General features: G+C 40.7%; 4 protein-coding genes across 5 annotated transcripts; 1 reads left to right on the top strand and 3 right to left on the bottom strand.

The window, feature by feature from the left end:
• Positions 1-19,632: 19,632 nt before the first annotated feature.
• On the bottom strand, positions 19,633-21,939 carry LOC118236637 (mid1-interacting protein 1-like). The gene is made up of 2 exons (XM_035435161.1): positions 21,777-21,939; positions 19,633-20,991 (listed from the first exon to the last, which is right to left on the bottom strand). The coding sequence occupies exon 2, from the start codon at positions 20,904-20,906 to the stop codon at positions 20,409-20,411; it is 498 nt and encodes a 165-aa protein (XP_035291052.1). The 5' UTR covers positions 20,907-20,991; positions 21,777-21,939; the 3' UTR covers positions 19,633-20,408.
• A 1,919-nt stretch (positions 21,940-23,858) lies between these two features.
• On the bottom strand, positions 23,859-32,255 carry LOC118236636 (tetraspanin-7-like). The gene is made up of 8 exons (XM_035435160.1): positions 32,057-32,255; positions 29,665-29,853; positions 29,333-29,407; positions 29,116-29,211; positions 28,490-28,645; positions 25,991-26,074; positions 25,628-25,712; positions 23,859-24,635 (listed from the first exon to the last, which is right to left on the bottom strand). Exons 1-7 carry the CDS (start codon positions 32,141-32,143, stop codon positions 25,644-25,646), a joined length of 756 nt encoding a protein of 251 aa, XP_035291051.1. The 5' UTR covers positions 32,144-32,255; the 3' UTR covers positions 23,859-24,635; positions 25,628-25,643.
• Positions 32,256-33,845: 1,590 nt separating this feature from the next.
• On the top strand, positions 33,846-45,578 carry LOC118236633 (sushi repeat-containing protein SRPX2-like). The gene is made up of 11 exons (XM_035435157.1): positions 33,846-33,948; positions 34,312-34,400; positions 39,908-39,985; positions 40,347-40,538; positions 41,064-41,240; positions 41,508-41,634; positions 41,735-41,856; positions 42,152-42,331; positions 43,527-43,660; positions 43,736-43,857; positions 44,364-45,578. The coding sequence occupies exons 2-11, from the start codon at positions 34,334-34,336 to the stop codon at positions 44,542-44,544; spliced, it is 1,380 nt and encodes a 459-aa protein (XP_035291048.1). The 5' UTR covers positions 33,846-33,948; positions 34,312-34,333; the 3' UTR covers positions 44,545-45,578.
• A 24-nt stretch (positions 45,579-45,602) lies between these two features.
• Positions 45,603-54,789, bottom strand: LOC118236632 (synaptotagmin-like protein 4). Of its 2 annotated transcripts, XM_035435155.1 has the most exons (18): positions 54,404-54,789; positions 53,269-53,362; positions 52,169-52,387; positions 51,845-52,054; positions 51,551-51,660; positions 51,283-51,388; positions 51,057-51,155; positions 50,870-50,984; positions 50,670-50,769; positions 50,456-50,562; positions 49,156-49,215; positions 48,827-49,005; positions 48,271-48,373; positions 47,855-48,016; positions 47,638-47,743; positions 47,434-47,551; positions 46,721-46,929; positions 45,603-46,383 (listed from the first exon to the last, which is right to left on the bottom strand). In XM_035435155.1, exons 3-18 carry the CDS (start codon positions 52,285-52,287, stop codon positions 46,268-46,270), a joined length of 2,019 nt encoding a protein of 672 aa, XP_035291046.1. In that variant the 5' UTR covers positions 52,288-52,387; positions 53,269-53,362; positions 54,404-54,789; the 3' UTR covers positions 45,603-46,267. The 2 variants fall into 2 exon arrangements, with proteins under 2 accessions (XP_035291046.1, XP_035291045.1); XM_035435154.1 differs by lacking the exon at positions 53,269-53,362.
• Between the last annotated feature and the right edge of the window lie 6,548 nt (positions 54,790-61,337).

The following is a 61,337-nucleotide window of genomic DNA, read 5'->3' as shown; positions in this document are numbered from 1 at the left end:
GAGAGGATATATGAAAATCAATAAATACAAAAGTAACCATATATAGTCATTGTTGGTAACCCGTTGTATATAAGTGGAATAAACCCCTCCGGGCTGTCCCGGTTTATTAGAAAATAATGTAGGCCTACTTCGGTGGTAGTATGGGGTTACAGAAGAAATCATATGACAGATGGACCGACGACAACGTCAGTGGGCTAATTTGCCTAATCTTCGCGGTACTTTAGACCCCGGTGGAAACGCAGACAACCATTGGCTGAAGGAACCTTTTAGTTCCTGGTAAAGTCGTTCCTGGGACTGAAAGTTCCGGGTAATTTTGGTGGAAACGCGGCTTTAGCTTCAGTGTCTTTCACTTAAGCCGCGTTTCCACCGCAGGAACTATACCCCGGAACTAGGAACCTTTTGAGGAACTCAGTGCGTTTCCACCGCAGGAACTAGGGTCTAAATTTAGTTCTGGGGGCTTTGTTTTACCCCCCAAAACGTTCCTGCTCGGGGGGTAGTACTTTCCGAAAGTACAGGAACCTTTTGGGTGGAGCTTGCAGCGCTGAACATTTCTGATTGGTCGAGTACTCGTAGCATTTGTGTTGTATTTATTTTCCGCCATTACCCGCTATGTTTGAAAATATGCAGCGGCAAACCAATTTATTTTCATAATAACTTCAAATCAAACTTGTATGTTATGCGGCGCAGTAGCCTACTTTGGTTATAGCCTGGCAACGTCTTGGAATTATAACGTGTGCTCTTCTGTTCTTTTATTGCTTTAGTATTCGTTTTATAAAATGCTAAGCATTCGTGCTGGGACAGCATATTACGTAGGCTACCAAAACATTCAAACGGATTAATTCGATAAATTATTTTCTTCCGGATTTTCTTTGTTAGCCCGTTGTAATTGACTCAAAACGTTTGATACAGTTATGTGAGGTATGCGGTAGTTCTGCATAATTAACATTGGTGATACAGTACAAGCAAAACTGGAAATCACCTTCCGCACTTTTTATCCGGGTAAAATAACAGGTTAATTCTAGTAATTCTTCCCTTTAGCTTTTCAGACTGCCGTAATTTTACTCAATTTTACTGCCATTTTTCAATTCCACGAAAAGACCAGGAAGACTATGGGACTCATTTATGGTGCATGGTTCGCATCTGGAGGCACACTTCGCTGCTCGGCTAGCAGTAACTTCGAAGGGAAAAGCAAACGGTGGCTGTACCACTACTAATTTACATTTTCACGCAAGTCCGAGTTTCTTCTATTCTTGTCATTTGCGATTAGCCTATATGGAATTGACGACGAGAAAGTAATAAAACAGCAAATTGTTTACAACGTGTGCATGTTTTCTGCTGTTAATGAATGTGTTTGAGAGGATATATGAAAATCAATAAATACAAAAGTAACCATATATAGTCATTGTTGGTAACCCGTTGTATATAAGTGGAATAAACCCCTCCGGGCTGTCCCGGTTATTAGAAAATAATGTAGGCTACTTCGGTGGTAGTATGGGGTTACAGAAGAAATCATATGACAGATGGACCGACGACAACGCCAGTGGGCTAATTTGCCTAATCTTCGCGGTACTTTAGACCCCGGTGGAAACGCAGACAACCATTGGCTGAAGGAACCTTTTAGTTCCTGGTAAAGTAGTTCCTGGGACTGAAAGTTCCGGGTAATTTTGGTGGAAACGCGGCTTTATGTGTATTTTGTTTTATTTTATGAAGGACTGGAGTGGCATTCTAGAATGTAGAGAGATCATTATTTTATCTAGAAATATTTAAAATGTTGGACTATTTTGTTTAAAAAGTAGCCTATTTCTAATAGTGCACTTTATTTCTAAATAGTATATCATATGGCAACAACAGTTTGGACTTAATCTCACCTATAAGTGGCACAACTAAAAGTGTGCACAAACCCTTGCCCCTAATCATCACAACAAGACACAAAAACCTGCCCCTAATTATAACTGGCATCCCATAATTTCATAGATGTTTGAAATGATCTTTCTTTTTATCAAAACAGGTTCTTACCCTGGCATGATTAGTATAAAAGAGAGACAGGCAAATTAGGCTGCAAATCATTTGATATTCATTTACCCATGATTCAAAGATGGGAACTCTTTAATACAGGCCAAATATTTACTTGGAAAATGGCCAATATGGATGCAAAAGAGAAAGAATGACGGATTATGAGCAGACAACTATATTGCTTGAATTTTTACATTGATATTGGATTACGACTGGGGAACGGTGCTTTACAAAATCGCAGCAGGGACAAGGGCCGTTTTGCTGTCTCGGGACAGGGGGGCAATGCACGTGCCAGTGGGATACAGATTATATCACAGGTGTACCAGTGGTAGACTATATTTTTGATACACGTTCACTTAAACTATTTGAGTTTTGGAAACTCGATAATTCTGAGAGGACGCAAACGTAGCACAATCTACGAATGAACCGGGATTGTGTAGATAATTGAGTCAGGGTAAATCATGGAAACAAAAACCTGCAAAAGCACTGGCCCTTCGAAAAGGAATTTTCCACCACTGCCCAACATCCTGATCCGCGGTGCACTCAATGCGCTGGCCTAAGAAACTACCTTGATAGCGTGTAATACCGATGTCGTGCACTGGAGGTCAGTTTTACCATTGGGAAAACACAACTGTATCGCTTAGTTTATGCCGTTAGTTTCTAAATTGAAAATTATTTTTATCTGATATGAGGATTCCATCGTTTGATCCTCATATAGGCTACTTTTTGCAACAAAATTGGAATTGGATCCACTTTGCCTGAAATTATTGCCCTATGGTTATCTTATGGTCTTGTATAGTCTGGCAGTTATATTTAGGCTATTTTCTGCATAAAATGATTGAATTATTTTATATTTGGATTTTTAAAAGCAATAGCCTATATAAATACATGGATTTTCCGGGCAATGATAATTATAACGGTGATATCTTTTACTGAATATAAGGGGGAGTGTTTCCACAGAAACACAGTGAGTCAATAACATCAATATGTGCTATTGCCAAATTCACTAAAAAAATAAGCCCCGTGATTGGTGCAAGACATAAATCAAAGTGGCCCTCATTGGGTTCCAGTGAAGTCCACGTGGGCGGGCAGCTCATGAATGTCGTACCGTGTATGCCCGACTCTTGTAGCTCCGAAGGGTTACTGCAGTTCACCGGAGCCTGCTGAGTCTCGTAGAGACGGTGCTTCACAGCAGTGGGTGTACTGAGCTTTTCCAGATTTACGGATCTATGAATACCTGGTCCGAGCCTGGCTTTACTTCAGGAGTGCTGCTTAGTCATCACAGCCAGTGCTGTTGTATTAAAGGTAAATTGACAAATACTCAAACCAAATCATTTTAAATTATCCTGTGTCAACTATTTGTTACACGGTACTGAATACAACGCACCTGAAACTATGTAAACGCACCATAAGCACTAAATCATTGCAGCAAAATGTTTATATGTTGTGGTTAGTATTGTCACACTGACACCATTTTTGTCATTTCGGCTACTCTACAAAAAACGCACCGTCGTAACGGGGGAGGGGGATGGGTATTCTTAGATGCACACATCATTGGAAGGCTAAATCTTAATAGCTTTGATGTGTTGCCTGACTGTAACATTTTTTTCCGAGATTATCGCAACTACAGTTTCAATATGATGTTAATAGTCCTCGTCTTGTACACCTAAATGTCCTTGTAAGGACAATGCTTCAACAAAGAATACGTTTTCCATTGCATTTGCGGCTATGCCTGTTCGCTGACATCACTCCCGGCCGGATTCAGGTTTCAGAACAGCCCTAGCACCAAGCCCCCAGCGTTCTACCGTCCTCATTGGCTCTTAGCTGCAAGGCAGTCAATTTTGATTGGATTAAAACGAGGGCAGGGCGCATCCATGCTGTCTGACTGAAGTGGAATAAAGCGAAAGGGCCAACAGACAAACCTGGCAGGCGTCAAAATGCCAACAGACTGATTTATCTGTGGAATTGCACTTTCAGCCATAAACAATGTCTGTGCAAGATTGGAGATGGTTCAATACCCTGGCTCCCAGTACAATTACCACAATCTTTCAATCTTCTATGTTTTTATTTTGTGGATTATCCCTGCTTTCCTTCTCTAACTTATCATGCTTTTCTTTGTCCATTACAAGTTGAAATCTAGCAGCCATTTCACTTTGAAGATTATAACAGCAAAAAAGTAACATATGCACAATGCATGTGAAAACATACATTCAAGAAACATCTTTCTCCTTCATTTATGATTCCCTTCAAACACTCCCTCACTGTCTGAGCATCATAATCCATGTGGTATCTTGTCAGACACTTAATCCTGATGCTGCAAATACCTTCTTAATACTTGGACAAATCCTTGTTTAAGATCTCATTTTATAATTAGTAACCTTCAGCAAGGCTTGGAAGCCAGACCAAAGACATGAGAGTTTGAAAGAAAAAAAGAGTTGAAAAGTAAAAAGGAAAATTTGTCCAGCCCCTTTTCAGATTACAGGTTTTTGCATTTGCCTGCAGCCAACTGCTCCTGGGGATTTGCTTTTGAAGCACAGTTACACAACACCCTTTTTTTAAATGCAAAGAAAGGGGAGCTCCATTGGTTTTTTTTTGGCCCCATACTCTTCCGTCCAGAAACTTCCTTTTCATTGCTTAACAACCTCTCAGCCTGCCGACTTGCACAGCCGAACAGGACTAAAGAAACATTTAGAGCCTTCATTTCCTCTAAGAATTTATTCAGTGACACTTGTAAAGATCACAAGTATTTTGTAATTATGCCACTTAAATTGCAATTAACAGTTCCCACAAAGTGCTTTGAACGTTTCTAAAATGATTTGCTTTTTACTTCTTGAAATTCATCAGTAAAAATGGCATAGGAAAGCAGTAGGCATGCTACAGATGGTTAAGAAACTTGCAGTAACAATGACTGACAGAAATTTGTTTAGGCGATTAGTGTTTGATCTGGTTATTGGGTTACAGACTTGAGCTATGACTGGGGCATTTTAATCTCAGTGTTTGCCACATACATATCTAATTCTGTAAATATGGAAACAACAGTATAAATAAATGTTATTCTCTTCCATGACTCTTCAAATAGATAGATATTTTCCTTGCATCTATGCTAAAAACATCAGTCATCCTAATGTCACTGATATTTTTAGGTGTCTGAGATTTCAGACGGTGCATTGGGTATCAAGCCACTTCAGGAATCAAATTGAACTGGCCTGCATAGCAGGGGGAATGGATTTAAGTTCTTCTCTAGTATTATAGGTTGTTACATTCAGCTGCTTTTAATGCCATATGATCTATCTAATTTCAAATGAATCTACTCTTGGCAAATACTTCATGTTTCTGAAGGTTGAATATGGCAAACGCTAGTTGAACAATGCCTGATCTGAAATTTGACTTTGGCTGGCTGAATGCATTCTCTCATGCTTTCCCCTTTTGCAGTTGGACCCAAAAAGCATCTAATACAAAAGACCAAACCAAGTGCTTGGTATGAATAAGATGCCTGAGTCCCTTGTTTTACAATGGAAAAGCTGTGATATGGCTTCCAAGGCATACACTATAACCTATAATAAGTGTTAACCTGATTACTTTGCCCTTCAGATAAAGCAAGTATGTGCCAAGAAGTAATATTGATGAAAAAGGGAATGTGTGTACTGTAAGGAAAAATGGACGTCTCTCGAATGTGATGAAAATGTACAAAGTTTATTTCCAATACCGGCAGTGACAAAGCACACGAATGACACTTTGGATTCAGCAGAGTCCGACTGAACCACAAACCTTTCCAGAGGCTGCTTCTTATTTGTTTTCAAAGCTTTGATCAGGAGTGTTGAATACACATACTAAGAAGGATATAGTCAGTTTTGTAACACCTATCAATTAGGCCGTAGTGTGCTGGCCATCCTGTTGTGATTTAGTTAGCACGTCTGTTGACTTGGATGGTTCCCAATCTCTCACTCCAGATCGCTATTCTACCATTGTTCCAACTGTATTGTGATAATGATAATGATATTGTATGGTTGTTCAATTAACTTTTAAAAACAAAGTCTTTTAAAAAAAATAATTTGTAAAATAATTTGTTCACAATGTATCTGAATGCCAAATATTAGATTTGGAAATGTGTGCCTCCTTTCATCTCAAGTAATTCCATTGGCAGGTTGATAGGGTCTACTGAGATTGATTTCTTTTGTGCATTGGGAAGTTAATCTCCCTGCATAGTTTAAATCTCACTTGTGTTAATTTCTTTTTTTTTTTTTTTTTTTTTTTAGCAAAGTCAAAGATCTGATGAAACTTTGTGTTGTCCTGCATCGGGACGACCATTATGTTCAGTTTATATACTGAACTGTCCTCCTACCTTTTCAAGCCACACGCTTGCCTATATGGAAAAATATATGGGTCTCACGGCAACCTAATTCTCATAGAGAATCATTGTTCAGTTGCTTACTGGTACACATGAATGCTACTGGATTGAGGTACCTTTGTCAGAAAGATAAGATAAAAGAGAATTGTGCTGCAAGGAGTGATTACAGACAGGGACACGTGGAGAACGTGCCTCTTTTATCTGGTGTTGAATTACGCAGAGATCTGTGCCCCTTTTGTATTTTGGTTGGAAGGGCATCAATGTGGCTGGTTATTCTCTACTCTAGTATGACTATGCTCATTTCTGGAAAAGAAAAACAGTGCAGAAGCCCTGCAATGAGTCACTTCTACATTTTAAAACCAGTTACAAACCTTAGCTGATGTGTGCAGGTGGTGCTTGGTAAAATGCAAATGTTCGGCTTTGGAGAGAAAAAAACAAACAACAATGATCCCGGAATATAAATTGCACGCTGACCTAAATCATTTAGCGGGGCGGGGGTGGTGGGGGGGGGGGGGGGGGTGGGGGAGTGGGGGGAGGTGCATGGCACAGAGGACCGTGCTTGTGAAAGGCGGGGAATGGAGAGGGGGATGGGTGAATGCTGTGTGGGTTGAGTCGGGAAATGGAAACCCAGTGAACTGCGCTCACTGTCTGGCGGGGCGGTCGGCAGCTCTAGCCGGGGTCTCCACCCACTTGCCTGTTATGTAACCGCTGCCGGAGAGAACATTCCTCGGTCGTACGATCAGCATGCAGGAGCCCCTCATCATGTATGCACTGAACACACTGCAGACACAGTAAGAGAGGCCAGGCTTCTGGTGCTGTAGAAAAAAATGTGAGCAGTGGCAGAAAGAGTGGCTAAAGGGCTTGCCATAGTTAGAGACCATGAGCCTAAACAACTCACAAAATGCACTTTGTAGTCACTCAGCCACCTTCAGGTACAGTCATTTGGAGCAGGTTGAGTGATTTGCCTGTCCGTACTTTTTTGAAAAACGTTCAGTTCCTTTTCGGAGGTGTATCTGCACGATACACTGGCAGGTTATAAGTAACTTGCCTTTTGACAGCAATCCTAAGAGTCGCTCTGTTCTCCTCTGCAGCACAACTTCACCAAGAGTGAGTAGAATGAACTCCAAGGCCCTGCTCCTTTGCATACATGACAGGCAAGATTGGGGGGCAGGAAAGGGGGCCCTTTTAAGCATGAACATTCCGGTGGGACCGGCTGGGAAGAACATAGTGTTCCAGCTCCAGGGACTTCCAGCAGAGTCAGGAAATGTATAGTGGACTGGAGGGAAATGTATAGAGGCAGCTCTTTGCAGCTTATGCAGGAAAAATATGAGAGAGATAATACAAAGCATTCACTATATACACACTGTCTTAATTTTATATAATTATTATTAATGCACCTGTCTAGTCATCTATTGCATCTAGCCACAAGCCATACAACCATGTACACTGTTCGTGCCAAATGGTATTCTGGTGCAGAATGGCTGTTGTGCATTGATCAGACTGGTGCTACAAATTGGTGGAGGTTGAAGCAATGTTATAACATGGTGAAAAAGTAATGAAGGCTAATCAATGTGCCCATCTATGGTCAGTACCACAGCTCATAATTTCACATTAGGCTCAGTTTGTTTTTCTGTCTGGTGGTAGCACTGAAGTTATCAATAAAATCTGCACACTGATTAATTGTGGCTAAAATAGGTTATAATCACCAATGATACATATGATATATATGATAGGGTATATATAGGGGTTTATATATGATATATATAGGGGTTTCGTCATACTTGTTCCTGGTTATGGTTATACACTTTGTTATACGTTGCTCTGGATAAGAGCGTCTGCCAAATGCCTGTAATGTAATGTAATGTAATGATCCAGAGCTGCTATGGTAAATTTTGGGATGTATAGAAGTGGCAACCATGCATATAATATGCAGATTGTCACTTTGGTAAAACAGTGGAACTTCTAAAATATATAAAGTTATTTTGTATCACCATGAGAAGGAATAAGAAAATAAGATAAACTGCCTGCATTCGGATTGCATGTTTACAAGATAGATATTTCTAGAACAGCTGTACTAAACACCAGGTCCTGCTGGCAGCAGTGTCTGTACTGTAGGTATTTTTTCCAACCATGTACTACACCACCTGATTTCACTAATGATCCTACTTCCTGAACCAAGGAGGTAAAATAGTGAAATCAGGTGGTGTATTGCATGGTAGGAGGAAATAGCTGCAGACACTGTGGCCTACAGGACCTGGAGTTGAGTAGCACTGTTCTAGGAGAACAGAGTACAATAGTGCAGAATAACAAGTAGGCCTGTTCCTCAAGATCAGCCAGAGCCAAAGAGTACAGTATTGCCTTGATGTTAACACATGCAGGGTCTTGCTCTCAATCTTGCTTTCTGATCCCCTACCTCAGTATGAACCCATGATGAGATTACATTCTCTGTCAGTCTAATAGGCTTTTGTAACCTTACACCAATATCCTGATCGTATACTCATTACCTCCTCTTTAGTTCAGGGTGATGAATCCCTACTAAGTCCATATCAGGAATCAACATGTAATCCTGTTCATGAGCCCCACTTCTCAGTCAGCCAGGATGATGATGTCTCATTGTGCACTATCAAACCCTGGAGCTCATGTTTTGCCTATTGAGCAGCACATGAAATGGCTTCTTTTGACTTTGTCTCTGTAAGCTTGACTTTGGAAGAGAGCACATTCTTGTCTGTTGTTTCCCCAGATAGACAACAGAGGTTGCAATGAGCGATGCTGAAAAGTTTGGAGAAAAAATGGGAAAGTACTTTAAAAATACAATACATTTTTCCTTTAACCCTCAGTGTGTGTTATGTGTTTGCTAGAGATGGATTTTATTTGTATCCAGAAATGTTCTTGGTCCAATCCCAATATGATCCATGACCCCTCTATCCACAGGAGCTTTAACTCTCACATAAGTGTTCCTTGCCTGGTATGGAGCTCAGGGCAGAAAAGCGAAGATAAACACAACTGTGCGACACGCATCAGTGCCAGACTGTTAGACAAAGATGAGCCAGATGAAGAAGTGCATCATACCAGGCTTCCAGGGATAAATACCAATTCAGTTGCAACAAAAGCAATTATATGGACATGAGTATACTGCAAAGCCAATTTGGGTTGTTCTGTGCCTGAGTCATGATGGCCTTAGACTAATCATCATGGTTCTACACTGTTCACCTCTGGAGAAAAACTGCTTTCTATTGTTTATTGAAATAGAAAATCAAGCAAGCAACCATATTCTGGGCTTGGTATGAATAAGATTTTTGTGTAAAAAAAAGTATATAATTTTTATTAAAGCAGGCATGTTGGATTTGGCACAAGGTCACAATAGCCTGAAGGAAAAAATAAGAGTGACTGACCATTATTGCACATTATGGTTGTTCAGATCGCTTTTCAGTTGTCTTTTAAAATCTTTTGTAGAAATTCATTTGTTATTATTGAACAGTCCTCTACAGTTACAGAATTACCTGTCACAGTCACAGAGAACAAACACACTTGGGACTCAAGACCATGAATCACAGTTTGGTATTTTTGGAGAAGTGTCCAAATAGCTTTCATAGCCTGTAGTATTTTTTGACCTTTCCTATATTGTTTCATGTTCAGATAAAGGTGACATGCTATGATAAGTGATAAATCATTTGGCGGGTAGCTCTGCATTTAATGGCTTTGTCCTGCATTTGCAAGGTCAGTTTATCTTTACAGCAAGGGCCTGCATCTAAAGAGAAAAAGAGTATCAAACAGGAACCTCGTCAAAATGACCAAACAGTGCACTGTAAAGATTTAAGAGATTTGTAAGAGATTTGTGAGCCCAGTAGCATACTCACTTTTCCCTTTAGGATTTCACAGAGGACTGTCTGAATAAATACAGAATTAAGGCCTGGTCTTTCCTAATTTTCTTGACTTCCTTGATTTTCCTGTTAAGCATCTATATGACAGTGCCTGTGAAAAGCACTATACGAATTAAAATTGAATTGAATGTGTGATCCATATGATGCACCTAACTTTTTTGTGTCTACAAAAGAAAAAAGCAAACAAAAATGTGTAGAATGCACTGCTATAATCGTAGCTCCATGTTTTGTCATTCAAGTGGTCCTATCCCAGTGAAGGCTGAAAATAACTTAATGAGCATGTGGTGCTTGATTAGTTTATGCGGCATGAGGCATAATGAAAGTTGTTTCTAGGCAGACCCCCCCAACAGATTGCATGCAAGGACAAGTAATCACTTACAGTGGTCAGGCAGTCTGCATTAACAGAAATGTACTAATCTGCATCACAGTCCTGCTCATTCTAATTAATGTAAAAACGTCAATCCACCACTGATCTGAAATTTAGCAAGTTTCTCAAGACACAAAGTTACGCCCTTGTCTGTCGGTTAAGATTACATTAAGCTCACATTGTAAATGTGCGAAGGGAACTTTTTTAGGGGTCCAAGCCCTGCAGGTTTTTTGTTTGAATTTTTAAATATCGATGAATAAGGAGCTAATAAATATCAAATATCAAAGTGGGCTTGTCTTATCATCAAAAAAACCTTTGAAACTTGGCACAGTGCTGCATTTTATGTCCCTATGGCCACTGAGAGATTTTGGCACTGATACACCACATGCTAAGTGGCGTAATACTGGCTGTGTGTGCTTGGATGCAGTGTATTGCTGTTTGCAGCTATGTTTAGGGGTTTAAGCACAAAGTGATGAAATCCTATTGTTTTTGTTCTTTTTGTATGGGGGTGACATTAGCTCAGGAGGTAGAGCTGTTGTCTGGCAACTGAAAGGTCTGCAGCTATATTTAGGGGTTCAAGCAGGAAGTGATGGAACCCTATTCTTTTGTTGTTTTTGTATGGGGGTGATATTAGCTCAGGAGGTAAAGCATTCATTGTAAAGCACTTTGTGCAGTTGTTGCTGAAAATGCTCTATATACATGCAGTCCATTTGTTCTGATTATTTATTTATTTATTTTTCTTCTCTATTGAGGCTTATAGCTCCTAAAATGTAAGACCTAAAGCTATCAAACATGGTACCATTAATACTTTCATCGCCCACTATGCAGGTTATTGAACTTACTGGCCCATAGGTGGCCACTTTTACTCTTGAGACATTTGGCCTAGAATGAAAATGATTTTTTCCAGCAATTCCTCGGTTCAGTCTGCAAAAGGTGGTGCCAAGCATTTTCATTTGCACCTGACTAGATTTTTCGCCATTTGGAATTTGATCAAGTGACTGAACGGAAAAATTCCTGCTTTAATATACTCTCTGCTCGAAGCTCTTTAAAAGTTATATAAGAAAAGTTAATTGGACCAACAGAATGACTGCTACAAGCCAATGAAATTTAAGGCCATGGGAAAATTTCACATAAGGTTCGATCATAATGAAACTTGACAATGTAACCTTTGATTTGCTGGATGGGCACTCACTTTGGTTATTCCTGGCCTATAGGTGGCGCTATTATAGAGAATTTTGGGAAAATGCTCACGACTCCTAACCAAAATAGCTAATTAAATTCAAATTGTACATGCCGGGGCTTAGTTATAGGTTACATAAAAGCACAAATGGATGAGTTGACACAGTGAAAAATATGGCGACCATCAGCCAATGAAATATCAGCAGTCACTAGACACACACCAGCTGTCAAACAGAATGAAATTTGGTACACATGTATTGACAGGAACTCAGTGCCAAACCACTCAGGGCCAATAGGGGGCGCTACAGCAATGTTTCAAACTTGATAAATTTAAAGGTTATTTCCCACCCTGTTTGACATACCGACATAAACTTCATATTCTTAGATGTGTCTTGGCCTTGAGAACAAACATGCTTCAATGAACCATTGTGCCCACATTTGAGTTTTTCTGCCATTTTGAATTTGTTGAAAACCTTTATCTATTTCTACTCCATTTGACGAGTCAACATGCAACTTAAATACATTTTTTCTGAAGAAAGTTACCTAAAAAGTTACTATTCAGAAAGTTGATACTCCAAAAAACATGGCCACAGTAGGCCAATAAACATTGATGAGGGCTTAACACAAAAAATGCTAATAACTACCAAATGGTTTGACATAAATTGATGACATTTGATACCGATATTGGCAGTCACATCAAAAGCCCAAAGCTAAAGTATTTGCTGAACTGAAACACATGGTGTTGCGATAGAGCACAATATTTAAAAAAAAAAAAAACATTCATGAAAAATCAAAGTAATCTTTTAGACATTTAAAACTCACTCTAGTGATCAATGTCCTTATCTGGAACATATATCTTTACTTTAGTTTTTGCCGCCATCTTGGATTGGCACCATTTTGGATTGCCGCCACTTTGGAAATATTATTAGCCATTTTCCTGCCGCAGTTTTGGCCTAACCACATACCAGAGACCTATGAAACTTGGCTTATTAGTAGGGAGTAACTCTTGATGGCCACTGAGTGATTTTGACACTCATTGGTCACTTGATGGCGCTGTAACTGTCATTTGCATTACATTTATTTGGCAGACGCTTTTATCCGAAGTGATGTACAATAAGTGCATACCGAAGGTCATTGGAACATCTACAAAGCACGGGTCTGATAAGGTACAATACTCATTATAAAACAGTTATTCATAGCCATGAACACATTAAGTCCAGTTCACACGGTAAGAATAGGCTAGGTCAGAGAGTAATGTTAAGTCATACTAGGAGGCATGACAACAAGCTACATCATCAAGATAACAATACAAATGCAATATAAGTGCTGGATGGAGGTACATGTAACATGAAGTGCAGAGTGGTGATAGTTAGTCCAGGTATAGTCTGAAGAGATGCATCTCATACGTTATTTATCCTCATTGACAATTCAAATACTTTGGAGATATTATATCCGCAATTTTAAGGTTTTTGTCATTTTGAATTTGTCAAAAATATAAAAAAATGAGAAAAAAAAATTATTCCCAACTAAACTATTGGCCCAACTGAATTACAAGGGGGTACTATAAAGAACAATATTTCTTTTAACTTCATCAATTCATGAAAAGTAACTGTTGTCTTTAAGATATTTAAAACTTGCTGTTGCGATCAGCTTCGTCATCTGGAACATATATGTGTATTTTAGGTGTCACCGCCATCTTCAATTGGTCACATTTTGTAATGCTATTATCCATTTCCCTCTGTCCCCAGTTTTGGCCGAACCACATGAGTGAGACTTATGCAACTTGGCACATTGTTTGACAGTACGACAGTACCTGATTATTCTTTCACTATTATAGCCATTTGCTTGGGCCCTGTTTATCCCTGCTTGCCGCTATGTTCTTCTTTTTACTTGTTCTTTAACTCAACACATATTATTCTAAACTGGGGTCCTGTTATCGCTCACAGATCTCACAGATCTTTGACCATACACAAAAAAACGTGAACTTGAGGGATCTGGTTTTGCAAGTTCAGTTACCAGGGCACTCTTTGTCACACAGACCTTACAGTTTTTTTTGTCAGTAAGGCTTGTCTGAGCAGATCTGACTTGTACAGATGCCAGTGGACCAATCGGCAACCGTTAAGCAATGCCCTGCAGTGTGTCTCAGAGAAGAGGGCGGGGGATTGTGGGATGGGCAAGGAAAACTGTGGCCAGCTGGCTTAGGGAAAGCTAATGGCAGATGATGCCTGCCAAGTTTCAAATTGGCTGTGCAGTTTGCATGCTCCTTTCATGAACATACACCTACATAACCAAATTTGGAACCTTTGTTCACACCCTTTCCCATGAATGTGCCTACCACTATCTTATTTCTTTCGCCCTATCTCTCTCACCCTTTGGCTGTGTTTTAGCAAGAGGAGAATTCAATCCAAGCTTGTCCCAACCATTACATTACATTACATTACAGGCATTTGGCAGACGCTCTTATCCAGAGCGACGTACAACAAAGTGTATAACCATAACCAGGAACAAGTATGACGAAAACCCTGGAGAGAAGTACTGGTCCAAGTGCAGGGAACAACCGCATAGTTCAGCTGCCTAGTTACAACCCTAAGCTTACAGTCATTTACAGGGGGGTAGGGAGGGATGGGGAGAGGTGCAGCCTGAAGAGGTGAGTCTTCAGTCGTCGCTTGAAATGGGTCAGTGTCTCAGCTGTTCTGACCTCGACGGGGAGGTCATTCCACCATCGTGGGGCCAGAACAGGCAGGAGTGTTCTGGAAGTGCAGGTGCGAAGAGGGGGTGGTGCCAGGCGTCCTGAGGTAGCAGAACGGAGGGATCTGGCTGGCATGTAGGGTTTGATTATCTTGTGGAGGTATGCTGGGGCTGATCCCTTGACTGCCTGGTATGCTAGGACCAATGTTTTAAATTTGAGACGAGCTATAACAGGTAGCCAGTGGAGGGTAGTGAGCAGGGGAGTGACGTGGGAGTGTCTGGGGAGGTTGAAGACCAGACAAGCTGCAGCATTCTGAATGAGTTGCAGCGGTCTGGTGGCAGATGCCGGTAGTCCAGCCAGAAGAGAGTTGCAGTAGTCCAGGTGGGATAGAACCATTGCTTGGACCAGGAGCTGGGTTGAGTAGGTGGTGAGAAAGGGGCGGATTCTCCGGATGTTATACAGGAAAACTCTGCATGCCCGGCTTACTGCTGCGATGTTCTTGGAGAGGGACAGCCTGTTGTCCATCACCACTCCGAGATTCTTGGCACAGGGTGATGATGTCACTAAGGTGTCCCCTAGGGAAATGGAAAAGTCGAGGAGGGGAGAGGATAGAGCAGGAATAAAGATTAGCTCCGTCTTTCCCGGGTTGAGCTTCAGGTGGTGATTGTCCATCCAGCTCTGGATGTCCCTCAGGCAAGCAGAGATGCGGGCAGGGACCTGTGTGTCCGATGGGGAGAAGGAGAGAAAGAGTTGCGTGTCGTCGGCATAGGAGTGATAGGACAAGCCATGGGCAGATATTACAGGGCCAAGGGATCTGGTGTATAAGGAGTAGAGAAGGGGACCGACGACTGAGCCCTGGGGAACTCCGGTGGCGAGGGGACGGGGTGGTGATACCTTACCCGCCCAGGCAACCTGGAAGGAATGGTCAGAGAGGTAAGACTCAATCCAGTCAAGGACTGTGCCGCAGATCCCTGTTGCTGCCAGGGAGGACAGGAGGATAGAGTGCTCCACAGTGTCAAATGCAGCGGAGAGGTCTAGAAGAATCAGGACAGAGGAGAGGGAGGCTGCTCGTGCGGCATGGAGTGACTCACTGACCAAGAGGAGTGCAGTCTCTGTCGAGTGGCCAGGCCTGAAGCCAGACTGGTGGGGGTCAAGCAGGTTGTTCTGAGAGAAGAAAGCAGAGAGTTGGTTAGATGCAGCCGATCCCCCGGTGCTCTGCTATCACCATCACCATCGTCATCGATTGCGGCAGGGCAGTATAACGGGTAACTGGTCTCCTATCCTGAAAAAATGTCACAGGTTTGATTCCTGGGTAGGACACTGCCGATGTACCCTTGAGCAAGGTACTTAACCTGCATTGCTTCAGTGTATATCCAGCTGTATAAATGGATGCAATGTAAATGCTATGTAAAAAGTTGTGTAAGTCGCTCTGGATAAGAGCGTCTGCTATAAATGCCTGTAATGTCATCATCATCTTATATCTCATAATATTTTTTGCCCTCCAAGCCTCACCAGTGTGCAGAATGACAGGGTGAAATACAATCTACTAAACGGCAATAACTGTTTTGGCTGGCTGACATCAGGCGGGGCGTGACCCTCAGCTTGGCCGCTTGGTTTATAGTGCTGGGTGTATTGCGTGCTTGCGACACCATCAGGGATGCGTTTGGACACCTCTCCACGTGAGAAAGCCTACAGGGCAGCCTGTATTTCAAGACTCTCCAACAGCAGTATTGCACAAGATGTCTGAAGGATTCAGTTACCATTCGTTGACATAGAAACTGAGGCACTCCATAAGGCAATGGGAAGCAGAGATAGAAGAATTACAAGATTCTATGTGTTTAGATAGTGTATTTTGAGATATCAAGCAAATTCTCAATTACACATTGGACAAAAATGTCAGGCAACCTTACAATTCCAAAGTCTTACAATCTGGTCCACACCTGGGATCTTAAAATCTTTAGGATTCCAATCACTCCCCTTGATTTTCTTTTCTGGCTGTTAATGCAGTACTTCACTGTATTCAGTGCTAATTCCCTCTTTCACAGCCGCTTCCACAACTAGATTCCAATTAGTGCATTATCGTGCCTGACCCAGTTTGCATGAGCAGGTTGAAGGATTGATGAGCCTTGTGGTTCTGCTCCCTCTGTTCACCGGTGTGATGGGAGGAACAAAAAGGCTTATCAGTTTTATTTGGGCTGTAACAATGGTGCCAAGACAACTGAGCAGGCACCCTCCTGGCTGCTTGTGTGCACCAAAGGTTGGGTTGCGTGTTCGGCTATTGGTGACTGCAGCACGGAGGGAACTTGCTGCTTTGCTTTTCAGCTGGCTGTACTCCAGCTATTCTCCCTCTGAGCTCCATAACTGCCGGAGGCGCTTCGCCACTCTTCAACCTTCCGATATCTTTGCCTTTGTGTCGTCATCCTATTGGCTGCTGACTGGGAGCTGTTGCTATGGGGAGGGGTGGAGAGTTTGCTCAAAGCAAGGAAGTTTGCACAACACAAGTGGCTGTGGCAGATGGCCCAGTCTACTGGTCATATTTCTGTGCAACATAATTCCTCCATGTCATTATGCAAGTGTGTGTTCTTTGAGCCTTGTGTATGATTTTTATTGAGGGTCACACTGTGCATAGTTTTGATAGTTGATATGATTTAGGTAGCAAAAATGTTGCAGTCAGGAAACATTGGAAGAATGTTTTGCATTCGATGATAAATTTACCTGTTTTCAGAACCTGCAGGAGTCATGTGATAAAATATAAAACACACTTCATTTGGGGAAGTCATGGTGCTATTCATGGTTACTTCTTTATTCTTTGACACCCAGCTGTTTCCACCATTATTTTTAAAATAAACGGCACCTGGCATGGTGCACATTTTTGTGCTCAACCTCTGGAATCTTCACCCAGAGCGGAGTCATAAAATCATTAAGCTGATAAGAACAAGGAAGAAAAAAGATGCACAAGGAGGTCTAAGACTTTTTTGTATGTAATTATCAAGCAAGTGCTATTCCTTTCTTTCAGTGCAAAATCGGCATTGTTAAACAGTTATCACCTTTAAACAGAGTTATCTGTTTCGAATGCTCCTTATATGATATGAATTTGGAGTTTGCACAGATGCACAATCTGTGTGCCAGTGACATTTCACCATTGTATCACAAGCATGCAACTTTCTACAGAGCACGTGCAAACTGATAGCTTTCTAATATCAATGATATGTGGTAATGTGGACTGTTCTATCCAAATCTAAAAAAAAGCCAGTGGCATCCAGTTGCAGAAGCTGTCTGGTAATGAGAGTGATGGATGACGAGAATCACTGAGATCAATATTCCTGACTGGCTTGGTATGGTTTGAAGATCATCACATAAATGACCAATCTACCAAGTTATGATTATACTCCCACAAAGCTCTGTAATCTTTCCAAAGGGCCACTACAACTTCTTTGACACATTAGTGATGAGTGAAGTCTCATAAAAAGTGAGCTATGCGTTTTCTGTGTTGACAGAGGACACGTGGCTGGAAACATTTTTCACTAGTCAAATCACATTTAGTGGAGGAGACTAAATTAATGTCATTAAGCTCAACTTCTTTGTCAAAGCACAAGTTGTTCCCAGTTTTAATGCAATCATGTCAGTCTGCAGAAACTATTTAGAGGGAAAACTGCGTTGATCCTTTTGGCAAAAGCAGATTTCATTTAGATTTTTACAAGAGAAAATCTTTTGTAGAATTAAAGTTCCTTTTGCTTTTGTTCCCTGACTTAAATTGCCTCAAAAAGCGCCTATTTGGAATAATGCCAAGAATTATCGAACCATATGTGTGCATATATAAGGATGGCAAACTCACATCCTGGAGTGCTCTAGTGTCTGTTAGTTTTGGGTGTATTTCAGTGCTTGATTTAAAGGGGAATTTCAAAAGCCCGGGTAGGTGTGAAAATGACCCCAGAAGTGTTATAAAGTGAAATTCCCCTTTAAGTCGCTGGTTGACTTGAATCCATATACCTTGTTTCAAAGGCCTAAACTGTCTGCTGACTGATATGAAACCACAAAAAACTGCATACACTGTGGCCCTTTGGACTTTGAGATCCCTGGCATAAATGACGTCATGGCATCACAGGGATTATGAGAAGGGTGGTCCTTAAAGAACTGTAACAAAATCAGCAATATAAGGTAATTCATGTGGTCACCAATGATACATCTGCACAAAGTGTGATGGCAGGCTCTCGATTCATTTTTATGGTGGATATTAATTTGAGAATGTATTTATAATACCCAAAATCAATAAAACATATGTGATATAACCTTCTGTGGTTATATTACTGCTAAAAGTAGTTACAGTCACTTGTTGATTATGAATTGCTGATCCAAGTCATTGTTTAAATGTTGGAAAAAAGAAAAGAAAGGAAATATTCAGGTATGTAAATGTAAATGTTGAATGGACTTTGGGGCACCTCCTACTGTAATGACTGCAGACACCTGTGAGTACCACATCTCAATTAAACTGAGAAATGAACACATTACATTGCCCCTGATGAAGGTGTGAGCCAAAATCAGTGCTTCTTCTGGCCTATTATGTGGTAAAAGCAAGTACAAAATAATTGTGTGCACAGTCAACATTAATCTGATTATTAAGTGTTCCAAGAGAGCAGCACCTGCACCCCAATCTTTTTTTACAGGTAGGGGCACTCCCATTTTAAAACTGAGGCAGTCATATGAGTCATATCATTCAAAATAGAAACAATACAGCACAGCCTGCTCATATAGATTAATGGTCTTCTCCAGGAGTTTTAAACCGGGAGCGAAGGAGGGATACAATTTATTTATAGCTTTTAAAACTACAGGAGCAAGTGACTCCCTCAATCTGCAAGCAACTACATGGCTGTGACACAGTGCCAGACAGAACTGGGAGTGGTATAGAACCCAGCCCAGGGAAACACAAAAGGACCAACACTGGCACCAGTCATCCATTTCAACAGCAAAACTGCCCGTAAGGGGTTCATCTTAGAATTTGGTTAGATTGCATAACAAAAACGTCCTGTAACGGTGAGACCCACCTAACCGGCAGCTGTTCCCAGGTCTTGCAGACACACCCAATCGTGCAATTCTGCTCTGTAGGGAACAGCATAGATTTATGTGCGTCTTGAAAGAAAACACCAGTAAACGTGAGAGCGGTTTTTTTGTGTGTTTATTTCTGTCTTTGACAGCGTTACCCAGGAGTGAACAGCTACAGTTTAGAGCTGCCTCAGAGAAGATATATTGCCCTTCCCAAAAAAATCCCCAAGGGCATATTAATTGTCAGCATACACATAGACAGTGAGAGTACAGTACTGAACTGATTGTAACCCCCCGAATCTATTTGAAATCTGCTCCGATCCAGCTGAGCATGTCAGATCATCTGTGGGGTCCAATGTAAACCCATGAGACGTCTTGGGGTTTTTTTTTTGGACTGACACACAAGCCCCTTGCTTTGAGTGAAATTCGCTGTCCTTTCAACAACTCTACCAATGAATTTAGTGTACAATCTTTTTGTGCCAACAGCATGTGCCATTCAGTGGTCAATTTGAGCTCTGGTTCTGGCTTTGGAAAAATAAAAAAAGCACAGCTATGCACAAACTAAGACCTCCCATGTGTCTCAGTTGGGAGACTGAAAAATTCCCCCGGTTCTATATTTTACTTCCATGGTCTTCTTGAGGTTTGCAGGCCTGATTTGCAGAATGTGACAGTTTGAGGCAACAGGTGGGGCGGGGCCAACCCAGGCAGGATTGGTGGGATGCGTTTGACATGTTAGTTGCTCTATTCGATTCATGGCCCATTGCATGTAGTGAAGAAGGGAGGCCAGAGGCCTTTTATTCATCTGCCCACTTCTGCGCACTGCACACCTGCTCAGTGCACAACAGTAGAAATGTAAAGAGATGAGTTCATGTTGAATAGGACAGACCTCCCCTATCTCATGAAATTGCCACCCCCGATCTCCCTCTTGTAGCGGTTGGTGAGGTGGTCTGCTTGTAGGGTGAGTTTGGAAAGGACCCCAAACAGCCCTCGCAGGTGATAGTGGAACTGGCTCTCCAGGTCCAAGGTCTCCTCACAGGCCACGACCCCGACCCCCTTCGGCTGTTCCTCCTCCTGCTTGACGGCCATCTCCAGGAAGCTGGGACCCCCACCTATCTCCCTCTTCAGGAGACCCCACTCCATGTCATTCTTGATGGACTTAAGTAGAAGGTAGTGTTCGTACATATCTTTCTGCTTGCCACGGTAAGGCTCAATGCTGTTGTTGTTGTCAACCACCATGACTGGACTGTCCTGTTCCTCCAGCGGGACGTCCCGCAGCAGGCTGGGCACCATGATGGTCTCATCCATGTTGTTGGCAGCAGCGATGAAGCGATTCATCACGTTGAGGACGGAGTGCTTGTGGTCGAAGAAGTCACTGTTAATCTGCATCATGATGGATCTTCGGGTAGACTCGGGGAAGACTGGGAACTTTACGACACCACAGGTGTTAACAACTAAAAAGTTGCCGGCTGGAGACCTGCAGATTTTAATGGTGCAAAATTAGTGCGTAAACTGTAGATAAACATTGCCCTAACATTTTGATTTTTTAAAAATATGACTGGGGTCCTGATTTCATGCATTACTATAATATTCAGGAAGAAAAATCTGGGGCTTTCACCCACCTCACTGAGCAATGCAAAAGTACAACTGAAACGCAGCATCAGAGGCCTTTGTCAAAGTTGTATTATGAATTGAAATCGATAATCGTATGAAATTACCAAACGTACATCTTTTAGATAGCTACTTTAAATACCACAGAGTGTAAACGGCTACAATAAAGAGGGATATAAAATTATTTTAAATTAAAATAAAAAAGTAATGACATCTAAACCTGAACCCAAAGAGACCTTCCTTCTACATGGAGACGGCTTAAGCGCTTAGCAAAGCCATACGTCACTCGGCTTATCCGTTTTACGCGCTTTAATTAGCAAGTCAAATAGTCAAGATGAAGATACAATGAAACAATAGCACATTTCACTTCATACCGTGACGCTGTAATTAGCACCATGACAATTTTCAGGTCATAACATGGTCATTTAAACCGGCCTAAGAAGAATTTAGTCAGATCTGGAAGCAGGCCAACATTGCAATCTGAACCGGCGTGAAAAGAATTTATTCAGATCTGGAAGCAGATGGCTCGCCTATTATAACCTGTACAATACATTGCTATTCTGTTAGCAAGCTGTACAAAAAGACCTTGGTGCAACATTATCGATGACGGCAGGATTGCTCAGTTGGTAACAAAAAGCAAGTGTTACTTACCTGAACAAGTCTAGGATGCAAGAAAATCAGTTTCAATGCGATCCTAAAGGAAGCCAGTAGATTTTACTGTTCGGCTTCAGTTGCTACACCCCTAGCATGGTAACCGTTCCCAGCAAAAGTCTGCAGGCGACACTGGTATTTATACGGGACGCCGGGCGGAAAAAAGGACTCTCCCACTCTGATACTCCCCGTTTCGCAGACTGCACTAACAACGCCCACATTTTATTGGACTGAGTGCAACGGTAACCAATTACAAAACAGGAGCGTCTCCTCCTGGCGAATGATAGGCTATACTAACAATTCAGGGGTTTAGCTCTGTGACCACACCACCCTGCCTATCACAAAACCATTAATATCACGATGTTATTAGTTTCCAAATGTATTTATTTGACATGCAAATACACGCTTATAAAATCAAATTAACAGCATAATGTATGTTTACTCCAGGAAACTAGATCTATTCTATCGACCTGGTTTTTCAAAAAGCTGCCGTTAAATCAGGTTATCCAGCTGATCACGCCAAATTTCCTCAACATAAGACGCAAAAAAGTGGAGAAGTTGTTGATGTTTAACAATAAGTCAATATAAAATAACTTTTAGCCGTCCATGGGAGTGAGTGCCATTGCGCTGAACTTAGCCATAGCGGCTGCTTCAGCTAAAAACGAATGCATGAAAGGGCGCACCTTATTAGATAAGCTACGGCCCACGCCTGCATCCCGTAACAGACCTGGCTTTGGTGACGATAATTACCAGTATCATCTTACATTATGACAACAGGACAAGCTGTTCACAAAAAAAATCTTCAGAATAGGTAGCCTACTGGCCGTTTCCACGGAGCTTTCCTAAATACACGACGACGACTCCAGTTCATCCATCAATAAAGAACGGCCATGAACAATCACCACGCACTGTGAAAATACAGAAAATGATTGACCTGCGCCATCTAGCGATTCGTTAAAACTTCGAAGCGGCACCAGATACCCGACTAGAGGAGAGGATCCAGCGTCTGAGCGGGAATGACTACCGTTGATTTTAAACCTCTATCATCCATGATCAGCACAGGAAATATCGTTCAAAGGGAAAGTTCACGAAATTGTTTCATAAGGGCTAGCCTACACTTACGTCTCGGTAGCCAATTCTGACTGAGACTTAAGGACTGGGACAGTGCTACGGCCCTTTTGCTGAAGAAGCGCGAGATATAATCAATTACTCAGTGCCATGCAAAGGTAACGGATTTTTATTGATCTGTACTGATGAAACTAAATTCTGGTTTAACTACATTTTCTACAGCCTCATCAACTGCCTGTTTTGACATCATAGTAGGCTCCTGTCACAGTTAGTGATCACCTTAACTAATCACAAATACAGGAAGGGATACACCCATTTCCAATGTAGAGGTAGCTCAGAAGCAGGTACAAGCCAATCAAAATGAGTACAGCAGTGAGAGAGAGCTGAGGAGGAGCCAGACTGGAGCTGAGGCAAGTGGCCTGCATGGGATCCAGCCTGGAACTGAAACATCAAGAACACAAACCAGAAAAAAACAGGGCATTGTCTGGTCTGGTCCTCCTAGTTTGACTTAGCATAGGTTAGGTCACAGTAAAGTTCACTGTGTGAACTGCACTTAATGTTTTCATGTCTATGAATAACTGTACAAAATTAGTATTGTACCTTATCAGACCTGTGTTTGTAGTTGTTCCAATGGCCTTTGGTATGCACTTACTGTATGTCGCTTTGGATAATTGCATCTGCCAAATAAATGTAATGTGATGTCTACAAAACATAAAGATAAAAATTCTGAATCCACAGGAAACAGCCTAAAATTGTGAGATTTCCAAAGGTGATAAAATTCTGCAAGCAGTTTTTGTGTATGAACAAGTCGTTTAGCTGCTTCTAAGCTCATTTCACGAGTCCATTTTCTTTCCAGCCTTTCAAAAATTACACCCATCTTCAAATCCTATGAATACACTTAATACTGAATCTTAGAAAGACTTACAAGCAATAAAGCTTTCCATTCCATTTTTCTTTCTAAGCTTAAGAAAAAATCAGAATGAAAAATGAATGCATACATGGCTGACTGCAGGATGAAGCTGGTTATATCCAGGTTTACTGCTGATTTGTGAAAAGGGTAGGGATCTCAGGTAGTACATATTTGGCAGATAAAAAAAACCTGTAGCTTATGAAGAACACAGCTTATTAACATCTCTTAAAATACAAATTGGACAAAAATATTTTAATGCAAAAAGTAACAACATTAAACTATTAAACTACAGGAATGTATGGCAGCAGATTTGGGGGGGGGGGGGGGGGTGCACAGTGGTGTACTGGAAATCCAACCAATGAAAATTGTGGACTTTGACCCTGGTCTAGGCGAAAGCCGAGAAAGGTGGAGATGAGTGCCTAGCAACAGGATTCATATCACATCTGGATGGGTGGAGAGTGTAGTGACATTGGCTTAATAGATCGTAAAAAACAACAAAATATAACAGCAACACAGAAATGAACATGAGTCCCTTGATCAAAATTTACACAATGCTCACTTTCAAAACTAAAAGTATGAGTATTTCTTACAATAAGCTTTTGTTCGATGCATTTAGAATTCTCTATATGGAGAGGCCTTAAAAGTCTAACTACTACTCTAACAAATAAAATAAAGTCCCTCATTGTGTTCATGTTTCATCATCTTTTTCTCTCCCCCCTCAAAAAACAAAACAAAAACATTCTTAGCAAGAGCACCAGAATTATCTACATAAAATGGCTAAAAATATATACATGTACTGTATATTAAGAAATGAAGGTACAAATATGAGTTCCCTTTACTCCAGCATCTTCATTGAACAGGCAGCGAAATCCATGTGTATTCTGCAGAAACAGAAAGCAATGTTTCACAAGGCTTGTTTGTAAATTAACACATTCAACAGTTAATTTGTATTTTATTCAAATTCACAGCATTCTTACCAACACTGGTTGTCCCTATATTCACTGTGATGAACACATGCTAGAGTTTTAAACTATTATTATAAGCAGCACTTTTTGAGCTTGAAGAAGAGCAGGCTGAAACCATGATTTCCAATTTGTCATACAATTTGTCGAAATAGTATTAATTTATATTGATTTACTGATCCGCATACCAATTATTTGAATAGCCCATTGTCAAGCAATCACAAAGCTTCTTCTAAACTGGGGAATCGAATATACAAGTACCATGACCAGGTGCCACATTGTGCCACACCAAGCATAATAAACCTTTTGGCGAAAACTGCTTCTATATGAACTTTAAAGGCATATTATGCAAGATTTTACATTGAAAATATTATAACATAACCTTGCTAAGAAATATGATGCACTGGCAATCTCTGCTTTAATTCACTTTTGCCAAATTTGGATCTCCACAGATCAGATTAACAACTATTTAGCCAACAATTTGTCCAAATATTCAGACAATGTGCTGACATACAAAAAATATTTTGATTTAAGAAAAATTAGGCTTCACAAAATAAAACTGGGAAGTGAAACGTACTGGTATTGTACTACATTACATTACATGTCCTTGGCAAATGCTCTTATCCTGAGTGATTCACAAAGTAGAAAACATCAGTAGTTACCATCAGGAAAATGCACAAGTATTGCAGGTTCAAAAGTAACTGAAATGTTTAAATGTTTGAGTGACAGTCACTGGAAGTACACAGAAACAAAGTAAGGGCAGTCATTGGGTAAGGTATGGTTTCAGCCTCTTTCATCTCAACCTAAACAATCACCCTGGATTAAAAAGGACTTTAATTAAACACAGTTTAATGAACTAACCTGCACCAAATCACGTCCAATCTTACCACCAAGCAAATGTGAAACAATACCTGAGTCGAGGTGCTGCTAGACCATCTCATACTGGTTGTTGGTGATATAACGGGCCAAGCAACAAGCCAGGAAGACACCAATGAGCTGTGGCAGAAAATTCAATTAAGAATTTTGTCATAATGAAAAATGCATGCATGACACATTGCCTACCTTAAAAAATCTCACATCAACTGAGTCAAACCTGTCATCACTAGTTTGCCAATCCCCCATTTAATTCCCATCCCAGAATACCTCCCTCCTGCTTTGTTAGATCGGCATTTTATATTTCAGTTTGGACAGGTAGCTGAATGAGTCAGTTCCTTGCTCGTGAAAAGGTTTATAGTTTCTGGCCAACCACTCTGCCTTTCTCAGGTGTACTGTACCTGGTAGAATGCTATTCCAAAGGAAATCCCTGCAATGATTCCAAGATTGGACTCCATCACAGAAGTCATCATTGCGAAGCAGCCCTGAAGGAAGACAAAACAGTGATTTAACCAAACTCACTTTTCACCTGCGCTTTACATTAACAATTTATTGGGCTGTTTATTGGACAAATGTTTAGATTACGCTGCCATTGCCAAGTAAATAGTCAGGTGTAAACACTATGCAGTGTATAGTTTTTTTGGGGAACAGTCCTGAATTTTCATCACTCTACTATGCCAGAAACAAACAAGGTTATTTTAAAGTTGAGGTTGAGGAGCTGCTGTGCAATGCTACATTTTTCTTATTTTGAGGGCAAACTCCATTCGGAAGCATAGAGAGAGGATGCATTTATGCATCAAGCATGGATACATTGCGACCAACATTTAACAATTTTGTTACAGTGAAATATCAACCTGCAATAATGCACCAGCCATTTTATTCACAAACCTGCCAATCAACCTGCACAAATTAATGAACCCAAGGAAGTATTCCAGTTCTCTATAGCCGCGTTTCCACCGCAGGAACTATACCCCGGAACTAGGAACCTTTTGAGGAACTCAGTGCGTTTCCACCGCAGGAACTAGGGTCTAAATTTAGTTCTGGGGGCTTTGTTTTACCCCCCAAAACGTTCCTGCTCGGGGGGTAGTACTTTCCGAAAGTACAGGAACCTTTTGGGTGGAGCTTGCAGCGCTGAACATTTCTGATTGGTCGAGTACTCGTAGCATTTGTGTTGTATTTATTTTCTGCCATTACCCGCCATGTTTGAAAATATGCAGCGGCAAACCAATTTATTTTCATAATAACTTCAAATCAAACTTGTATGTTATGCGGCGCAGTAGCCTACTTTTGGTTATAGCCTATCAACGTCTTGGAATTATAACGTGTGCTCTTCTGTTCTTTTCTTGCATTAGTATTCGTTTTATAAAATGCTAAGCATTCGTGCTGGGACAGCATATTACGTAGGCTACCAAAACATTCAAACGGATTAATTCGGTTGCTGAATATTTTCTTCCGGATTTTCTTTGTTAGCCCGTTGTAATTGACTCGAAACGTTTGATACAGTTATGTGAGGTATGCGGTAGTTCTGCATAATTAACATTGGTGATACAATACAAGCAAACTGGAAATCACCTTCCGCACTTTTTATCCGGGTAAAATAACAGGTTAATTCTAGTAATCTTCCCTTTAGCTTTTTCAGACTGCCGTAATTTTACTGCCATTTTTCAATTCCACGAAAAGACCAGGAAGACTATGGACTCATTTATGGTGCATGGTTCGCATCTGGAGGGCACACTTCGCTGCTCGGCTAGCAGTAACTTCGAAGGAAAGCAAACGGTGGCTGTACCACTACTAATTTACATTTTCACGCAAGTCCGAGTTTTCGTTCTATTCTTGTCATTTTGCGATTAGCCTATATGGAATTGACGACGAGAAAGTAATAAAACAGCTAATTGTTTACAACGTGTGCATGTTTTCTGCTGTTAATAAATGTGTTTGATACGATATATGAAAATCAATAAATACAAAAGTAACCATATATAGTCATTGTTGGTAACCCGTTGTATATAAGTGGAATAAACCCCTCCGGGCTGTCCCGGTTATTAGAAAATAATGTAGGCTACTTCGGTGGTAGTATGGGGTTACAGAAGAAATCATATGACAGATGGACCGACGACAACGTCAGTGGGCTAATTTGCCTAATCTTCGCGGTACTTTAGACCCCGGTGGAAACGCAGACAACCATTGGCTGAAGGAACCTTTTAGTTCCTGGTAAAGTAGTTCCTGGGACTGAAAGTTCCGGGTAATTTTGGTGGAAACGCGGCTTATGAGCCAAACACTATGAATTTAATTAACTGTACCCAAGCTTTTTCCATCAACTAAGGGTGCAAGAAAACTAAAGTTTCAATGTTAAATAGAATGTGTACATTTAAAGTCAAATAAAGTCTGTGTAGCTGTATAAACTACACCCTGAACAACTGCTTACTGGTCGCTGTACATATTTGTTCTCAGAACATCTAGATGAAACGCTTATGGTTACTGTTCAGTTTTCTGATTTCTGTCCAATCCTCTCTTCTTGACAGAAGAGACAGATACAACAGAACAGGTTCAAAACTGTGTGAACAACAACTCACTAATTAAAGGTATACAGTTGGGAAGAGCTGTAAAAAATTTATTATGAAAATAAAACCTCACAGATTAAACAGAACATATTGGTCACAGTAAGATTAATTTTAACATCAACTTCTATGACAGAACATGAACCACCTTCACAAAATACATACACCTGTTGTTCAAACCACAACAATTCCACATCCCTTCTCCAAAGGAGTGCCCATGAGTGTACACACTGAAATCAAGACTTGGATGGACACGGAGAGCGAGATATCATATAAAATACCCAGGGGAATATTCCTATGTGAAGGGAAAGCCAGACTGGCAAACAGAAACAGCATCCTCACCACACTGTAAACCTCCTGGGCAGCCCTGTTCAGATCTTTGAGGACTTCGGCAGTGCAGTTTGAAGACTCCTTGCAGCAGCTTACGGGGATGCCATTTTCTTTGAAGTAGTCCGTGTCTGGCCAGTCTGTGTAGTTCCTCATTCCGCAGCACTTCAGCTTGACGAAGGAACACATGGCATTAGCACGCCTTACCAGCAGGTGGCGCACATTAAACACAACAACAACAAAACGTTTTATTGTCACTGCAGACTTCAGATTTGGGGTCTGCAGATTGTAACTGATGAAAAAAGTTTGCACAACATACATTTTTTAAGCCTGCTGAAGGCCAGTTCCTGTACATAGCTGATCCATTCTGATATTTGTTTAAAAAAACTGAGGCAGCTGCATTTTAGTTTGGTTAAATAACATACATCATAATAGTAATAAAAGAAAGATTAATTGAGAAGTCTTTCTAGCATGGTGTAGAATGCAGTAATCAATGTATTTATTGCATCATCAGTCAAATAGATGACATATTACCTTGATAAAGAAAAAATAAATGAACTAATGTGAACTTCTGAGGAAGTTTAGGACAGGAATAAATAAATAAATTAATTAATTAATTAATTAATTAATTAATAACTTACAGTTCTCTGGATGGTGTCCACTGCCTGGCTCCGGGGGCTGGTGCCATTGTAGGTATTAATAGCATCTTGGTATGTGTCAGCTAATATGGCCTTTATCTAAAAGATAAAAAGATAGCCATGAGTTACCATTCATATGATATACAAAACTCAACGCTCTTTGGTACAGAAGAGCAAAAAAGGAAGGAGTGCTTTACAATGATGGTTTACAATGCCCTACCTCATGCCTGAAGAGGAAGCCAGAGATGCCAGCCACAAGCTCAGCTAGAAACACCAGCGTCAGGAAAGCGGCATACTGAAAAGAGAACATGAGAGTACCGTTAATCCTGCACATTTTCACAAGAATAATAATCGGCTTAATTTACAAATTAGTTTCAGTTCGGCTCCAATTAACAGAAAGGCTTGATGCACTGTGCACAGTTTCACTTCTAAAAGTTGCTTTAGCGGGTTCCTTTTCACTGAAACAAAGCACATAAATCATAATCATACCGTAAAAGTGAGGGACATCAGCACATATGTTTATGGCAATGGAAAAGGCAGAACAAAACTAACCATTTTCAGCATCCAGGGGCTTCCACGGCAAGTGGCAAAGCAGCCGAACAGGCCGAAGATGATGATGATGGCGCCAGTCCCGATGAGGACGTAGGGTGCATTGGTGCTCTTCTCTGTGGCTAGGGAAAAGTAAGCCTCCAGGTTTACCTTCCCCCACACACCCACCGCCAGCAGAATCACTCCTGTGAACTGGGAAGAAACATCAATGTACTCTCAGGTCTGAGTCCTACAGGATGTTCTCTGTAATTTGCCATACTGTGTCAGCTTTGAACACTTTAACAGATGGCTAAATACAGTCTGGACAAGAGGCCAATGGTTTAGCTAACCATGCAGCAACACACAATCATTTGTGCAACATCAAGGTGAGATTTAAGGTTGGCTACAGGGAAATTGCACCAAGTGTATACAAACATATAAGTGTTCAAAGTGTCCCTGGTGCCGGCAAACTCTGATTGTGAAGTGCGGCAGGATATCCTGATTTTCACTGATGCTCATCACCATATAATTTTTCTATTTAAAATAGTATAACAAGCCAAGATGGACTGATAATAACTACGCATTATTATCAGGTACAAAGATGTTGAAGAATATGACAAGATAAAAACATTAACTTGAAGGTCAATCGAGGACAGTAAGAAATTAGCAGTAGGTTGTAGTCTGTCGAGGATTTTACTGGAGGGGGTTGAAACTGGAACGTGAATTTCGTCAAAATGGATGTAGGCATTAAGACAAACAATGATCTTTAGAGCCAACTTTATTAGTCTTGTAAGAAAGTGACAACATAAACAAATTCATTAAGTTATTCAATCCAACAAGGTAATGTCTTAAACAAATGTCAACGCTCCTTATAAATATGCATGAGAGACAGCACTTTTCCACAGCACGTGCACATTTTAATCAGAATACTCGCTTGACCGCATTCATCACAAATTAGTTCAAACTTATGACTAATCTATTCTGTGAGCAAGATAGCTTGACTGGGAAATATACCCACTGATTCCCATTCAAAGCAGGCAGCTAATTGCTCTGAAAATTGTACATTTTACTACATATTGCTGTTTCCAGAGAAAATCCTCACAGTTTCTGTAATATATAGTACACAGCTCACATCACATGGTTTAATACATGGGCTAAATTGGTTGCTAATGAAGGTAAAGCAAAAACAGGCATATTACCCTTGATCACTCAAGGACTATTCAAAACCGGATTTGTTGCATCTGACACTCAACCTGCCAGGACCCGTGGTAAAAGCAGAGTAATTAGTTGAAGGCGGTCATACTATCGTACACGTTTAAGTGATTCACCTCCCTGCCCCCAATATTTTTCACTACTAAGCTGAAGTTGTCTACCGATACGCAGCTCCCGATTCTAAAGTCCATTTAGGGATCTAAATTCAGTCTGCCAACCGGAACCGAGTAACGTTAGCTTGTTAGCAGTTAGCCAAGTTTATCAACAGCTAGGGGCAGGACCAGAAATGCAGCTTAGTAGCAAGTTCACTAATGTTAGTTAGCAATAAACGTAATGTAACTACTTTAGAGGCACATATTTCCTCGTTAATAATTCATGCATATGTAATTTATATATTAATTACGAATATGGTGTTTACATTTAATGAACATCCCATGCACGGAATTTCACCGGAGGGTCTCAGTCTTTTGGAGATATAATGCCTGGCTACAGATATTCAAGTTGGCTAGCTAGCTAATCAAAACTTAAGAGTTAGAGTGGGCTTTTCGAGGAAATTAGTTTTCTATTTACGTGTAACCGAACAGCTCATGTAAGGCTTAAATTAACTTTTGTAATTCAATTTCACAGCGTGGCTAAATGGCAAACAATGCAAAGCAAATGGCTCGCTATCTATCCGAACTCGCCGGTTAACGCCATTCTGTTGGATATTGCTGACATTTTTTTTATTGACAACAAAAACTGAAAAAACGATATATTAAATAAACAAGGTATATAATCCAAATGACCTACCAACTTGTAGCATGTACACAAAAATAACTAAGTTCTCAAAATAGACTGTTTACGACAAATCCGCATATGTGTCTGCAAGCTGGTCTTATTTCTTTGTATTGTAATGCTGGCCAGTTGCGCCGTGAATGTGATTTAAAGCCAGCCAGCTGCCACACTCACACTGGACAAAACCTGAAGCAAAATTGATCAGCTTAACCTACCATTTCCTATTAAGTAAACGCTTGCTTAATATGAAAGTTATCCGGCATGATACAACCCGATTTTTGTCCGAACTGTTTATAACTCAACAGCAACTAACCGCTAACCAGGCAAATTTTCTGCCAATACTTTTTTCGGCTTGTCCATTGTTTCCACGTAGCCAGATTGCCAGTGAGTTGGGGGTAGACTAATATAATTTCGATTTTGCAAGACTTACCCAAAATATGAGACTATACGAAATAAGAAACGTCTTGAGACATGTTATCACAGGCTTGGTTTGAAGCCTTCTGGAAGGCGAAGGCATGGTGGCGTATTTTTTCGGAGTGTTTATCCTTTTCGGAGATTATTCTTCAACTTTTCTCACGGTTCCTTTAGGAAAAACTTTTGGATTCAAGAGAAAGGAAATGTCGTCACGGACTCTCAATTCAACTTCCGGTGTTAAAAAAAAACGGACCAACGCTTTTCATCAGTGTTTTTGAGCAATGCTTTTTTGATCTGTCACATTCAAAGCCACATTTATATTATATCTGGAAACCCTGGGCAAAAGCCAAAACAGCAAAGCTATCAAAACAAAAAAACATCTGTGCAAAAGTTTGCCAAAATTATAACTTTCTCCCCTGAGCATTCAATTTTAGTTTTTAAATGTATGGAAATTGTGACAAAGCTTTTTTCTACTTCGTCATTTAATCTTTTGGTGACCGTTTTGAAATGTATGCTATAGGCTACTTATTGAAAATGTAATTCATGAAAGTTTAAATGAAGTTGAAAAAAAAAACTATCCCTTTTTTTAAATCTATCCTTACGTGGCCTTGTGCAAAGTGTGAACAGTATAACCTATACAGTATGAGTATAACCTACAAGCAGTAATCTGGAAGCATAAACACAACCGGAACAATTTTGTAGATTCAACTTCACTGAAAATTATTGGTTAATATGAATTCAGATTATTTCGCCTACTGTACAACGCTACATTTAGCTACCAATCTTAAACGATCTGTGACATACAGTACATTGCTGATCATTATTCAAAGACAGTTGCGACATAAACTACTGATAATTTGTGAAAGAAAGCGTTCCTTTAGTCCATTGCTCAGTGGTTACATTTTAAACATTTAAAATGTGTTCATTCAACATTTCATTTCTGCTGCTGTAAGAAGTTCTGTGACTAGGTACAGCTCCATAATGTTTGGGCAAAGATTTTTTAAAAACTTGATTTGGCTCAGAACTCCACAATTTTAGATTTGTCATCAAACAATTCACATGTGGTTAGAGTGCACATTTTTATCCATTTCGGCTTCAACACCTAGAAATCACTGCAATATATATATATATACATATATATATATAGCTCCCGCCCATTTCAGGGCACCATAATGTTAGGGATATATTACTTTTATGTAAATGAAAGTAGTCATATTTAGTACTTCGTTACTTATCCTTTGCATGCAATTACTGCTTCAATCTGTGACCCGTAGACATCACCAGGAGTATATATTTGGGATCATTGCCTTGCTGTAGGATGAAGAGCAGTTATATATATATATTTCACAGCCTCATAATGGCTTCCTTGACTAGTGGAACAACCCTGGTCCGCATGTTGACACACACCAATGAAAGACTTCAAAGGCAATCAAAAGCCTAGAATCAAGACAGATATGGAAAATTGTCGTATACTACCTGAACTAAGGAAGCAACTGAACGCAACTGACTCGTGCAGCAAATAGATATTGATTGGATCAAATCGTTGAACTTTTACTTTTGATTTGAAACTTGTCTAATAAAAGATATGATAAAGAAAAATGTCTTTTGGCAGTGGACCAGCTTCACCAAGCCATAGGTTATTTATTAAAGCACATTTGTTTAAAATGACGAATCGCTGAAGAAGTTTAAATTATATGGACTGTGTCCTGAAATAATATCTTTGAGTGAAAACTGTTGAGACACCTATGTGGAATTCGTAATTTCTAAAGAAACACTGTTTCTTTAACAAGTAAAGGGCCGCGAATTTCTCTTCGCAGCGAATGGATGGTCTGTAAAGTGATGCGAACTTTTTCTAGAAGGCCAGTCCTGTTACTTCGTACGAACAGGAGAGGTAGATTGCACGCAACTGTAAGTAGGCTACATTACATGTCCGCTATGGCAAAATCCAATACATGATTATATTATTATGGCTGATTATAGAAACAGTTAATACAACTCAAACTGAACTGCGGTGAGATTACGCTAATCATTTCGTTTAGCCTATTGTGATCAGTGTCACGGGTAGCTTTCCATCACTGCGGATAGCCTGTGTAGCCAATACGAATTTATCACATCGTTAAACCTATGCATTGCTTATCTTCACCTGACCGTGTTCTAATAGCCTATTGATTCACTAAAACGCCAAGTTCTCAAAACCTTTTCACATAATGTATTTTTAAAAAAAATATATTACATTTAAAATATATATTTTCGTTTTCTTTTTTTCTGCAGCAAAGACCGAAAAGAGACCAAGATGTCAAAACTTTTTCAATTACTACTTTACGTTTGCACTGCAGGCAAGCTTCACGGACAGTATGAAGGTAAGGCTAAAACTAAAACCGAAAGATATTATCTGTGTTTTACGTGGTCGCTTCATATGCCACTTTGCCTGTAGAGCCTCATTTTATTAAGATCAATAGCAGTGGTGCTGTGTCGCGTAGGTGTAGATATTTTCCTTTCAGTTCCTGCTTAATGGTTATGCCTGCATACCATGCTGTCGATTCACTCTTACAAATGTGGAAAGCCCTCGGAAGAGCTAAAGTTAAACGTTTTGTATTAAAAACAGCTGTTTTGGGGGGTCTAAATGCCTCAGAAACACCGAGAGGAGCTTAATGTTCCAGTAACACAAGAAAGTACAAAGTAGCTCTTTGTACATTAAACTAAAATATTAAGTCTTTAAAAGACACATGACTATTACTTACATTTCAAACGACCCATTGAATTAAACAGTTTGCTCGTGGGTACAATAGCAGTGCTCCACAAAAGATTGAAGTGGAGTTCTATTACCACTGTACCATGCTTGTGGCCAAACTTCCTGTTCATCATGGGTATGATTTGTGTAATTGCTATACTTGTAAGAGGCACCATCCACACACACATACACACAGGGACATTGTCAAATTGATTCTGGTCTAACCACAAACTGCCACCAAACCACTGAATCAGAAGGGATGACGAATTATAGTAAATAAACTACGCAAATAAGTTGCTGAAAAGTTATTTCAAGAAGTAAGGCATGTTCTGAATCCCTCATTCCTTAAGCCAAAAGTTGAGTAAGTACTCATACAGATTCGTACAGTTTATATTCTGTATTCAAATGTTTTGTTATTCATTGTTTAATAGTTTGTCTTTATTTTCCTCAAAACATGACAGCTGAAATGGCAACTGAATTTACACTTGGTTTTCGAGTGTTAAACGATGCATGCATACTGTAAATATTTTTAGTTAGGAATGATTAATGGTTAATGTGTAATGCCAAGTTATTAAAATTGTCAATATAATTATATGACTTCTTCAATTCATTTATTTCTGTTTGGTTTACATTTAGTTCTACAATGTGTTTGCAGTGATGCTGTAAAACATCACTGAATTATTCCGCTTCGCGCCTGAGCTGTTGTTGCTCCTAGATGTTTCCACTTCACAATGACAGCACTTTCAGTTGGCTGGGCCAGCTCTAGTATGGCAGAAATTTGACAAACTGACTTGTTGGAAAGGTGGCATTCTATGACAGTGCTGTGTTGAAAGTCACTGAGTTCTTCAGTACGACCCATTCTACTGTACTGTTCTATTGGTGTATGCCATGCACTTGCCCAGTTGTCGAGAAGATGATGAAGGATGACTGATCGGACCATATCACCTTTTCCCACATCTTTGTAGACCAGTGCATGACCAGACCATGGTTTTTGCTCCACTGAACTCTCAAATGTGCATTTGGCTTTGTTTATGCACTGCAACCATACAATAATATCCCTCTCTACGTAGTTGTCAGTGGACTGTTCTTGCTGACACAGTCTGATCACATCCTTCTGTGTCATTCTCAGTTACCTGAGGAAGAGCGGCTGTTCTGTTTTTTTTTACATATCACACTAATGAATGAGCATCACGGTCATCGAATGTGTGCTTACGACCGCAATTTCTGACCCTATTTACTGATGTCTTTCCCAGAGATCTAAATGCAGATGCCATATATATACACATACTTCTCTACTGAGCTCTTGGCCAAGCTCTTGTCTAAAGTCTTCCATGAAGAGGTTTTTTCCAAAAGTTCTGGTACTGAAATGATTGAACATCTGGATGAGTCTGAACAGAGATGATGTGACTGCTGAGTTGAAATCCGACACAGCTGTGATGATTATTCATCAGTGGTCATGGAAGTTATGGGTGAATCATAGTCTGAGATGTCAGCTGTAAATCTGCGCTGCATGTCATAGTTTTATATTTATTTAGCAATATTTAGCAGTGTGACACATTGGTGAGAAAAAACTGTTGATTGTGCACAGACATCATTGTGCTATTGGCCTATAATGTGTGATTGAACCAGATACCTGTTCATTTACTCATACGTCTTAGTTCACATCAGTTTGTGTGGGTGAATGTCCATGACCCACTTAATGAGCAAATGAATTTTTTGTGACCAATTTCTTCACTAAATTTCTGTCTGACATGTTTAAATGTGGAGTTAAAATGGTTTTGCATGTCAGAAGAACTTCATGTACACCACAACTACAGTAGTGTACATAACAGGTGCAGTGTTTCACTTGACTGATGTAAATTTCAGTGGAATGCATGTTATGTACAGCCATTTATTGTTTTTGTCTAATCTCCTGACCAACATAAGGCCCATCCACAACCAACCAGCAGGGCCTCACCCACAGTTTGGGAACCATGACCCAGATAGAATGTCAGTCTATACATTTTGGCCATTTCATGTTGCTATTGAACTCAGTGAAGGTGGGGCTAAGGTTAGGGCTACTGTTGAAACCAGTGATTCAAACAAACCATGCGACACAGGGAAATGGTTGAATAATGAGAGGAGGCGTACAGTATGTCAAATATGTCCCACTTCCACGCTTCCCTCAGAGAATCTGACCAGTGTCTTAAGCTGGCACGGCCCTGGCATGGCGTATTGCTGCTACAGTAAGTGTTGTTCCCAGACGGTGAAGGTGTCTTGAGATCTGGCCGCGTGAATTCCAAGATTATCAGAAATAACATTCACATCCAAACCAGTTGACAAATCAGATTTCTCTATATGTGATATTAGGCCAAGAAATAGATCAGCATTCTCTGAAATGATTCTTTGGAAACGTGTGTATCACATCAGACTATGTATTTAGAAACATTCCTTATAGGACATGACCTCCAAGTCCTATCAAACTCTGGCCAGCAGGCTCATGGGTGAGATTTGTTATCTCAAGGTAGCAAAAGCAAATGCTTCATCCCTTGTGCTGAATTTCTCAGTGAAAATAGTTACCTAGATTCTCCTTCAAACAAGATGGAAAATTCGATTTTTTCCAGCTGTTAGCTTTTTTTTCTCCTGTAATTTCAAATAACAGTACAATGATAAGCCAACCATTTCCCATTGTAATCTGTTGTTTTTAGTCTTGTCTGTTGTCATTTAGCCATTATGCCATCTGAATGCCACCCCACAGAACCATATAATCCAAGTTACACGGTAGATGTAATAACAGGTTAATTGCATAGGTAGCTGTAGCAAGGCCTTCATTTAACCCAAACATTTCCAGTCTAGCCCCCTTTGGTAAAAGGGATTTTAAGCACACACCGCCCTACACACATCCTGTGCTATGCCTTTTTCCTTCAGCCCTCTCTATGCCTGCCCCCCCCCCCCTTCAGTTGGCTTCTCTGCACCCCCACTTTGGGAACCACTGATTTAACCCAGTGACTCAAATGTTCTCATCCACAGCCAATGCAGTGCTTCAAGTAAATAAAGCTCATCCTGCATTAGCTGTCTATGCTTTTCCCCTCATAATTATTTAACGAATATTACTGATCACTAGATTTTCCATCATGGCAAATATTGAGCTGATGTAACATTGTTCAGGGTTTATGCTGTGAAGCAGACCCTCTGTAAGTGCATGATTAAACCGGGTTATTGCGCTTATATATGCTGCATGGACAAAACCACCCTTCCTGAACCTTTGAAACTGCCTAAGAAAATCGACCAATTTCTAAATAAGAGCCAAGACTCCCAAGGCCTGCTGGCTGTCATGTTTGGGTACAGCTGCTATGGTGAAATTAAATGAAGATGTGCCTGATGTGACTAGTACAAATAAACAACTTCAAATTCTCTTAAGTCAAAATTTGATCGATTTTCTTGGGCAAAGTAACTAGATGCTTGGGTAGAAGTTCAAGCTCCAGACTGTACAGAGATCATTCCTGGCAATTCTGTCACAGTCTAGGTATTTTACGTCGTCACAGTTGTAAGTTAAACTGTACAAGTTCAAGTGCAGGTGGAACAGATGTGGCTAAAAGCATTTGTCTGAATATGAGGTGACATAGTACAGTATAGTACAACCGTTGCAAAACATTTCAGTTAAAAGATGACGTGAATTAACCAGGTTTACAGGAAGTCAGTAATGAAGCAGTAATTTTGTGAGCTTTTGCCGTGTTCTTAACTTGCTTGTCTGAACGTGCCGAGTGTCTTTGTGGTCATAGTGTACAGTGGTCATTTGTGTGTGCGTGTGTGTTCCTGTCTGTGTTGAATCTGCCGGCTGTTTCAGTGTGTAAAAATACACCCCCAGTGGTTAACTCTGTTTGTACTTTGTGGCCATAAACACAGCTGGGTAAACAAACCCTTCCATAACAATACAAGGCATTCCTATTTAGAGAGTGAAATAAAAGGAAATTATGTGATTTCACACTTGTAGTTGTGCTGTTTTTTTGTTGTTTGTTTGTTTTTCCAGGTAGAGTTGCCTAAAGTAGAATGAATTCAGACGAAATGAATCAACCCTTAGTATTTCTTACCAGGACTACAATAACAGTGTGCTCAGCCAGCTAGCTATCTACAGCATACAAACAATTCATGCCACTGACAACATATTGTTTGAAGTGGGTGATGTCAACATAAATAAGCTATTCTTACACCTGGATCCAACTTAAAAGGCAGATATATGGAGGCAGAGGACCATGAAATTTCAGTAATGTGTCATTTTATGGGGCAATAATCATTATCAAGCCATGTAATTATAGCGACATCCTACAACTGAATAAGTACTTGAAATTAAATTAACCACAACTGCTGATGGGGAATCCTCCTCGGGTTGCTTTGGAATGAAAGCGTGTGTTTAGATCATCAAAATCAAACTATAGCGCTGGAAAGTAAAGAAGAAACATAAATATTCAGTATGTAGTGTGGATTCTGAGTCATGGTGCTCTTGGGGAAACAGCCAGACCTGCTGTGAAATCTGCTGGCAGTGAATCATCACACTGAATGTCTGTGGTAAATTAAAATGCTGCTATTTACTTGGACGCATATTTTCCTTTTCTATCGTGTCCTGAACTGCAGACTCTCAAATATTCCAGTAGTCCCCTAGAGCAGTCCAACTGCTAAAACAGATATGTTACTACTTGCTGTGTTTTACTGGATCACATCAAAAAGTATTTTCTTTACTTTTTCCTTTTGAGAGCTGGATACTGAATACTGGGGCCAAGACATGAAACCATCAGGAAAAACACTCACTCACTCACTCACACGCAGGGAACAGTCACTGACCTAAATTCCTTTAAAAACACATCCTAAGGGATGTTTTTTTTCCTTTATGATATTTATTCTATTATTAACAAAAACAGTTTTTTTTTCACAAATACTATTCTGTGTTTCTTACATGGAAACAGAACACCACAAATAGGTATAACCATAGACAGAAAATTAAGTTAAATTAGTGAAAGTCATTAAAAGTCATAGTGATAGTCATTAAATTAGTGTTAGCAAAATGTCCCCCATGCTGTGGTCTGCAGCTTCCTCCAGGCAAATGCTGATAAAGAAGTAATGGATGATGCTGTGTTAAGAGCAATCTGTTCTTTCTTTCAGGATCAGGGAATACAGAGACCAGCTACAATGAGGTCATTCCAGAGGTGCCCTGGTATATCCCACAACTGGACAACAGGAGTAAGTGAGGAACCCTGTCCCAGTCTGAAGTGCAGAATGCTCACCCTTTTCTACTACGCAGGAATGGAATGCATGGCCTTCTGAAGCAATTGATTAAATGGAAATTTGAACCCTCCCACATGCCAAGAATCAAGAAATTGCTGTACTATAATTCCTCAGTATTATATATCTCCAGGATTAGGGCAGCATACTACTTGCCTAGTTAGTGCAGATGGTATTTTTCCTCCTGAAAGGATAGGTCACCTGATAGTATTGCAAATGCAGACTACTTTGTCATCTGGTGTTGGGGGCATTGTTAAGGTTAGCTGGCCTGCGGACCCCGCTGTGTTAATAAGCTGTGTCACATCTGCCCGGGTGGCAGATCCGCACTGGTGCCACACCTTGAGCCTGTCCAACGGGGAGGCCACCTGCTTCTCTCCACATGGGGGGCGCTACCGGAGCACCCTGGGGACACGCTGCCAGCTGTCCTGCGACCACGGATACCGGCTGGTGGGGCGAGCATCCGTAAACTGCATGGCCAACCGACGATGGTCAGGCACCGCCCACTGTCGCCGTGAGTAACACTGTGGTGCGCCGGACTGTCGACAGGAAGTTGCGTTTCAGGGAGGGAGTCAGCCTCATTGAATCTGGTCTAAAAAGCCCTTCAAATACGTATGTGAGCAGCGTGAAAGTATATACTTGCATACTAAGCTCACACTCTGGAACTGGAACTCTGGAAGTGTCACTCTATTTTTGAGGTTACGGAAAATTGGAGTGAAAATAGATTTGACCTCATTTTGAATGCTAAGGTAAATCACCGTCAAGCAGTTACAATATTTTACCACCAGAGGTCTAGGTTGCATCAAAGTGGTAAAGACATAGTCTGCAAATACTGTGCAAATACTTGTTTCTGTAGCTTATCATCTGTGCAGCTTTTGTTAATTGACTTCATTATATACAAAAGCTCTACTTCAGCATCTGTGATGACAATTCTGCTGTTATACGGTTTTGTTGTGTCTATTCAGATCTATGTTTACCATTTAATGTAATTCCCTTTCAGTCAACACTTCTGATATAATTTTTTTCTTATTTTTGGTAGAGATTCGCTGCCATGTCTTGCCCATTATTGATCATGGGACTTACAGCTGCACTGAAGGTGTGGCGGTGGACTCCAGGTGCGACTATGCCTGTGACAAGGGTTACGAGTTGGAGGGGGACCGCACCCGCACCTGCCTCGAGGGGGGCGTGTGGAGTGGCACAGAGCCCACCTGCACAGGTACAGATGTGGCTCAGATCCAGATCAACACTCACCTCCTTTGAAATGCTGCAGTCCTTTGTGGGCCCAGTCGCATCCCTTCTTTGACTTTTCAGCTCAACAGAAGGATCATATAATTGTTTTTCAAACCACTGCTTCCAGATCTTAGAAAGCAGTTAAACCAGTAAGCAGAGAGGATGGGAAGTTTAAACTTTACTTTGCGAGTACCTTTGCCTGAAACAATTTACACAAAAAAGTAGTACTGTTATCTTAAAATTTGTGTTGCAGATAATGACCCTCCCACGATCAAGTGCCCCACCTCCAGGGTAAGGCTTGCGAGTCCAGGCAGGCGAACCACCAGGGTGTCCTGGGAGCCCCCGGTGGTCAAGGACACCGCTGACACAACACTGACAGAGTACGGAAAATATTTTACTTTCCCCCTCCCCTGTCCCATCATACCCCCCGAGCATCCTTCTTTTTCATGAAAGGAGCTAATTACTTGTCCCTCCCTACAGCATTACTCTGATAGGCCAAGAGCCAGGATCAGACTTTAAGGAGGGAATACATGTCATCCGTTACAAAGTTTACGATCGGGCGAGGAACAAGGCGGCCTGCAAATTCATCGTCCGTGTGGAGGGTATGAAACCAGGGTGACCGTCCGAGGAGGTGGGAGGGATGGGACTGCGTTTGGGTCTGGATAAACTATTTACAATGCCTTGTGATGCTAAGTGAGATGCTAAGGAAATTAGTAGGTGTCACAAGAATAAATATTTAACTCAATGATAGCCATTTCATTAGCAAAAGGTGTTGCTCATTCATGTTTGTTTCATTGATATTTCTGACAATGTCCTATGATCAGAAGGTAACCAAAGCTAGACTGCTGTACCCGTGAGTACACTGAAATGCCCGGTCTGCCCTCTGTTTGCCTGCAGTCAGGAGGTGCCCCATGCTCAAAGCCCCACTGCACGGCTACCTCACCTGCTCCTCGGACCGGAACAACTATGGGGCCGTGTGCCAGCACCACTGCGACGGGGGCTATGAGCGGCGCGGGACCGAGACCCGGGTGTGCCAGTTCAACCGCAGCTGGTCTATGTCTGCTCCAGTCTGTGTCAGTGCGTATCGCTAACTAAACCCGTACTTTGCACATCTTATTTTGCTGAGTTATTTAAGAATTGTCCACAATATTCATATTGAGAATCTGTTATATCAGCTAGCTCAGTCAAGGACTGGTTTTTATATATATAAACATTTTTTATCATTATCAGTATTTATCATTCTTTACATGTGTATGGTGTGAAACTTGTAAGAAGTTTAAAATCTGGGTGTAATTCCACACTTTATGAAGTTCTAAATGATAAAAACAATAAACTAGCAAGAACTTTAAAGTTCAACATGTCAGAACAGTAAAAATGGCAGACGGAACCCTTGACACCAAGACCTTGGTCTTGACACTTCTCCCGGTGTTGGAATGTTCAGTAGTACTTGCTGTCCTGTCTTTTAACTTAAACTGAGTCACACAGGGAGAGCAGCATGCTTTTCCCTTAAAGGCTTCTCAGCCACCCTTCTTTTTAGCCTGCAGAGCACTATTTGAGCTGTGCAGCCACTGTGCCAGAGAACTTCATGTCAATTACCGCTGGCTCCAGCAGACTACAGGAGTTGCTAATGTTCCATGAGGCAGTACATGCTGTAAACCAAAGGTGTCAAAATCCAGTCCTGCAGGACCGCAGTGTTTGCTGGTTTTCTGGGTGTTCTTGGCCCCAGTGGTTCAAGTCATTGATTGGCTGAAGAATCCACTCCCCTTGTGCTCTTGGCCTTAACTGGAAGCCGATTGAAGGGAAACCGCAAAAATCTGTAGGCACTGCAGCCCTCTGGGAATTAAGCTGGACACCCCCGCTCTAAACACTCCCTCTGTGTGTGTGCTACATCAAACTGGGCATTGCCCCATGCAGCTGTCAGCCACTTGCCACAGAGGTGGCCAGAATTTGATTCTGGACCGTGGGACACTATACAAGGGACTAGTACTTTAGCTGGATGAACCACCCAGGGGGCCTTGTTGAAGAAGTATTTAAAATGTGTAACCTGGCATTCATATAGCATGCATATAGGAGCTGTGTACCTGATGCTTCCTGTCAGTGATGCCAGTGCTGTTCTAGAGCATTCTGGGGGTCTCCAGGTTTTCAGGAGTTCCCTGGTCAGAAAGTGCTTTCCTTCAATAACTGTAGTTAAGGAGGATGAGCTCCGTTCCACTGGGCCAGGGTTCGAGGTCTCTCGTCGGACACTGGCTGAGCATTGTTCCTGTGTCCACAGCCATGGAGATAAACACAGATGTGAAGACGGCCGCCGCCCTGCTGGACCAGTTCTACGAGAAGAGGAGACTGCTCATCATGTCCACGCCTGACACTTCCAACCAGTACTACAAACTGCAGAACGTGATGTTACAGGTGTGTAATTCTCCTGGTCGGGGGAGGAGGGGGGTGGACAGACCAGTGGATTTGATGCCCATTTGCATTGTGCAGAGAGCAGGGTGTGGTCTGGACCTGAGACAGGTGACGGTGATCGAGCTCATTGGACTACCCCCTCGAGAAGTGGGCCGCATAAAAGACCGGCAGCTCAACTCTGAGGTCATTGAAGGACTCAGGTAACAGCTGCTAAGGTGACAACTGCAATTATGACAGACTAAAACATAAAGATGGTAATTTTTCTTGAGAAAAGTGGACTGTTAATCAGTCAGATCAATGAATGCTTTCGTATTCTATAATGTGCTACATGACGAATTATTCCTTTAAAAGCAGGTTACATTTTTGTAACTGGTTCAATTACAGACTGGCAAGTTAAATCGATGGGATCCTAATTGTTGAAAGTGTGGGCGCCTGGTTCCTGCAAACAAATCATGTGCGGAAAACCTAATGTCAAAAAATATGTTTAAGGGAAAAAATTGTTAGAATCGAAATGCATGTTTTCAACAATCTTAACCTCCAAAACAAAAACCAGCATTCAAAGTGGGTCCCCTGGACTGAGTTAGCTGGGGAAGGTCCATACATACATTGTTAAGCGGCCTGTGGGGACATATCTAGGAACATACACACAAGTGACCTAAGCTAGATACAATAGCTCATTACATCATCCTTTCTGTGCATCCTGCAGGCAGGCCCTGAGGATCTCCAGAAGCTACTTCTCTATGGTGCTGCTGGACGAACACGGCGTCGATCACGAGCGCTTCATCAACCCCACCACCTCGGACGAGCTCTACTCCTTCATCGACACTTACCTGATGGAGGAGGAGGAAAGAGAACGCCTGGAGAAAAAGAGAGACTACTGCGACTGAGCCTCAGAGCACTGTCGCCCTCCTAATGGTGTGGCATAATCTGCCCTGCACTGCTGGCTTAGAAGTGGACAGAGGGGAAACTCCAGAACATTCCCCACCACCACAATCCATGGCTAAGAGCAATATGAAGTCATGTTTTCCACAGAGCACTGGACAGATGCCAAGACCTCTTTGTAAACTAGCCTTAGGTTTCCTGTAGGATGGAAAAAAATTCATGAATGTGCCACTTAGCAGCAATCTAAGAAGGTGCAGTAACCTGTAATTTCCTTGTGGGAAACTGGAGGGACACTTGTGGAGTGTTGTTCAAGGGTGAAATCACAGGGATTTTGTTTTAGTTAAGATTGACTGGTAGTGGAAGTTTGATAGCCACAGTAACTACCAGACAGCACAGATGCAGAACAGGCAGTGCTAGTGTCTATCGATCTCTGTCATCAGCATGTATATAGCACTGAAAAAGGTGCTCCATTCAACGATATAATTATATTTATTACAACATAATTTATTACACTGCATAAAAACAAGCTACACTTCCAACCATTATTTTAATGTTCGAAACACTGAAAATCATACAGTAAAGAAATAGTGCATCTGTTGATTTTATTTGTAGAAGATATATTATCCCTTTAAAATGGAGAATGGTATATGCTATGGTCAAGTTTTAAACTTATGGATAGGTTTATAAACATTCAGTTACATGCAGTATATACACACACACACACTTTTATACTTTAGTGGAAACTAAAAAAAAAATAAATGTAAACACACGTGAAGTTGCATCTGAAAGTTTAAGGGCCAGTTGACCTATTATTTTATTGTTCGAAACACTGAAAATCATACAGTAAAGAATATTGTATTTATTAATTTCATTTAGAGAAAATGCATTATCCCTTTAAAATGGAGAATGGTATATGCTATGGTCAAGTTTTAAACTTATGGATAGGTTTATAAACATTCAGTTACATGCAGCATATACACACACACACACTTTTATACTTTAGTGGAAACTTTAAAAAAAAAAAAAAAAAAAAAAAAAATGTAAACACACGTGAAGTTGCATGTGAAAGTTCAAGGGCCAGTTGACCCATTTTATTGTTCGAAACACTGAAAATCATACAGTAAAGAATATTGTATTTATTAATTTCATTTAGAGAAGATGCATTATCCCTTTAAAATGGAGAATGGTATATGTTATGGTCTAAAGTTTTAAAGTTGTGGATAGGTATATAAACATTTCAGTTACAGAGTAATATGCACACATTTATACTTTAGTGGAAACTTAAAAATAAATAAATTAAACATGTGTGAAGTTGCATGTGAAAGTTTAAGGGTCAGTTGACCTATTAATTAAAAAACAAACCAAAAAAAAAAAAAAAAAACATACTGTATCTGATCCACTTATTTTTTTAACTTGACCAGACTTGTTGTAAAATGGCTATGCCCAAAGAAAAATGGTTGTTGCCCACCCCTTTAATTGATAAATCATTAATGTCATTGCTTCTAAATTTAATAACAAAACACATTTAAGAACAAAAACCTTGCCATGTATGGTAGTGCATTTAAAATGAAATAAACAGAACAGAGGTGCCTTTGTACGAGTCATACACAGTTAAATGTTTGTAGAAAACACACATAGAAAAATATAATTAATATATTAATAGATCCCCCTCAATGTGCATGATGTCTTCCCTCCTTTTGGAACCCTTTCCGTGAGATGCGATCATCCTCAATTGCTGTGGCCCATTGAGGAGTACAGCGGGAGTGCGCCCTCTGCCCACGAGTCAGGGTACTGCATCATCTTCTGCCACAGACACACCTCCTCAGTGGAGCCTGACCTCTCTTCTGCAAGAATCACCCATGTAAAATAATCACCCACTACACAGGCATCACACTCCTACACCAGTGACTTATTGAACAAGCAGCGGTGGTTACATATACACATATGCACATGTATGTTGGGTGTAATTTGCTGTTGCTTTGGATAGCTCTACTTTAAAAGGTGGGAAACATTGAGTTCTCACTGGCTCCAGGTTGCTATGCCAACAGCACAGTGTTGGGAGGAAGCCAGGAGTATGGCAGTTGAGGAGGAAGTGTAGGTGGTATGTAGGTTTTTAATTGCTGTCCCTTAGTTCAGCTATCACTTGTGTCTGTGCAGTCAGACCTCTGGATTGCCCCTCACCTGTCCCTGAGTTCAGCCGGACGCCCCCCAGGAAGTCGTTGCTGGACATGGTCTCGTGTCCCCACACGGTCAGCTCCAGGCTCATGCTCTTCAGAAGCTCCAGGCTCAGGTCCTTATAGATGAAGGTGTGGTCATAGTAGGGGTTCAGCGTCATCCTCACCACTGGGGTTTTCTTCTTGGCAGCCTTGCTTTTAGCTGGAAGCAGGTACCTGGAGCAACAGACCAGGGGCGAATGAGTGGCCCTGAAAAGGTGGAGCCCAAGTAGCGTTTTTGAAGCTCACTTCCTCGGCTTGAGTGATGTTGTACACTAGTGCCAGTGTGGTTGGCTTCAGTATAGGTGTTTCAGCCACCTGTTTCAATGCAAGTCAATGGTAACAATATGGTCAAAATACAAAGTCAATAATTTTTTCCCACAAGAAAATGTAGTCGCAATAAGTGTGTCTCCCCATTTGCCGATTTGTTAAGTTGTGTTATTTGGAGTACTAATATTTAGTGGCCGAATCAGGGACAGGTTGCATCACACATGCTTAGTGGACGACTGGACTTCTTAACCCTACTGTGCAGTCTCTGGCTCAAATTTGTACAACATGGCAGCACCCACTAACAACTTCCCAGGCTTCAAAATGCTTTTCACCAAGCCCATGGAGATCAGATCAACGGGTGATGGCAGTGACTTTGTCCATATTTTTCTACAGTCTACGTTGGGAACTCACCCTTTGACGAAGGAATCCAATGCAGTGCCTGCTTTTACTGGAATCAGGTCTCTGGCCTCTTTGATATGAATGTGCAGCTCCCCCTCTCCACTTTTCTTTTTCCTCAGGAAAGAAAGGGCTGCACAGAGCACATTCACAGTGAGCAGGTTCACAGACAGGCGATGCGCCAGTAAGCGGCAATTCCCCCCTGCTTCTCCCCCTCACCCTTGGCACCGTCTGTAGACGGCGTGTCGGTAGTGACGTACTTCAGAGAAACCACCAACCGTCCCCTGTACTGAGCGAAGGCAGAGGGCTGGGTGTGTGGCATAACCTTCAAAAAAAAAAAAAGTGTGACCACTTAGGTTAACAACTGTAGCACCCTGGCCTGTCCAAAGTGTGGGATGGGAGACCAGGGATTTAGCATTAGTTCTCGCAGCCTTACCTTTCCCCTCAGTGCAATGCACTCCTCGTGAGGAGAGTCCAGGTCTTTGCAGTCCAGTGGAAGCTCCACTTCCCCTAGAAACGCGTTGTGGCCAAAGAGGTCATAGTGCCACACGGAGAGTAGCAATGTGCGCATGAGCAACTGCGATCGGCAGATAGAAAACTGGAACACAGAACAGAGACAAACTATTAAAGCTCACTGTGCACAGCTTTACCTTTTTTGTATTTTAGCTGTGGATTTATAACTGGCAAGATGACCTAAGAATCCTGCTATACACGTTTTAGATAAAATTGATCCTGGCATACAAGTTATTGCTCACTGAACGTGCAAAAAAAGTGAATACCAGAAAATATTATAGAATGAGAGGAGTCTTCCCCCCACCCCATACTGATCTATAGCAGGGATAAAGTCCTTGCCTTGAGATTCTCATTGTAGGCCGGGTTTACAGTGTGGCGCTTGATGGAAGTTTTTTTCTTGTTATGGTGAGACTTTCCTGGTAGCAGGTAGCATTTTACATACCTGAATAAGATAACACAGCAACATAAAAGATCCATCTCCAAGATACATACAAAACAATTATAACTAGACATTTAATCCATTTGCTGAAATCCAACCTATTAAGATAAGCAGGATGCTGCTTCAACAGACAGACAATCAATTTAAATATTTTCATCATCTGCCCATTTTGAAAATTTGATACACATAGACAAGACACCATTTGATTTCATTGTGCTATTAAAAGCTGCCTTGGACAGAACACAAAAAAACATTTGATGATGTAATATTCAAACCCCATTATTAGCACCTGGTGTAATGACTCATTCACCACTGCAGCTGAAGTAAGAAGATACCATAGCAGTTCCCTTTTTATAATGAGGGAGTTTGCAAAGAATCAATTTGTTGAATAATGAATGACTGAATGAATGGTGTGGGAGACAGGTAAGCCCGCCCCCTTCTGGATAGAAGACTCACGGATTGGTCCGCTGTTTAATGGCTTCCCCATAGGCCAGGTTGTGGCACTCCTTGATGAGGACGGACAAGGTCCGGGTGCATTCGTCATAGGCCAGGGAGAAAACAATGTCCCCAGTGACCTCAACGCACATGTAGTCCCCTGCCTGACTGTACATGCTTGTGATACTACCCAATGAGCTCTGTGGATTAAACATATACGCAAAGCTAATAAGTACAAAAGGCGAGAACTGTCCTGGTGGATTCACAGCATTTACAACCAGAACTAAATTTGCGACAAATAAAAGAATGTGAGATACTCTGAAGAGAGAAAAGACCACCAAGTGTATCACCTTGGATATGGAGCTTCTGTGGAACTTCACCAGATTATCAATGTCCTCTTCCTCTTTTTCCTTCAAACAGAAAATTCCAAAAACAACTACCATAATCATGGGCCAGTTCAAAATATTTAACAATTATATTTGGCACTATTAGTGAGAACTTCTCCAACTTCAGCCAAGTGTGAAAAGATTTACCCACCCACCCCAAAACTGAAAATAAGTTGTTCTTCTTCAGGGTCCAGCAATGCAATTATGGTATATGACCAGACCTGTCACCAGGGCTTAAGGGGGGACAGGTGAACCTTCATGGGTGGGCACAATTAATTTATTTGTATGCCTGATATTGTATTCATGCAATGAGGGAAGATAGCAATCATGGAACGGAGGCAGAGAGATTGTGATCGCGGTTATACATGAAAATGTTCATATACATTTTTTTTGGGGGGGGGGGGGTTGGTGGTGGTAAATCACAGCATTCTGAGCAGGCCCAGGCCCCTCAGGGTTGCCCACAGAGATGGGTCCATGTATGACCTTTACTTGAGACATGGTTATGAATTTTAATAGGCGATTCATATTTGTTATTTGTTGATCGTCTGCCCTTGACAAAACATATTTGGTTGGGGTGAATTATTGAGAAGGTAATAGAATGGCAAGTGGTTCATTTCCAACTGAACCTGAAGACATCTGCTTTCATACTGCAATTATTTTGACAGAGTTAAACAGACAATATTCTGAGATCACCCCATGCTTGTGTCATCATTTATTTATAAAAATGGCAGTTCCTGAAATTAAGGATATAGTATGTTAAGGTTAAACTGCTAAGTAGGAGAACTGAATATCACGCCAAGCATTTAAGTTCCTAGGTAAATAGCAACTATGTATTTTGGGAAAATTTCACTGTTAAAAATTATTTTTTTTACAACTCTCAAAAATGTTGCCAGGTATATCGTACTTAATGCATCAATCATTGGGAAGCTAATAATAATAATAATAATTTTAAACATAGCCGTTTCTACAGTTTTTATGTAGCAATTCAAAAATTGTCCTGTGTAGCCAGACGAATATTTGATTACATTTGTATTTCAATAGTAATCAAATATTCGTCTGGCTACACAGGACAATTTGAATTGTGAACTGAATTGCCACATAAAAACTGTAGAAACAGGTATGTTTAAAATTATTATTATTATTATTATTATTATTTTAAAGCAATTTGACTAGAATATTCTTGGCTCCTAATCAGAAGAATTTAATATACTCCCACATGTGGCTAGTTGTCCTTTAGTGATATAATGCGTTAATGTGAGATTACCTGCACACTGAGGCCAGGTACGGACTTGCTGCGGTTCCCCATGGACCTTCCTAGGACCTCAGTGCTTTCTTCATGCAGGTCCAACATTGAGGTGGGTTTACTGTATTCTGAGACATGGCATGGAGACAAAGACATTAAGTGCATCGTATGTGTCATTTCTGGATTTACTACATGCAAAAACACAGACCAGTTCAGCAACAGGTGTATGTCTTACCTGCATGCTTCCGTGCTCTTTTGGTGCTAATCTTAAAAAGGCCTTCATCCTCAAAAAAGATGTTCCCTCTGCAAGGATTCACTCTGTCCAATGTTGAAACCTGAGGTATAGCAGATAGAATGCGAGTGAAAGGCCACCAGCATCCAATCAGAGACAATGATTAAAAACCTGAACCAGATGTAGTGGTATTGCAAACCCACCTGATCAGAGGTGGAGTTGTAGGCATGTCCCTCTTTGGCAGGAACAGTTTGATTGGACTCTTGGAAACCAGGACAACGTGACCGGCCAGTATGCCCTGCATCCAGACTCTCCTTCCTACAAGACACGGGATAAGATCAGGTGGCCATGTGAAATAAATGACGGGCGTTGATGCCCTGATGGCCTTACCACAATGCAATGGATGACTCTGACAACTGAACGTCACTGTGCTGCTCAGCCCCCACCTCAAAGGGGTTGGAGGTCTTTGAAGGTTCTGATGCCACGGTTCTGGAATAAAGCCACATTTCAGTCAGCACAGAGCTTCCTACATCTCATCACAGGTGACCAATTGTTACAGTCCTGTGCCTCAGGTAATAATTCCACAGCATCGTTCCAGCGGAATGAGGATATGCACCCCTCGAAGTTCAGCTGATCCGTTGGTCTGTCCTGAGGCACAGGTTCAGCTGTATTCATCTCTGAGCTCTGGAGGAGCACCTTTCCAACAGTCTCTCGCATCTTCACTGTAGGCAGAACAGAAGCTCATTGTCAGTGGTGATACAAGACTTGGCTGAAACAAGGCCCAACATTTTAAGAAATGCTGCCATTTTCGACCTATAGTCAGTGTGCATACATGCATTTCCTTTCCCGTAAAATTGCACTGGTTATTCATGTCCTGTACTCACAAGGAGGTCTCTTCCTCAGTGATGCTTGCACCATGCTATGTCCTGGAGACCTCGAGAAACGATTGACCCTCTGGTCATAGAACCAGTTGCCTGTGCTCTTCTTAAAATCCCTGAAGAAGAGAGCTTACATCAGGCAAAAAAACATTTTAATCACATGAACTTACATATTTGTAATTGCCAGGTTGACCATTCACTTACATCATTAGTCCACTGGACCACTGAACAGAATACAAACCAGTCCACTGTGAAAGACAGGGTCACAGTTTCCCTAGGGAATGGAAAAGTGACACTTACGCTTCCTTGGCACAGACGTTGCACACCCAGAATCCATCTGGACGGACGACCCTGCAGTTGGAGCAGACTTGGTGGTTGCAGCCATGGCAATAACCAGCACCCAGGGGGCTCAGCGGCTCCTGGCAGCGCGCACAGCTGCGTTTGTGGTCGTATCTGCTTCCGTGTTTGGCTCCCCTCTTCTTGACGGCCAGCAGCTCCGACTTAAGTCTGCTGCAGTGGGAAGACAGCACACAGAGGCCAGGTAGTGGTTGTACTGCTGCACCGAATGGTGTCTCTCTGCGCGGTTGCACCGACCGCAGTCTATGTGTTGTGGTGGAGTCTTACCGTACACGCTGCTCTTCTGCTTGTCTCAGTTCTTCATCCCGGCGGAGCACCTCCAGGATCAGCTCCCGCTCCGTGTCCGTCAGGAAAGCCACGCAAATTAACTCGCCATCTGGCAGCATCCTCTACTCACACCCGCTCCAACCTCAGAGGAACGCCACCCAGACTGAACCAAAGGCTGTTGCTTAGTGGTTTAGATCACCTGCAGCTCACAACTCCACACTGCAATGCAAAGATAAAAAATAAATAAATGCAGATCCTAATGAAAATATGAATTACATCTGTGCCAGGTTTCTTAAAAACAGAATCACTGCAACAGAGTGAGACAAATTGTGTGACTCTTAAGTCAGTTCAGGCTCCACCCTCCAAAAGCCCATCCTCTATGTCCAGAGCATCCTACAAAAAAAAGGACACCATCAAGGGGTTCACTAAAATATACTTCCACCCCTCCTGCATTTTTACACTGGTTTTGGGGTCACAAATGCTGAGCAGCATCCTACCTATCAGATGGTCAACTGAATGGTGACCATAGACAGCAGTGCAAACAGACAAAATGCCAAAAGGGCTTAATTCATACAGATCTGAGGTATTGGTAAAAGGAGTAAGAGAAAGTCTGGCATTCATAAACAACCTAAACCTTGAACAGTATAGGCAGGGATACTCAGATCTGCTGGTTTTCATTCTCCCTCTCTAAATAAGATTAATTTAAACCAGGGATAACAGGCGATAAACATCTGCCCAATCAGAGGCATTAATCGATCAATTAACTATTGGGCAGAAAAGAAAACCAGAACTACTGGCCTCACAGGCCAGGTTTGAGTATCCCTGGCATAGGGTAAGCTTTTTAACAGTGTTGTAACGGATGCATATTTAAATTTCTCTATTTTATGTGTATCTGCCAGCTTTATACATGATCCAAAAAAAAAAAATTAAATTAAAAAATAAAAAATAAAAAACCATACAGACATCCGAGCGTGTTCATAGACAAAAATATAGGTCAATCCAAATACAGTAAATATTAACTGATTCTTCATACACAGCATCACTGATAAAATGTATGACCTCTGTAACAGTGAGTCATAGTAAGAGGAAGTAGACAGGACCTTGCTTTGAAGGAGAGTGACACAAAAGTCCAAATGCCAGGAATTACAAGACCATTGATGCATGTGTTGACCTTTTCTCCATTTCTGTAGAGGGCTTTGAGAATTTTTAAAGAGGTTAAAAGAGCAAAAGTTAAGCCATTGATCCAGATAGATCAGAGGTTCCCAATCTTAGTCTTGAGGTCCCCCTGTGTGCGCTGGTTTTAATTCCAACCAGTCACAATCTCAGAATTTTAAGTTATTTTTTCATAATTAGGTACTTTTCACATTTAGAAGGATTATTTACCCTCTAAACCCAAAATTATGTTATAAATAGTTATGCATGGCATAAATAATAAAATTCCCATGTTTGTATTGTGCTTGTGTTGTATTGCAAACAATTGGGGTGGGGAGAATACAGAAATACAGAATGCATTTCTGTATTCTTTCCCACATTACTTGTGTGCGCGCACATTCTTTTTTAATGGGTATCAAATGTAGGAATTATACATACAGCCTGCATTTGACAAGCCAATTTGAACATAATTACAAATGCAAATAAAACACACAGAAAACAGACATTTTCAGCTTCATCTAGCTGACAATATTGCACAAACGTTACAATGCAGTGTGTTGCTGGATCCAGACAAATTATTTCTGCATTTTCACTCAGCCAATGCAGGTAAAAAAAGAGGCTTTACATTTCCCCACCGACCTAGATGACTTAGAACACGACAATACCACGATTTCAAACTGCCTACATTACAGCTTACTGCACACATTTCCTCATTGTACGAATGTTTATAGGCACATTTCTATAAGGGGACATGAAGACCAATACTGCAGCATACTTTCAAGCCAACTGAACAGCTTAGAAAAGGCAAGTTCACAGATGGCTATCAGAAGGTGAACAAACACAATGCCACGATGTGTGACCTTCATAATTTGCAATTTCATTAAGGAGATGCTCGTATTCAGGACGTAGGAGAAACATATTCAGTGTGTCAAACACAAGATCTGGCAAACAAGTGCAAGTTAATGCAAACACATGGAAAACATTCACAATATGATTAGCTAGCTGATCATTATTGGAAATGTACTACCAGTGGGGATCTCATGTTTCAAATGGATACTATAACAATATAGAAAACGAACTCACCAGTGAACAATCAAAAACACGCGGCAGTTGGAAGTAACTTCTGTTCTTCGACACTAATTAAACGGCTTTCCTCTTGATTTTCCGTGTTTCTTGTGTGGTCTACTTATTTTGAAACGGGTGATCATATTTGTCCAGTGGCCCCATACTCCTCCGAGATGATAGGGGAATGTTTTAGTTCACGTATGCTACGCGCGCTCTTACAGGTCGATTGGGCAGGCACAGGCAAATATATTTTTCGACGAACTATTTCACCTGTATGAACGGATGGAGCACACACACAGTAAGCATTCTGCACAGTTAAGGCCCGCTGTAACTGATGCCCGTGAACAGACACAGGTGCACGCAGTCACGTTTTTCCTTTTTGTTCTGCCTACTATTGCATCCACTTCCGGCAAAACCAGTAAGCTCCTATCTAATCATGTTTTATTTGATAACGTAGGCTGATATCAGTATAATTCAACAAGAGCCGATGGCGGTGCAGGGTTTCTTCAAGCAGTTACACATCTGCTTCAATTAATCAAGGCTTTCAATCATGATTCGGTAAGCTGAATCAGGTGTTTTGCATGCTTGACAAGAACAAAATTCTGAACCCACCACGCTCGTCTTTTTGATAGGGTTTTATTCAAGGGCACAGTGCTATACAGTTCACAGACGTTGTTCATCCTTTGTATAGGCTACTGTAGTGTGCATTATATACACTCTGACCACTTTTTTTTTAGGTACTTCTGCTCGTTAATGCAAATAGCCTGCTCCTCCAAACAGCAAATCACGTGGCTGCTACTCAATATAGAAGATTGCAGACATAGGTGTATAGGTGTAATTTATTTATTTATTTGATCAAACATTATAATGGGTAAGATGTGTGATCTAAGAAACTGACTGTGATATGATTGTTTTTACAAGACATCGTGATAGCAGTGTCACAGGAACAGCTCGTCCTCTCAGGTTTAGGTTTTCACACAATGCAGTCTCAAGAGTTTACAGAGAATGGTGTGATAAACATCATGTAAGCAGCAGTTCTGTGACCCTTGTTAATGAGAGAGGTCAGATGAGAATGGGCAGGCTTGTCCAAGCCAACAGAAAGACCACAAATGCTCAAATAACAGCTGTTTACAACAGTGGGGAAGGGTATCTCTGTGCACACAACACGTTGAACCTTGAAGCAGTAGGCTACAGTAGCAGAAAACCATGCCGGGCCCCACTCCTGTCACTCCTATACCTGTTTATTCTGGGTCAGGGTCATGGGGGGTGCTGGAGCCTATCCCCACATGCATTGGGAAAGAGGCAGGACAGTTCACCTGTCCATCAAAGGGCATACACACCATTCACTCACACTTTCCTACCAATTTAGACTCTCCAGTTAACCTAACCTGCATGTCTTTGGACTGCGGGTGGAAACCGGAGTACCCTGGGGAAACTCACGCAGACACGAGGAGAACATGCAAACTCCTCACAGAAAGGCCCCAGTGGGGAACCAAGGACCTTCTTGCTGTGGGGCAACAGTGCTACCCACTGCACAGTCGTGCTGCCCTACAGTGGGCATGTGATCACCTGACTGAAGATTGTAAAACGTCACCTTGTCTTGATTTCTGCCCCAAAATTTGTGGATTGTTTTCCAGTCATTGAGAATACATGGAAAATAAGAAAATGGTTTAAAACAATCAGCGATGGCAAAAAAATGAAGTGTAGCCAAGTGGCCAAAACTGGGCTGCATTTTTGAAGCTCACTTCCTTGTCTTGTTGAGAGACATTGCTCTTGAACAACATGACGGCGCCCACAAACAGCTTCCCGGGCTTTGAAACACGTTTCAACAAGCCCATGGAGAGTCAATGGGTGACATCGCGGTTGGGTGTCAATGGGTGACATCCATATTTTTGTGCAGTTTTTGAGTGAAGCATAATGAAACAGGACAAAAATAAATAAATAAATGACAAGAAGACAGAGTTTAAAGTTTTGGTTTGTGGAATGTTTAATGACCAAGCAAAAGTCCCTCAAAAAAATTGTATGGAAAGCCCTGCAGATCGGTGTTGTGAATTCACATATGGCAGCATGTTCTCTAGCTATGTTTTCTTCAGTTGCTACTGTAGCTAGGTATTAGCAGATTTGCAACTTTGCTAGTCAAATAATGTTATCTAGCTAGCTTCTGTGACAGGACAGGAGTTTATAGAGAAACTATGGTACTGATGCTTGTTTTTTTTGTGTGGGCTAGCATTTGTCTTTCCCAAGTGACACCAGGCAGGTTGTGAAAAATGTATAGTGGCAGGACATACTGGTCTGTCTCCATGTTTTGTGTTTCCCAACCAATCAGAAATTAGGTCACCTAGCTAATTTTGAGTGGAGCATTTTTATGAGCACTTGCTAAGCCTCCTGAGCACAAAAAGAGTGGGGAAATAAGGTGAAAAATATTAACTTAAAAAAAGCCGTATTTTTTCTTGGAGTGGATCAAAAAAATTGATTTTTAAAATCAATGGTCAAATGTATTCTTTGATGTTTTGCTGGCAAGGTTTCCCTTAACTCTGCTAAAGTAGAATTACAAGAGTTAGTGTGGAAAAACAGGAAAAATGTGGGTTAAGTGTGTGACTTCTTAAATTCTGTAGACCATGAGAAGTCTGCACATTGAATAAGTAGATCTGTGTACCTGCATGCTCAGTACTGTGGAACCGGAGACTGAAGACCGTACTGTACAAAACAGCAAAATAAAATTTAGGGACATCATGTAAGGCTGGTACTAGATACTAGATGCAAAATTTAGGATTAATGTATATAGACTACATTTAGTGAAACCTGCTTTCCTTGGTGACCTTCTAAAGAAATATGCTTTTATTAAGAATGATTGTGCCTTTGATAATGCCCACATGAAAACTAGTTTCCATGCATACAGAAGCAAGCTCATTTAATACACCGCAGGAAAAACATAGTCGTAAACTCTCATCTGCTTTATTCTTCATAATGCAAATTATTGCATAATGTGACTCTGAGGACTGCATTGTTTACATTGAACTATTCTGAAGATGAACCCTCCTCCACAGATTTCCATTACAGACACACTACAGTAATATAAAACCACATTTTACAACTGTAATCAATATGGTCAATGGTCTTCTAGGGATTGTATTCCTTGCTAATGAGATAAAATTCCATTAGACCACAATCAGTAAACATGCATGGCAACACATCACCATGTATTTTATTTATCCAGATCTTATTGTGCTGCCTATAACAGATGTTTTCTGTTATCACGTTTCATACTGAATAGAACATTTAGTTGGGTATTACTAGTTACTTCAGTTAACTGCTGAACATGGAGTCACAGCAATTCAGATCTGTATTCAACCAAGAACAAATATTTTCTTAAGAACACACATGAGTGAGTTGTACAGTATTTTGTGAGTTCAGTATTTGAGTCCTGAATCACTTTTTTATTCAAAGAATATATAGTTGTAATACATTTTACTTCTCTTTGCAGAGAATTATCAGCTAAATATACTGTTGATGATGTATAGCGTTTTGAATTTTGTATGTGTATCAGTTAGGAAAAGGCAATACATTTTTAAATTCATCATAATTAATCATCAATACATAGCATTCAGAGATAGCAAACTGCATTTTCAATTCTGCAAGTGAACACTGCTCTTCATTGAAGGAACACGATTAAGGCCTAGTCTCCCACATTAAAACTGTGCTGAGTTGCAGAGTCAGAAGAATTGGCAGCCATTTACCAGTTTTCCATCAGTAATAAAAAAAGTTACCTTGCTCTTCTGACATACACAACTGAAACCAATTCAATACATTTTATACTATTTTGCCATATGACACTGGTGAGACCAGGTTGGACATATGGGGTGTTTCATATTTAATGATTTTAGGCCTTTGGTGGATTGTACAGGCTTATATCCACAATAAGATTGCATTGCAGTTCTTTTTTTTCATTCAACTGTAGACCACCATTTGTGTTATCATGGACAAAGCTGACCTTAACCATTTTGCCCATGTAATAGTAATTGGTTGAACAGTTGTTTAGGCATTGAAATCGGGAACAATTTATTTGGGGAATGCAATGCATGACAAAACCAATTAGTGCCTGGGAGAATATTAACATATTTTGGCACACCCATGTATACCTTTTCTGGTACATGGAACCCGTTTTTGCCAGACAGGCAAAACTATGAGAATAGATAGGTGTGATGTATTAAAATCAGGGAGCCTTAAACCCCCTGCTAGGGAAAATAGGGAGAATTTTAGAAAATATTTACATTTTCTGACCATTGGTACACTTTCAAATGCTGTCACACACATTAATGTACCCGCTGCCCCTCAAATCAGGGACTGCATTAAATTGGCCATGTGCACATTACGTGAAAGCACAGTGATTTCATGTATCAGTGAAACCCATGCAAGTAGCCTGTTAACATTTTAAAGTTTTCGTTTATGTCCCTTCTACTAGCTTTATGAAGTGGCAACAAAGGTTCAAACAAATTATTTTGAAGATATTCTGTCCAGAATCTCAAAGCATAAAACAGCACACCCAAAATCTAATTATATCTACTTAGGCAGGAATGTTGTATACACTGGCTTTGAGCCACTGGTTGTTTGCAGATTTATGAACGTGTGTGGATCTGGCACTGTATCTCCCCATTGCAAGAGAAAAAGGATGAAATAGCTTATGTAACTGCCACTGTTGCTGAAAAACAGAGAAACCAAACCAGTTTCTAATAAAGTACATGACTATTTATAACCTACAGTTAATTGTAGGCATGACACTGTTAGAGATTTTGACTACAAGCAGATAAAAGCCAATCACATGTATCATTAAATCCCAGTAACATCAAACAAACTGTTCATTGTTCTTTATGAATATAATATTTTTTATTTTTTAAAATCTTATCAATTCAGCTTGGTGCCATTCCCATATTGTCATAGACAAAGATATAACATTAATAATAATGTAAAGCTCCTATAAAAAAATAGTTACTGACCTGATTAGAAACACTCTCTTTATTAACTAAAATGCATTGTGTAGATGAAGTATTTACCATGCTGCAGCCTAGCCCTCTGTGATTTTAAAGAAAAGTTTTTGCTTCAAATATCCTTGCGACATTGTTGCATGCATGCTTGTTTAGCAGTATGGAAATACTGTTGATAAAATCCTTTCAGTAGGCCACTGCTCTTGCACATATTTGACATATATTTGAAATTAGTCAAAATAAATCAATTTGTATTCATATACAGTAGCACATTTTGCAAAGAACTCACAATATACTTCAGAGTGCTCCCTGGCTAAAACCCCCACAAAGCAAGTGAGTGGTGACAATGGCAAAGAAATTCTCTTTGAATGCCATGTAGAAAGAAATCTGGGAAGATAAAACAGAAACACACAGAGAAAATTAAAAATGAGGACAAATTTGTATCAATTCATAATATTGAAATATGTACCAGCTGCAACACAGTGAAGGACCAGATTTACAACTTGTTGCCATCATCACAGCATCGACCAGTGCGAACAAAGATTATAGTTCCACACTATGTCGATTTGAATTACAGCAGTATTTCATTATGAAGTGGTCTAACAACCTCATTGGAAAAAGATAATGATGCTTCCAGTGACACAGACCAGCATAATGCGTTCAAAAATGACCCACTGTCCCATGTCCCTGATATCTAAACACTGTAGTATTGTACTTCTAAGCACAAGTGTGAGGATGCAGAATCAAACAGAAAGCCTGTAGTTTTATAGTTCAGCCTTGACAAGCTCTGACAGGTCATAAATAATCCATGGCCATCTTGTGCAGATTTAAATAGAATCCCTGGTGGTGATGCAGACTGGCTTTGATGGGTCTACTTCCCCCCAAATCCCAGCATTTCAGCATTCTGGTGTCTTATGAAAATTATTACTGGATACAAAATCCTTAAAATATATCATGATCAATATCAAGCCAATACTTCACAAAATATTTCATTTTAAATGTATCCCTCTATGAGATGGAGATGGAGAATAGCGTGTTCAGCTAAATTTATATTTACCAAAAAATATCTTCAAACACCATTTTATTTTGTGGCATAAATTTAACATTTGTGTGTGGTGTACAAAATACACAACATATATGACTTCTGATGCTTCTATTAACTCCAATGTCTTGGTGGAGTTATCTAATATGATGATATTGACCTTTTGTAGAAAATGTTTATTTACACTGGCTGTGCTAACAGTATCAATATTGTTTATTCACATTTTATTTCGTTCACGAACTATTTCTCATTTGTTTCGAACTAGGACTGAAACTCAGCTTGCTAAAATCAATGTACATATTAGACTCAGTTTTTTACAAATACATATATGGGCTTCTGTGTAGAATGTATATGTCTTTTCAATAATCAACTAACACATGCCCACTTGGATAACACTCACGTTCAGTTTGATGCAACTCTCAAGTTTTCCAATCCACCGCCTCATTTTTCAACGCACATTTTGAGGTCTGACACATGAAAGAATGACTCATGGATTATGAAAGTTCTCTATTGTACAGTTTTGCACATTTTACATATCCAGGCATGCTGTACAACAGTCACAAAAGAACCGTGTTTACTGTTTTCTTTGTACGAAGAACTTCTACAAAGAACCAAAGGCTGTTATACATAGCCATCAGTCCTGGGTAGCTATGTTGTCACATACGTTTGTCTTCGATGGTGGTTGCGTTCCTGCTCAGCAAACATAAGTCTAATTAAATTGTCATGCTTGAAAAGGACAGATTAGAATTTTCTTTGAGGAAATTTCTCTCATTTTTCTTAGTGCATCAATGTTCTTTCATTACGTTCACCTGGGATACATTTTACAGATATAGGCAGACCACAAGAATATATTGTAATTTCAGGTTGTAATTTGAACTAGATATATAACCCTAATGTTGCTCATTCATACCGTAATAGTATTTTCTCG

The sequence above is a fragment of the Anguilla anguilla genome, chromosome 9 (assembly GCF_013347855.1).
Source record: "Anguilla anguilla isolate fAngAng1 chromosome 9, fAngAng1.pri, whole genome shotgun sequence".
Classification (NCBI taxonomy): domain Eukaryota; kingdom Metazoa; phylum Chordata; class Actinopteri; order Anguilliformes; family Anguillidae; genus Anguilla; species Anguilla anguilla.
This window is presented reverse-complemented; position numbering and strand designations above follow the sequence as displayed.

Excerpts from the sequence above, each read along its gene's own strand:
- LOC118236636 (XM_035435160.1), bottom strand. The coding sequence starts at position 32,143 with ATGCCTTCGCCTTCCAGAAGGCTTCAAACCAAGCCTGTGATAACATGT. Across the intron at positions 29,854-32,056 it reads CGTATAGTCTCATATTTTGG|TTCACAGGAGTGATTCTGCT; the intron begins GTAAGTCTTGCA and ends GTTTCTTCCCAG. Across the intron at positions 28,646-29,115 it reads TGGACACCATCCAGAGAACT|CTGAAGTGCTGCGGAATGAG; the intron begins GTAAGTTATTAA and ends TCCTTCGTCAAG.
- LOC118236637 (XM_035435161.1), bottom strand. The coding sequence starts at position 20,906 with ATGATGCAGATTAACAGTGACTTCTTCGACCACAAGCACTCCGTCCTC.
- LOC118236633 (XM_035435157.1), top strand. The coding sequence starts at position 34,334 with ATGTCAAAACTTTTTCAATTACTACTTTACGTTTGCACTGCAGGCAAG. Across the intron at positions 40,539-41,063 it reads AGGCACCGCCCACTGTCGCC|AGATTCGCTGCCATGTCTTG; the intron begins GTGAGTAACACT and ends TATTTTTGGTAG. Across the intron at positions 43,858-44,363 it reads GAGGTCATTGAAGGACTCAG|GCAGGCCCTGAGGATCTCCA; the intron begins GTAACAGCTGCT and ends TGCATCCTGCAG.
- LOC118236632 (XM_035435155.1), bottom strand. The coding sequence starts at position 52,287 with ATGCTGCCAGATGGCGAGTTAATTTGCGTGGCTTTCCTGACGGACACG. Across the intron at positions 51,156-51,282 it reads GATCAGCTGAACTTCGAGGG|AACCGTGGCATCAGAACCTT; the intron begins GTGCATATCCTC and ends GCTTTATTCCAG. Across the intron at positions 50,770-50,869 it reads ACAACTCCACCTCTGATCAG|GTTTCAACATTGGACAGAGT; the intron begins GTGGGTTTGCAA and ends GCTATACCTCAG.